We start from the raw sequence: 72,089 nt of genomic DNA, 5'->3' as shown, positions 1-72,089 counted from the left end.
TCTGCACTAGCCTGAATGGAGGGATAAAAGCAACAAGAAAAATATAAGGAAAGGCGACAACGACGTTATAGTGCTTGAAGAATGTCATAAGATGAAGGACAGAAAACACTAAATTTTTATAGTCTAGGGAAAAAAAGGGCAGGGGCCACAAGATCACAGCCTAAATTCCTTCAAGGTTAAATTCAGCCTAAATTCCTTGGCAAAACTGGGCATTTGTCCCATTTGCTCTTGCCAGTTGATCATCACTTGGCAAAAGCAAACTGGAGAAATGCACAGTTTTGTCAGAAAAGTGGGGTGCAACCGTTAGCAGGGTGTGGAGGAACATGCGGGGGGGAGCGGCAATGCTGGCCCCGCGTGGGGGGGCAACAGGGTTGACTCAGGCCAGGCCCGAGCAATGTGGGGAGAGGAGTGCATCAGGCTGGCCCTGTGCAAGTAGGCAGCAGCGGGGCTTGGGCATGGGCGGGAGAGAGGGCCTCAGACCATCCCTTTGCAGTGTTGTTTTCCCTTTGGGAAAATATGATCACCCTAGATATTAAGGATATTTTCAGCACAATTGGGCAACAGAACAGACTGACTAAGGAAGGGGGGAGACACCTTTAATGGAATTTTTCAAGAAAAACTTAAATGTAGCGCTCATGGGAATCACGGAGTGAGCAAGCCTGTAAAATCCAGGTTGATCAAAGTGGTATTTTCTAGCCTTACTTCCTTTGAGACAGAGTCTGCCACTTTCTCTACAGCCCCAGAAAGGCCTGCCTGCCATGGGACTAGTACAACAGTAGGTGTGTGGGAAGCATATTGGATTCAAGGAGCTATTTTCATCTCCACACTCAAGGATTGTGTGTAAATTCTTCTTGCACATCCAAGTGTAAGCCAAGCTGTTTGACTACACGATTGTATGCACAAAAGGAAACCTCCATTTTAACAACACAGTAGGAAAGGAAGATGGAAGTCTCTGCTATTTTAAAAAATAACTTGCTAAAGGGACAATGAGATTATTTATCAGCAAAACATGGAAGTTGCTACAGTAACAGAAAAAGAACATCTGTACTTTAATTATCCAAGTGGCTCCTGTAATACTATTTGTACATATGTATTTTTGTAAAATATAACAGTCATTTTCCAAGCTGTATTTATTACTAACAAGATTCAATAGTAGAACAGAATACAATGAAATGCTTGCAGATATGATAGAGCACTATGTCCAGAATCTCCTTAATATTATTAAGGTATATTTTCGTGTTACTGAAAATCAGAGGCAGAGAGCAGGTTATGACATTATGCAACTTTCCCCCACATCTCTGTAAGTGCATCTTACCTTTACTTACCCTTTACCTTACTCCTTACCTACAGCAGGTCCTGTCTACTGTTCCAGATTGGTTTGTGGTTTTAGGATGTGGATAAATATGACAGGAGGGGATCGATTGAGACCTCCCAAATCATTTCACTTGAAATGGATTTAAAACCAGGTCACCACTGATGAAAAGTTAGTGCATTCACTCCAAGGTGTTGGCAGTTTGAGAGAGCCAGCCATGGAAAAATCTGTCTTGCAGTTCAAAGTAATTAAGCTACTCCCCAGCCAGATTTCTTCCAACATCTTTTCAACAAACAACCTTTATACTAACATCAGCACTGTTGGATGTTTTTGATCAATCAAACAAATTATTGAATTACCATTTTTCTCACTATTGAATCACAGTTGCATAAAGCTTGACTAATTTATTATAAAAATATTAGCACGATATGGCTCTTTACTTGTATAAGCTGCTTACTACTATATCGGTCTAGTGCAGCAGAATGGTGAGAGTGACAAAGAAAAGATCTATATACTGGCATTGTGCTAAGCTAATAAAAGGGGACAGAAAAGTTGCTAAGACACTGGTAAGGTATTAAAATATGAATATTTCATATTGATACACAGCATATATGAATGCTAATCTTGCTCACTGTAGTTCCTACATACTGTAGCCTTGGGGCATTAGGGAATAGTATATTTCTGATTAATCCAGGGCCCATTTCATAAAGCATATGGGCATAGTCCTGATAAAGTAAAAAATGTTTTTCCATGTAAACATAGTAGTAGTCTAAACAATTTAGAGATACGAGTAGCACATAGGCTTTGATACTAGATCATTGACTTTCCTAACTGTATGTTGGGTTGACTCCATTGGAATTCATTAACAATTTCTAGAACAGTTCAAAAGTCTGTAAATGTGAATGTTCAGCTGGGTCTGTGTGCTCACTGTTTACAGTAATTCACCTGAGTTTCAGTCATAGGATTCATTTGTAAACTTTCCCAAAGCTTAGGGCTCTTCTGATTTGAAGTTTTGATTTGGACCCAGTTCAGATCCTATCACCTAGAGAGATTTCTTCAGTGTCAAGACCACACCTAGATCAACTAATAAAAGTCCTGGGAGAACCCTTAGAAATCCTGTATAGAGTCAAGGACTAGCAGAGAAAACTCAAAGGCAGAAGAAAATATGACTTTACAGCGGATCAGAGATAACAAGAACTAGATATTGTGACACTAAGAGGAGTTATGCACCCTGTTTTAAATTAAATCTGAATAATAGGCTGAATCCTCTGCTGCAGCTGAAAAGTGAGGGCAAAATGTGGTTTAAGGATACCTATACATCCCACTGATTTCCCGCACCTCCAAATCTTGGCAGAAGCCAGCTCACATCCAGTGTCATTTAAGGCAGTCCAAGATAGCATTCCAGCAGCTGGACATTATCAGAGTGTGGTAGTGCTCCAGTCATGCCTCCTTCACCTGCAATTAATTGGCTACATTCTATTCCCTACCATCAATGAGTTGGTTAAGCTAGCTTTCTGCCTGCCTTAGAGCAGCATAAAGCGGGCTGAGTGGGGGCCAAGATCTGGCCCCATGTGCTTAGTTTTATGGCAAAATAGTGTATGTCCCTCTGAGCTCTGGTGTAGGGGGGAAACCCATATTCAGTGTTTTGTCCTTCTTCAGTGGACACAACAACTGAAATATAACTTTTCTTCATATTGTATTCTGAGTTCCTCTGGAATGCTTCAGAGACTTGAGAGAGTATTTGATACTTTTCCAAATTGCCGGAAAATTGTACATGTGCTAGAAGGTGTTAAAGTTTCTGTAAAACTGTTTTCAGGAATTTTGCGGTGAGATTAGAGTTGAGACACATTACAGCTGTATATTAGCCACAGTATTAAAATGCAAGTGAAACACTTCTACGTGTTGCTGAGGCTCTGTTTCATTCAAAAAATCAACATGAAGCATCTTTCTCTCAAACAAGCCAGCTGCTCTGCATTTCTAGTTATTTTGGTAAAGTATGATATTTCAGCCGAGACAGGTCTGTGATGCTGTTGGGGAATTTATAGATAACATATGGAAATTATAGTCACATTATAATAAAATACTTACTTTTAATAATGAAATACAGACATTATACCATAAAACATGTACTGTGGGTGAAACTCTGCCCTAGTTAAGCATTCAACTTCCCTCTAATACAAAAGAGTTTATGTATACATACATGAAGGCAGAAATTGACCCTATAGATATTGTCAACAAAAGGAAATACAGACCAGAGGCACTCACTATTTCTACTGTGCCTAATAGATATGGTCCCCAACCTCATTGGACCTCTGGGTGCTACTTTAATACAAATACATTGTAACAATATATGGAAGCCTGGAGAAAGTATGTGTTATGGTGCACTAGGTAGTGAAGAAAAGAACAAAATTAAATTAATAAAGAGAAGGTCAGCAGCAAGAGTCTTGTTTGTTAGTCCATCTCTTCACAAAGAGGAGGCTAAAATGGACTCAGCTAAGTTTAGCAGCAAACCAGAGGTGACCAGTGATGAAAAGAGAGATGCTCAAATCATCAGTAGCATCTTGCTCAATAACAGCTTATGTAGGTAAATGGTAGTGAGATGACTTGGGCTGGATTTAAAGACTAAAGACAACACTACCATCCTGCCAGTCACTCAGGTCTGTAACCTAGACATCATCTTCAGCTCAAACCTCTCTTCTAACTCCTCACATCCAGACTGAGACTAAATATTGCAGATTCCATCTGCATAATCCCTTGAAGATACAGCCTTTCCTATCCAGCTACACAGCTAAAACTCTCCTCAGGCTGTCATCACCTTGATTAATGCAACATCCTTTTCTCTAGCCTTGACAAATGCATTTCTCCTTCCCCCCATATCCTTTCAGAATGCTGCTGTCAAGATTATTTTCCTAGACCATTCTTTTGACCATGTCACCTTCTCTGCATCCCTCCACTGCTCCCTTTTCTTCAAGTTCAGAGGCCTTCATGTCCTATCCCCAGTCCCCAGTCCCACCCCACCTCCCCTATCATTTCTCATTCACTATTGAGAGATCAATTCCCAATCTTTGATTGGCCAATAATGCCAGCCTCTATTGCCCACTTTTGTGGCTTCTCTCTTGCTGTCCCTCATATTTGGGAGAAGCACCCTGTAAATATCTGCAAAGCCACTTCATTTTTCTCCTTCAAAGCCCTCCTTAAAATTCTTCTTTGCCATGAGTCCTACAAAAATTATGATTAGGCTGCTGGTGTGCAGATACCACTGCCTATCATGTTATCTAATGTTGTTGTTTCTTTGTACTCTCTGGTCTTTCTGTATCCACCTGTTGTCTTATATTTGCATTGTAAGCTCTCTGAGGCAGAGACTGTCTTTTTGTTCTGTGTTTGTACAGCACCTAGCACAGTGGGCTTCTGGTCCATAATTAGGGCTCCTAGGTACCAGGTTAACACTCTAATCCATAAGGGGAAAACTGTTAAAGGATATTTGAGAAAATGGCAGATAAATTTGATTGACTGAACATATAAACAAACATAAGAGGACTATAGGTGTAGCAAGAAAGAGCAAGAAAAACAGTGTATGCTTCTGAGAAATTGCCAGAAGCAATTGGAAAGAAAAACTCCTAAACATGCACGTGTCAACCTGAGGAGTTATGAGTGAGTCAAACATTAGACTCTCGTGGCATGAGGCATTCTAAGAGTGTAGTTCCAGAGTGGACTCCAGTGGTGGAATATGGTACAGGAGGCAGATGCGTGGTTAGATATGACTGGCAAAGAGGTGGTGTGAGTATTAAATGGAGGTGGAGTTCTGGGAGGTATATCCTTGGCATGACAAAGACTCAAAATGTCTGAGGATGAGAAGAAAGTCTGAATATAGAGTGCCAGAGACCATCCCAGACGATCTTTGAGAGGGACTGAGAGACAAGTGTTCAGATTGAGAAGTCGGGGGGACAACTAGAGATGATATAGCTCCAGTCTCATATCTGGTACACAAATCTGAGGCTCTCGTTGCCAGCTGACCCTTAAATGCGAGTTTAACATCTCCATCAGAAGACTTTGCAAAGCAGAATAACCGTGTAATTTGTAAAACAACATTCTGTGCTGTTTTGGAGACTGCTTTCAATCTCAGCCTTTGTATCAGCCTTCAATGAAAGAACTAAAGTCCATATTGTCAGTACTTCTGAAAAGAAATCTTGCCTCACATTATGTTTTCAAAATAACAAAAAGCTCTGTCAAAGTCAGTGCAGATTATTTTGGAAGGATTCTAATGGAAAGTTGGATTATTTGGGGATAACCAGGCAGTTTCGATGTTAGTTTGGAAGAGTTATTAATGTTAATAGCTGAGAATTAGTCACCCATTCTGAAATAATATGAGTCAGTTTAATAATTCAGTCAGAAGCAGACTTTGTATTGGTTTTAAATGGTTAGAGTCATAGGTCTAGTTTAAAATGCTTCCTGTATATTGCACCAGAGGTTTAATCCCGAGGAAGAGAGAAGGGAAAATATTTTTAATTCACTTAATGGAGCAAATGCACTTACAAATGATTGTTTGGCTATATTTAAAAAACCATGTTTTATTTAGAGAACTGAATACTTCAAAGCTGTTCAGAGATAGGAACTGTTCACAGTAACAAGTAAACTTAACTGCAGAAACAGCTTGTTGTGTCCAAAAAGAAAATGGTTTTAACTTTTGTAAATGAATGAGTGACTTGATCTTTTCTGAAGTTCTTTTCTTCTTAACAAGGAAATAATTTGCAAATTATTGTGACTAAAAGGGGACTGCCAGGAGAGGGATGGGCTCTGCCAGGTTAGAAATTTGCCTAAGACACACCAATTTGCCCAAGTCATCCATGTCCATACTGGATTGGTTGCAGCCTAGATTAATTATGACCACTCCATCCATATCCCACCAGGGCAGATACAACAAGTGTACTACTGGTGTAACCCCAGCAAAGAGGATCTGTGGAAGAGATAGTCACATGGAATGTACGGACATTGAGACAAATATGGAGGTTGAAAGAATTCACGTACAAAGTTGAACAATACACCTGGCACTTCCTAGGAATCTCTGAGGTCAGATGGAAGAACTTTGGAGAGGCACTAACAGAAGAAGGCCAAGTACTCTATTACAGTGGAGAGGACAAACATGTCAACGGTGTAGGATTTCTTGATAAAGATATCAAGAATTCAGTATTAGGATGTCGCCCAATGCCCAGCAGGCTTATTTCCATCCGTCTAAAGGCAGTAAAGTTTAATATATCTGTGGTACAAGTTTATGCTCCTACAACAGACTATTACAATGAGCAAATTGAAGATTTTTACAAGCAGCTTCAAGACATCATCAATAAGGTACACAAGAAAGATATCCTGATTGTACAAGGAGATTGGAATGCTAAAGTGGGTACTGATGCACAGGCAGATTGGTGAGATTACTGTGGCTCTTTCTGTAATGCTGTAACCAATGAGAGAGGATTGAGACTTTTGGAGTTTGCCTGTTATAACAATCTGGTTCTCACAAACACATTAGGAGCACATAAAGCATCCAGATGATCAAAATGGCATGCACCTAATGGTCTACATCACAGCCAGATCAACTACATCATGATGCAAAACCAATTTAATTCTGGGACTAATAGAGCTAAAACAAGAGCTTCCCCGGTGCTGATATTGCTTTGAAATCACTCAAGAATGGAAAGACTACAGGTATTGACAACATCCCAGCTGAATTGATGAAATTCGGAGGAGAAATAGTAATAGATGTACTCACCAAGATCTGCAACAAGATCTGGCAGACAGGTGAGCGGCCCTCCTTGTGGTCACAGTCACTAATAATCACTCTGCCAAAGAAAGGCAACCTGCAATTGTGTCACAATAATTTGCCTTTTAGCTGCAAAATATGGCATTGAAATTGGTGCAGAGAGAGCCAAGCTGATGACAAACAAACGTGATGGGATCAGCTCACATATCACTGTCAGTGGACAAGAGCTGGAGACATTGAAACAGTTCAAGTATTTGCGGGCAATCACTGATGATGGATCCAAGGCAGAAATTTGGGCAAGAAATGTACAAACAGTAGCAGTGGCAAAGCTAAATCCAATCTGGAGGAACAAGAACATCTCCCTGGAATCCAGACTGAAACTGCTGCATGCATTGGTCATCTCCATTTTCCTGTATGCATACAAGACATGGACCCTTACGGCAGAACTTGAACGGAAAATACAGGTAGTAGAGATGTGATGCTTCCGTAAAATCCTGGGAATCTCCTACTTCGACCACATCACTAATGAAGAGGTCCGCAACATCATCACTCAATGCACTGGGTCATATGAAGACCTCCTGACAACCGTGAAGAAGCGCAAGCTGAAGTGCTATGGCCATGTAACAAGATCATTTGGCCTATCCAAGATCATCCTCCAAGGGACAGTACAGGGGAAGAGAAGAAGAGCTAGACAGAAGAAGAGATGGATTGACAACATAAAAGAGTGGACGGGAATGGACTTTGCGGAGACTCAAGTACTGACACACAATCATCAGGGATAGAGACAATTGGTTGATTCCTCATCAATGATGGTGCCCCAATGACCAATACAGTTATGGGAGTGATGATGATGATGATGAATTTGCAGATCAGAATAAAAGCTCAGATTCCCAGCTGTTCTGGGGCCATTTTGTGTCTATCTACCAGAGCAAGTCAGCTGTAAGCCTGGCAAACCCATCCAGTGAAAGATTTCCCCTGTATATGGAAATCTTCCTGTAGTGACTACTGTAGTGACTCTTCGTCCCCTCAACCACCCTTCCTGCACCTTCTCTTCCAGCTCCCCTGTGAAGAAAGAGCACCTATGGGGAAATAGCTGTGGCTGGGGAGTCCCTGACCCCAGTGATCATCAGCTGCTGGAATTGACCCTTCAGGGATCTCTAGCAACTGGCATAAAACAGCTCAACTTGACGCTGCTCTACTTAACACAGGAGGGGGAGCTCCCAGCATGTGGTCATCCAAGGACTGAGGTAGGGGGAAATGATTCCTTCCTCTTGCTCCCCTTAAGCTGAGCCACGCACAGTTCAGATGCAGCCCAGAATCTGATCCAATGTTGAAAGGAGTTACCTGTCCGTTTTAGGTAGTCAGTTATAATTCAGACTTCTTTAGTCTCCTTGTAACTAGCCTCTAAAAACTTTAGTAAGGTTGGTAATTATCGTATAAAATTATCTGCACTCAGACTTGGCAATCGGTTTTACCATCTGTAGGCAAATTTTAAAATAAGTCTCTGTAAAGATCAAAAACAGGTGTTTACTCTTTCCTAAATGCCTGTTTACAAATCTTATAGGCTGGGGCCTAGGAGAAGGCAGACTCCAAAGTTTATAGTCACAAAGATTTAAACAGAACAAACTATGTGAAAATACATTCGCATAGGCCTCAGTCCCCAGCTCAGTCATGCTTACATTGGGCAGCAGCTGAGGAAGAGTTGGAGGAAGGTTGCTTAGATCCACCCATCTCCTCACCCAGTCCTGGGGTAGGTCTGGATCTTTAGGGTGTTCTGAATTATGTTGGTGACAATGGCTTCCTCTCACTTTGTCCATGTGCTTTCTGTAACTCCTACACTGAGGGGCAGAACAGGTGGCATAGAGCTTGCTATATGTCAATAGCATAGAGCATCTGGATCAAGGGCCAAGGATCTTGCCAATAAAGTTAAATATTTGAATAACATAAAAAAATATCAAAAGAGCAGTGGCCCTTTGACTTAGCTGATGTTGCCATCCTCAGTGATCTTTATCTATGCCCCCTACAACCATGTTTGAACTTCTTTTGTGCCATTTATCATGCATGGAATGTCCTGTGATTTATATTTAAATATGTATTTTAATATACACAGAACAAAATTTGTCTTATAATCATTTGATGGATAAGCATTGTACCCAGGTGTGTGGTACAAAATGCCATGAGGTTCTGCCTCATATGGTAGGTATAGCATTTTGATATGACTCGAGGAACCACCATCTCCTTTTGCTGAACCAGAAGTTAAGCACCCTCATGAACTGATTTGAGAAGTCCTTTAGTAATGGCCATGTACTGTGATTACCTCTTTTCCTGTGTTGCAGAGTTTCCTGAGAGCCATGGCTCTATGAACCTTTTAAAGCAACTGTGCCAGTGCATACATGAGGCTCTGAAATGTTCTAAGCCTTGGGCACTGCTGCTCACAGGGGTTTTGTAGAATTCTGACATCTCTTTAATGGAAAAGTAAGTTTGGTGTATTGCAAATGCAGGAGCTTGAGACGGCATATGTGGCTTGCTCCCTTCTGAGATACTTCTAGTCTCATTTTCATCCTCCTTTCCCTCTTTATGTTGCAACCCCATTACTCCTGCTTCTGATTATGCACTCTACAGCTTTTTGTCTCTCTCCCACACACAACAGTAGGGGGGTTTCTTTTTTTAATGACTTCTTGGAGCAGACAATGTTCCTGTGTGTGGCAGGCTCTCCTTCATTTCTCTGGCACTTTTTCTACAGAAATAAAGAGATTGTGTTTCTGTTGTAGTAATGATTTAAAGAGAAAAAAGAATTCTACCCCAATGCTGCTAGTTTTCTTTTTGGGTTGCTTGGCAATGTTGCATATTCCTCTGCCCCTTTCCTTTCAGTCCTTTAAACTGGCACAGCTTGTTGCAGATGTTTTCTATAGGTCTATTTCTGGTATGATCCTTTCTCTCCCCAAATTTTTCCTCTTACACACAACACCATCTACCTCTCTTCAACCCCGGTTTTTATTCACATTTATTTGTTTTGTTTTGTTTTTAACATTGTGAAGCAGATCCTCAACTGGTATAAACTGGTGAGGATCTGGCCCTGTGTCTATTTGGCTCTGTGACATTTCCCTTTATGGATTCCTTAATAAACACCAAATTTTCATCAATGTTCTCTCCCCTCTTCTTGCTTACTGCTACTGCTGTGTTCCATGCAGACAGAGAACATTTTGGTGGTGTTCTGTTCTCGAGGACTGCAAACATGATTTGGCTTTTCTCTTCGCAGGGAACAAATCTTCACAGGTAGAAAGAAACTCAAAGGCTTTTCAGATCTCTCATTTTGGCAACTATGTTCCATATCATTTTAATTTGTATCCTGATTTTCCTTGGGTCTGAATCTCCACTCCATTAAGCTCACAGTGAGCTCATATATGACAATAGCGAGAGACTTAAGAAACTGAAGCCAGTGGAGAAACACTGGCATAACAAAGGCAGAATTAACCATGTGATTTTTTTACCTTACCACATCTATCATGCTTACATCTTGAAAGCTACTGAGAGTCATGTTAACAGTTGTTCCTGTTTTCTTCTCTCTCACACATTATGAAATCATGCAAATAATAGCAAGCCTGGTACGTTTGTTGGTTTAGGGATCCCATTCCATTCTGTAGTTTGCAGATAAAGCCTTTGCATTTAAACTTTTAAATAATTCAAACTTCTAATTATTTTTTATATTCCTTAACACATTAATATCAGGATACCAGTAATTAAATTATTTCTGAAGACAAATCCTTTATTAAGTCTGTTTCTACTGATAAAATAAATATCACAAAGTGTAACCATGTGTCTGTATGTACAGTGTTTCTGGTATGCATCAAACTTGAGTGAGTTTAACAAATATTTTTAGTACCCCATGATCTGGTATGTCAGAACAAGATATAGTCAGACAAGAACAAAACAAAAGTCTTCTCTCCACTAGTCATGCAGATGTCTTTCTCATTACTATTAACAAGACAGAAATGCTATATTGAGTAGAGAGCATTTACAGTTGACTCTGTCCAGAACGGACATTTACCAGCTCTATGAATTACATTTACCATATATTTGTAGTATTTCCCATTCTAAGTAGAATAATACAAAACCAGTCAGTTGCACACCAAAAAATGTAAGCTTTAAGGGGTTATTATTGATAGAGATTGAAGCAGTTATAATATACATAGCTTGCAAGTGAAGTGATCTGATTTTTCTTGTTTTAAAGTTGATATATACATTGCAATTTCTTGTATGAATTTACTATGCCTTTTCTTGTTTTAACATTTTCTTGTTAGATTGCAATAGATCTGATTGTTATTTCTTTGAGTTGTTTTGGGATGATTGGAGTCTAGATCCCTCTTGCATACAGTATAGAGAATTGCCAGCAACCCCTTGATGCAGTAAACATACATTCCTTAATGATGTCCCCCGTGTTAAGGGATGCTTAGGTCTCAGAGCATCTAGGCTACCACTTTTATCTTCAGATAGCTAGAAATGATAGAAATTAGAGAGAAAAGACCAGTTAGGTCATTTAATCCTTCCCCCTGCCAGTGCAGGACTGTTTTTTACAGTATATTAAAGAGTGCTTTATCCAGTCTACTTTTGACTAGTGATAGAATTGTCACTGCTTCCCCTGGGCCTCATTCTGAGAAAGCATGCCTGTGTTAAAAGGGCTGTGATTTTATGGACCTGCAAACCACAGCCACAACATTGTAATAAAGCTCAGGCCACCTACAAAGCTGGCCAACTGACAGATCCTGCTGGATAGGATATAAGGTGTAGAGAAGCAGACACCAGTTTGGGCCACACAAGATTTCCACTGGCAATGCCTCTGTCTGTGGGGATCACACCCACTATTCTCATTCTATATTCCCTTGCAAAAACCTGCTGCAAAGGTCACATCCACCACACATCTGTGGGTGTAGAGACCCATTGTGCAGGTTCTCTGCTGCTTTACCCAACAGCACCATTGAAAGACAGAGTTGTTTGCTGCTTGTCATGCTAACGAAACCACATAAGATAACGCTGGATTGGGCCCTTAGGAAAGACTTCTGTAGTCTAAATGAAACAATATTTCCTAATGTCCAGCCAAATCATCATGTTCATCTTGCGACACCTATTTATTCCCTCTCTCAGTCCAAATCATTCTCTGAAATGGCTCTCCTTACGTAAAGACCTTCAAATATTTGTACTCGGTTATATTCCTGCTTAGTGGTAATTAGCTGTATTTAGTTCTTTTAACCTTTCCTCCGACCTCAGTTCTTCCATATTCCTAATCATCTTTACCATTCTCTGAATTCTCTTCAGTTAGTTAATATCTTTCTTATACCGAGGCACCTAAACTGTGTATAAATTCAGCTGGACCCAATGAGTATAAAGAGTGACTGTCAACTCTATGGGGATCTCTGTCATTCAGGTTTTGGGGCAGAGATTAACTAGTTAATTTGTGTTTGGGGCACAGGTCACTGGGGATTCTTGTTTTTCTTCATTTGTGTTTGTTTGCTCTTAGCTGTAGACAATGGTATCAGAGTAAGTCTTTATCTCTAAGAAAAGGGAAATCTGGAATCAACAAAAAATGCTTATGACGACAAATATTCTTAAAGTCTCCTAACTGCTTTAGGACTTGCAGTAACTAAGTTAGAGTTATCCCCAACTTAAAAGATAGAAGAATCATAAACAAATATCCCTACCTGACCAAGTAAAGGAAAGGTCCGGGTTCTTTTCATACTTTTAATTTGTACCTTAAAACATCAGCACAGTAATATTTGAAGCACCGTGGTATCACTAAACTTAACATTAATTGAGAACAGGCACTTTACCCCTGATGTCAGCCAATGACCTAAGCCTGGGGGTGAGATGCTGTTATTCCTGTAGAGAAATCTTTTGTTCAAGCAGGTGCAGAGGCCTCTGTGTCAGACCCTGCCACATGGTAGGTCTATCATTACAAAAACAATCATATCTGTTTGGGAAACAGACTGCTGGACCAATTGCAAAAGAAAAATAAACCCAGAGAGCCTGGCAGTATTGAGACTTCTGCTGAATAAAGCAGTGATTGATTAGATCAGGGCCATTAATATCCCCTATCTCCATTGACTAAGCACTACTTATTGCTTTGGCACACTCGGTGGTTACAAGAACTTGGCTAACTTTGATCATACCATATGCCAGGCTGCTGGCTACAAGCTATTTCATTTGCAACTGTTGTCTATGGCTTGCCAGTCATCTAATATAAGGAAAATGTAGATGATGAATTGTTGACTATTATTTTGAAGCTCTGTTCAAATCTGACTAATTTAACTTTGTAGCATGATGTATATTGGCACCTGAGGAAAAAACATAATTTATATTTCAAGACTTGCAGCCCTTCCGATTCTATTGTTCAATTTCCAGCAGTCTGGAATGTTCCCTAAAGCCATCTAGCAGCCAACCTTGTTCTATGGTACAAATACATATGTCAGCATGACACATGTGAAAGTTTTTGTTAGTGAAGGACAGGAGAAGATAACTATTGTGTTTATCTTAAACAGCCTCCCATCCCACTTTTTAATAAGGGAATTCAGGAAAAACATCTTGAAGCATTGGTTATTGAATGTTTATAATCTTATTACAATGTCTTATTCTTGAATGAAAAGTTTTGTTTGTTTTTATACTCAAGGCTTTCTCAAGCTTTCCATTAAGACAAACTATATCCCAAACCAAAATAATAATAGTCTGAAAAATACTACTGTGTGCTTTGTATTAGGTAAAATCAGAACATCTATTCCCAATGTTAGAGAAAAAAATAAGGGAATTCCCCAAATTAATACTCATTACAATAGCTTCCCAATCACCAGGGCAAGGCAGAATCCTAACAGACTCTGTGACAGGAAGGCCTGGCCCTTCATGGTTTAAAGAGAGAACACATCTAGACAGAAATCATCCTGCCTTGAGAGTTCTCCTGTGAAGAGGGAATTTTCCATTGGCTCTTTGGCTGGTTTATGGATGCTGTATGCTGCTTATATCATGAGTGGTCGCTTCAGTGTACCAGAGAGTCCAACTCAAGCTATTTTAAACCATTAACATGAGCAATGTACTAACAAGTCTCAAAGAGGTAGAAGACTAATGGTAAGAAGAGAACTTTATCTTATAAGACAGTGATGACTTCTGTGTAGTTGCTGTGTATCTACTGAGGATGAGGAGGATGTTAATACTTCACCTCCGTCACCAGAAATCGTCACACAGCAACTGAAATATTGTAGCATAGCTGATATGCAACATTGGCTTCCTTTAGAACCTCCAGACCATGAGAAGAAGAGAAAAAGATGACCTGGTTTGTTTTTCTTTAATAAAATAAACTAGAATCCAAGCGTTTTTTTGTTTCTGTTCATTACTTATCAGTTATGATGTATAAAGAGGAATTTCAACATTATTAATCATTTGTTTTCTTCTGTTACATGAGCAATAAGAAGAAAGCAAATTTCTGTTATTATGTGAGGAAATTGGCATGATGTTTGAAGAATCTAAACAGTGATGTTACAAACTGCTGTGACATAAACAGCAGCCCTCTCTCTACACAATTGAGGAACCCCATGCTTTCAAGTACAGTCTGACTACCTGTGATTGCATTGATAGGCTTAGCAAAACAATGCTTTAAGTACTTGGTAGCTCAATTTCAATAATTCAAGCTGAATTCCTGTAGAGCAGTACAAATACTATTAATAATATTTATGATTATCATTGAGCTGAATAAAGTTAATCATACCTTGTATTTGATCAACAGTGGCTCAGGAACCACTTTGTACTTTTGCTATGTTTTGGGGGGGGCAGGAGCGGTGAGGAGGGGCAGAAGTAATATTGCTACTTGGTTATATTAAATACTTTGTAAATTTAGTACAGTAAAAATGAGAAAATAACAATGGGTAGTAAATTACATTCTTCACATTTTTCCTGTTCTTCTCTTTGTACATAAACATACAAGAAATGTAGAAGCATGAACAAATTGCTAATTTGACTGTCAGTGTTCACAATTGCAATAGTTATGCAAAAGATAAATCTGACTGTGTACTGGGATCTCATTCAGACATTGTATAGTTCCTTATTCTCACATGTGCAACAGAGAATATATTCTCTACTATGAATGGTGTTTCAAGGACAAATGGTTTCCAGAGGCAGCATGTTACAATACCAGAGAGAGTTCTATACTTACTAACCTCAGAAACATCTTAAGTAATCAATCAGCCATAGATCTAATTGTCACAGCTGAAAGTAATCATAATTAAAAAACTTAACATAAACAAATCCAGAGTACAGACAAGAGCTTGTTTGTGCAATCTTTTGGCAATTTAACAATCCCATGCTGAAGCCACCACTGGAATCAATGGAATAAACAGTTTCCATTGGAATACTGGAATAAACATGCCTAGGTCTCTTGAATTTAATTCGTTCACCCAGGAAAAAACAGAGGTATATAAGTACTCCCAAATTAAAGAGTAAACAAATATCCACATTAAGTTCCTGGATGTTTCTCATCAGATAAATTCTCCCTCCCCATCCAGCTCATGAAAACTTGTTAGAAATACAGGTTTCCCTAAATATGATTTTTATTGCAGAGTACACCTTTTGATCTTCCTGAGAGGAGAGTTTACCATGAGTCTAGCCAGAAAAATGAGTAAGAGATGGTTTAGCCCAATGAGCATTTCCAATATGTATTTCTGCAACATTCAGGTAAAAATAACACCACTCATCAAAATGTAGTGTTAAAGATAGCTTAAACTTCATTAGTCCCACATTAATTTATGTTTTTCATGTGACATTATAACTCTGAATCAGATATGTTAGGCAGACCCATTTGTCCATTGCATCCCCCATGCTAACCAATGACTAAGGACACAGACTACACATAGATAGTACTTACTTTGTTCTGATCACCAAACAAATTTTCTTTAGCTCTTTTTCATGTAGGGGAGACTATACTGAACTGCATACATGGAAAATCTTGTGGGTTTTTTTGTCCAATTCTGTGTATTTTTTTGGAAGAGAACGTCTTAGAGATCCTGGAGAGCATTTTCATAGTAGTTTTCAGAGGTTCTGAATAGGTTACATTAAAAATGATCCAGGGAAAAGACTAAAATAACAAAACTGAAGCCCCCAGTTGTGCAAGCAGAAATAGGTGACCAGATAGCAAGTGTGAAAAATTGGGATGGGGGTGAAGAATAATAGAAGCCTATATAAGAAAAAGGCCCGAAAGACTATCCCTATAATCAGGGCATCTGGTCACCTCCATCTTTGACAAGTAAACTGATGGTAATACATGATTGCATTAAACTGGTAGCTTCCTTTAAAATATTGGAATTGTAGTAGCTAGTGACTAGGTACAGCCTCTTAACTATGGTATAAGACCACCTGCTTACATACAGTATCTGCAGTAGAATGTAACTCTTGCAAATAAGAAAGGTACATGTTTTATTCAGCTGTCATACATTCAAATAAACTAGAGGCGACATGATAGCTGTTCAGCAGGATATATTGTTTTTATCTATGCAATTGTGGTTTTTTTGAGTTATAAACTGGTAATGTCTTCTTGTTGGGATTTACTGGTTACATGACAGATTTATTCCAGGAAACAGATGTTCCTTGTTTCTTAATAGCTATGAAAGAGCTATGGGTACTGTAGAATTGAAAAATTATCTCCACATAGTAGGAATTGTATCTCTTATTATTAGAAATGGACACAAGCCAAGTGATCTCCGTGCATTTTAAAATGTGGGAGCTGTTGAAAATCATTATCAATTTGGAAAGTTTCACCTGAAAAAAATGTTTTCAGCAAAACAGTGTTCAAGTTAATCATTTCTCTTTGACTTTTTCCCTCTCTCTCCTTTTGTGAGCTTGTCACAGTGTTCAGAGGACACTCCAGACCAGTGAGGGGTTGAGTCACAACCTAGTCCATAGCCCTGAGTGCCTCACAGTACCTTGCTGTTGTAGCTCCCAACCTGAGATTCTCACAGCCAGCCTAAAAGCATGCAGGCCTGAGTGTCTATGTGGCTAGACACCCCTGGTTCACCATCTCTGACCCCAGCAGTCTGTCTACAACCACACAGCCCCACTCTGACTTCCACCACCCTTGGTGACTACTTGTAGGGTGACCCCAGCACACTCCTGGTCCTGAAGTTTCCCTATGCTGTGCGCTTTGTAGTTTCCAGCCCTCTCCTGGGCAGTTCAGAGAAATAATAAGATTTGTTTGTTCTTCTAAAGCAGTGTTTCCCAAACTTGGGCCGCCGCTTGTGGAGGGAAAGCCCCTGGAGTGCTGGGCCGGTTTGTTTACCTGCCACGTTCGCAGGTCTGGCTGATCACGGCTCTCACTGGCCGTGGTTTGCTGCTCCAGGCCAATGGGAGCTGCGGGAAGCGGTGACCATTATGTTGCTCCACCTGCGCCACTTCCCGCAGCTCCCATTGACCTGGAGCGGTGAACCGCGGCCAGTGAGAGCCGTGATCGGCCGAACCTGTGGACACAGCAGGTAAACAAACCGATCCGGCCTGCAAGGGGCTTTCCCTAAACAAGTGGCATCCCAAGTTTGGGAAACACTGCTCTAAAGACACACAACCCACCAGCTCGCCACATTAACTGGAGTTAACATTTACTTCAATTCAAATGCAGTGCTGGTGGTTTAGATTAATAGTAAAACAAATTTATTAACAAAAGAATATAGGGTTTTAAGTGAATTCAAGTATAAGAAATAAAGTTAGAAAAGGTTATAAACAAATAAAAGTGAAAACACACATCTAAAAGTCTAAAACATAATTTAGCAAGGTACAGGCTTTGTTGAAGATTATTTCCTCACCTATATTCAGTGGTAAAAGAAAAGAGAGCTTAATTTGTGTGATCAAAAGAACCACCTGCTCTTGACCCTGGAGGGAAAAAATGAACAAAAAGAGTTCAGTCTCTTCTGTATTGAGTTTAGTATTTTCAAAGACTCCTTCTCACTTATGTTTTTATCATTTGCTCTAAGGCTCTCCCTAGACTTTTGAAAAAATATTTTGATACATTTTCCCTGTAGAACTGAACAAACTAGTCACTCATGAATTTTACAGAGGCTTGTTGTGCTTCTTTGCACCGTCTCTTGGTTATAAATTTTAGATCCAAAAATCAAAGTGATGACATAAGAAAAAAGAGAGAACAGCAACTTATGACCTCTATGTCCTTAGGAAGCTGGTTCCACTGTGGCATAAATGCAGTGGCACATATACTGCAGTATTTGGGGCAGTTGGTAAATTTAATGTATGGCTCAGGGAATTGCTAATGAGATGGGGGGAAAACAACAAAAACGAACAAACAAAAACCTTTCCCCTACAAGTCAATTAGCCAAAATGAGGACACGGTCATTATTGACCAACTTGTTTCCATTTTTGATGACACATATGATGGCTGATTAGTGACCTGAGTAGGATAATATTTTAGTCTCAGTCCAGTTTTTAGGACACAGGAATCCACATCACAAAACTGCCATCACAAATGGCATCTTTATTGACATTCTCTGTGGAGAAGTGAAGGACCAAATGGGCATTGGAAACTCAAATATTGTCACCTGTCAGTTAGGACTGTGATACATTGGCGAGATGATGTGGGAAAACTTGCCCCAATGTTGTACCTATTTTGTCCATATATAAAGGACTTTACTTGTCAACACTATCAGTTAGGCACCTTTCATAAACACTATATTCAATTAAATATTTAGAGTTAAAAGTTTAACTGTACTTCCAAAGCATGGGCTGAAAATGTGTTACCTTTAATGAGCTCACTTGGAAAAGGCTACACAGATAAAACGGTTAATGGGTATTTCTGGCTTATTTACCTGTCAGGTGTACTTCCTAATTGAACTCTTCTTTTTACATTTTTGGCATGGTTCTCTGTTCCTTTAGGAAGATCTCTCACTGCTCAGTCATATAATTAAGTCTTGCTTTTTACCTTTAATGATTAATGATTACTATGCTATATATATATATGTGTGTGTGTATGTATATGTATATATATATATATATATATATATATATACACACACACACACACACACACACACACAAAATACAGCTGTGCACCTTCCCTCCTTCCTGTATCCCCAACACACATGCAGACCTTGTGGTAGAGAAGAAAAATGTGAATTAAGTTAGAATGTTAGTGAATGTGATTGTGATTCTTTAGGCTAATGGACACAGCGTTAAACTCTGCAATTTTCTCTGGCTCTCAGGTTGAGTACAAATGTGTGGTTCCTAGGATCACCATGCAAGATCCCCTTAAGTCTAGGCCTGTACTAAACTTTCACAGAATTGACTAATGACTGCTCTACACCTTCTATTACTACACACACACCTCTAAAGATGTACATCATGCTTGAGCTATGTAAAGGGGCCCTCTTTCTCACCACGCTTCCATATCTCACTGCCTTATGTATCTTTAATACAGCATTTCTTCATTATACTGCATACTGACTCTCTAAGAAATTCCATTGGAATTACAGAATTAATAAATGCCTCATGACTATTTTGGATTGTTTACCCAAGTATCCTTGCAGATCCATTCATGAATAAATTATCCATGGTCTGTTAGGTTAAACAAATTCTTGGGTGCTGGGTTTGTTTTATGCTATTCTCTCTGACATTTTGATGTTTTCTTTATCATATAGATATAATTTCTTTAGTATATTATATTTTACTTTAGCAAACCTCTAAAGGAATCAATTCTATAGTTTTGTCTAAGGGCTGGATTCTGATGCCCATACTCAGATTGACTTTCCAAGCAGCAAGTTCAGTGTGACTACCCTTGAAGTAAAGTGCTATGCAACATGAGAATTTGGACTACAGGATCAAGCCCTTAAAGTGATATGGGAAATCACAAGTAATATGAACAGCAGATTGAGTAGTTACTGTTATCAGTGGTTTAAAGACCACTGATAACGAGGTCAGCAATATCTTTTCTTTAAAAAGAAGGAAAACAAAGAAAACAATAAATCATCTAGCTCTTTTAAATGGAATAAAGAAGAAACTTGCCTTTCCTCCCATATCAATCAGTAGTTTCCATTGCAGACTGCCCTCTCATATATGATTTTTTTTAAAAAAAACTGGTGCCTTTTAACTCATCATCAGGGATCTAGCCATGCATGCTTTACCACTGAAATGACCATAAGTTACTGCAAACATAGCTGCCAGGTCTGTAATATTTCTTCACTGGCTAACTTCCCAGCTGTTAATGCCATCTGTCTGAAATTCAACCCAATGGGAACAGGAGTCTAGCTAATAGAGAAAATAGTGTGTTGTATTTTAAATTGTTTATCCTATTATTAACCAACAGCTCTGTCAATAGCAGAGGTAGTTCTGAGGTGCAAAATTTGAACCAGATCTAAACTTCCAAATTTCAGAGGTGCTCCAGCCTGTGGTCTTGATTTGGACCCATCTCAAGTAAACAGACATTTAATAATACTCTTAAATGCTAACTAAATATCTCATTTGGATAGTAACAATCAGCCTTTTGTGATTGGTGAGAGTACTCTGACAGCAATCAGCGAGTTGTAAAAATGTTAGCAAATCCTGAAAGTTTTGCAGAGTTTAGCATTAATTACTATTCTCTCCATAATTTGGACTAGTAGTGTTTTATTTGCTGTTCTTCTTTCAAAAATGTGTCATTCACCTACAGAGAAGAAACAGTGTCATGAGACTTGGGCAACCAATCATACACAATAAATAAATAGTGACCAGCCAACATGACCAGTCCACAGACATATCCTAGTGGGAAATTAGTCACCCAAACTTTGCTGAATACTCACAAATAAAAAATATATTCAAAGAACATCAAGATCACCTGTGAAATGATTTAACCATATTAAGAGGCAACATCCATAGTGAATATCATTCATAATGAATAGTTTGATAGTTCTGCCTTATACTACGTACTTCAAGTAACCATGCAAATTCAAATTTGTATTTTTCAATTTTTCTTATTCTAACAAAATATCAAAATGACCCTGTAGCGAGGTGCTTACCCGCTCTTGCCCTTCAGGGCTTAAAACAGCCCAGGAGAAGGCTGTGGCTGGGGCAAGAAGCCTGGCCTGATTGGGGGAAAGCAGGCTCAGCTGTGGCCCGGTCCCAATCAGGCCCAGCTGGCCCCTATAAGAGGCAGTGAGCCAGAAGCCCAGTCTTCCTCTGCCTGTAGAGGGAGATGGGCCTGGCTGCAGGGAGCTAGACACAGGGTACCTGGGGGGAGCAGGGCTGGGGAAAGGCAGAGGAGCTGGGGGAGCTCCTGCCTGGAAAGCCCCAGGCTGCAGCCTAGCATAAGGCCAGCAGGTACTAGGGGTTGCAGGGGGCAGCCCAGGGGTAGGCAAAGGCAGCAAGTCCAAACCCCTTTGCCTATGATGAGTGGCTGATACTGCAGTCTGCCCCAATTAACAGGGGCTAGATGGAGACTGGGCAGTAGCCAAAACTGAGGAAAAGTGGGGATAGTGGGTTGGGGGTTCTCCAGGGAGGGGATATCCAGATTGCTGGGGTACTGCCAGGAGGCAGCACCCCAGTTAAAAGGGCACCAGGGTCCAGGGAGGGGCATGGGGGCCAAGAGGACCAGCAGATCACCAGCCTGCAGAGGGCGCTCCTAGCTGGAATGAGCTAATTCCCAGAAGTGACCAGCAGGAGGCTCCGCAGGGGTGAGTCCACACCTCTACAGACCCACATGAGAAAATGACACATTCAAATATTTATAAAACTATATTAAAAAAATTAAATAAATGAGGCAGCCTGTCTCCATATCAGATCGAGATGTGACAAGTATAATCAAATCAACCTACCAAGAGAGGAGAAGGGGGCTTTCAAGTAAAATATGCATAGGAATCACTTCTGATTAATTTCTCTTTCTGGAATGATGGCAGAACACAAAACTCCTAGCACATGGCTTGAGTTTTGTGTTCCCTTTAGGATTGGCTGGTACAATGTTACGGGACCTGATACACAAAATAATGGCCTCATTCATTTTTATGGGATTTTGTATATATATGAAAGAGAGGGAAAGAGAACAAGGCTTTTACTAACCTTTGAAGAGGCTCCCACTCCATGCACGTTTCCCATAAAAAAAAGTACAAGTGCTGAGTAGTGAAAGAGGTCAAATAATGGACTAGGAACACTTGAAGAGATTAGGAGGATGTTTTCTCTCTTACTGTAATAGGAGCTATGTAAGAAAGAATTATTCATGTCAGCTGAAGGATTTTTGTGCTTCTATATTAATTTCTATTATTGAACACCCATCCCACGTCTGTTTTGGTGCCATTTGGGTAACTAATTTCTACCAAGTGTTAATTCAGAGGCATCTGGATGGAGGGTAGACAATTTACTGTGTTGTCTAGTTCCATCCTTTTAACACATAGCCACCATTACTTACTGTTGATTGTACTACATTGACATTATTGCCTTTGAAAACAAAGCACAATCTCAGAAACTTGAGGATAGAATGCTTCCAATGCAGCAATCCTGGCACTAATTTCATTTCTGTGAATCCCCAACCCTGAAAAATGTTTAATTCACTCTGCTATATATTTCTTGAAATTTTGCTTTTTAAAAACTATGCAAGGCACCTTGTCCTCTGTACTACAGCAGAGAAGGATACTGACTGTTTGAGAGCTAGTTCACATACCTGTGGTGATGAGAACATAATGGTGTTGCTTTCTTCCATGCAGCTCCATAAAGTTAATAACTTGGTTTTTATGGAGAAGATAGTCTGAGGAAGAATATAGTGACATGGGTCAGCTCTACTCATGAATGTGTATGTTAGGATGCATAACTCTCAACTCTGACTCATTTCAAGGGCCATCATCACCACTCACTTTAGTCCCAAAGTCCCTGCATCACACACAAATCTGGTGACCCCTCTTGTTCATTATTGAAAAATATTTACATCAGAAAATGTGGCTATAAGAATAGGTATATATTGGATTCTATTTTTAAGTTTTCTATGTGAATAAAAAGTTTTTGTGCCCCACATTCTGGGTCGTTGTCACACATTTGAGCTTTAGCAGATTGAGAAATATGTTAGGGTACTATGTTTGCAGGGAAGACAATCAACCAGACAAAGAAAGAAAAAGTCCCATAATTACATAACTGAACTTCCAGCTGTAGACAATTAAAGATTTAACATATTAACAATGAGAATCCTTCAAACAGGAGGAAGAAAGGTAATTGGCATAAACTCCGCTCTCTGTGGAGATAATGGCTATAATCAACATTTTGGCCTATCAGCCTTTATGAGGTGGTCATCATCATAAAGAAAATGGATGGCTCTGGAGGGCAAGTTAAGTGCAATTTCAGATCACTTTGAGCACATAGTGCAATAATGTATGTTTTAAAAAGAAACAATGAGGATGTTTTATCAGGGTATCACCATCCTTTGTTGCCAGAAAAGAGGAGCAGAAGACCGCCAGGAAGATAAATACTCAACTGTGAGAAGCATAGTCTTATTAGAGGGTACTAGTAAGCCTTTGGATTGATTGGCTAGTCTCCTCCAGCCCAGGGCCTCCGAGGTTATGCAACCCATGTTGCTTTTTGAAAGAACTGATTGTTACATAAGTCAACTTTCACACCAAAACAAACCAGGTTCCCATTTGGGCACCAGTTTCATAGGTTCCAAGGCCAGAAGGGACAGTGTGATCATCTAGTCTGATCTCCTGTATAGCACAGGCCATAGAACTTCCTCAATATAATTCCTAGAGCAGATCTTTTAGAGGGTAATAATTGGAGATATACCAATCTCCTAGAACTGGAAGGGACCTTGAAAGGTCATCAAGTCCAGCCCCCTGCCTTCACTAGCAGGACCAATTTTTGCCCCAGATCCCTAAGTGGCCTCCTCAAGGATTGAACTCACAACCTTGGGTTTAGCAGGCCAATGCTCAAACCACTGAGCGATCCCTCCCATGATTGAAAAATATCCAATCTTGACATCACAACCCTTGGAATGTTCCAATGGGTAATTACTCTCACTATTAAAACACAATTTCCCATCTGAATCTGTCTAACTCCAACTTCTAGCCATTGGATTGTGCTATACCTTACTCTGCTAGACTGAAGAACCCACTATCAAATATTTATTGCCCATGTTGGTACTTAAAAATTGTAATCGTCACCCAAAGGGAGGTTAAGAAGGTTAAGACCTTCTCTTTGGTAAGCTAAATAAATTGAGCTTCTTGAGTCTATCACTATATCATAGAATCATAGAATTCAAGATCAGAAGGGACCATTATGATCATCTAGTCTGACCTCCTGCAAGATGCAGGCCACATAAGCCGATCCACCCACTCCTTAAGCAAGCGACCCCTGCCCCATGCTTCGGAGGAAGGCGAAAAACCTCCAGGGCCACTGCCAATCTACCCTGGAGGAAAATTCCTTCCCGACCCCAAATATGGCATGTTTTTCTAATTTTTTAATCATTCTCATGGCTCTTCTCTGAACCCTCTATGGATTGCTGCTAAGTAGACACCGAACTGCCTCTTATTTACCCTGGCAACTCCACAGGTCTGGAACCCTTACATCAGGGGAAGAAACATCCGTACCTCAGGTTTCTATTTTATATATACTGGTAATTATTACTAAACTAAATAACTAACCAAAAAGGATAAAATACTGTACTTTTCCACAGACACTATTCTAGGTTCTAGCCACTCCTGAACATGTGCATATACACTCACACATTGTATCAGTCATCAGCTTGAGTTTAAAAAAAAAAGTGCAGGAATGCTGAGGTGGAGACATCCCTATACTAATAAAAGATGGAAAAAGAAACAAAACCAACTTGGTTAATTCTTATACAGGATGGCTGTCATGACTCTTGTTTCATTCAGCTTCAGGAAGCTGGTACATGGTTGAAAAGGTTAGTGGGTGGTCTTGTCAGATCTCAGATGTTTTAGTATCGACAGTTTGGCTGGCTGACTGGCCAGAGATTATTTGTTTTTAAATTTCAAATATTAGATGTTGCACGTTGTTGGGCTCCAACCATTGGTGGTCATCCAGGAGGATGAAAGAAGCACATGCCTCTTGGTCAGGCATTCAGACACTGGCAGCAGCTATGGGAGGCAAGCAAGCCAAACAATTCAGGAACTAAAAGTAAAGCTTCTTCCTTTAATTCAGTTTTTGAAGATAGCAAGCTGGTTAGAATTTCCTGTTGGGAACTTCCCACTTCTTAATGAATCTGAATGGGACACTCTCCTACGATTACTGGCATCACCCTATGGGGTGGGATTCTGTCAACTTTATGTTGACAAAAAACCTCTCACTGCAATAATTTCAGGCTCAGAAAGTCCAGGGATCCAAAAAATAGATTCAGTCAGTCAGTCATTAGGTCTGCAGGAATTCCGAGACATTTGAGATCATGGGTCAGTCCATAGGCATTATGACCATAGACCATCCTAAAAAAAACAAACAAATAAAAAATAATGTAAAAAATGTAAAGGTGGTAAAAGATTGGAATTGAAATAATAAGAAAACACTAATGATATATTCACTCAGCCATGCATGTGAAGAGACAGCTATTCTACAGACAGATACATAAAATTTTCTTTTATATTTTGATACTCAAAAACCAACTTTTGAATAGCATTTTTAAACCAAAAGTCTGGGTGAAATGTTAGACTATACCTCATCAGAGTAAAAAGTCTTTTCCTCCTAACCACTGTATATCAGGATTTAATTTTTATATGCGGGCCTATCTGCCTCACACAAGGTTTGTGCAGTTTTACAGTATTGGTTGTCACCAACATAAACCCAGTAATATAGGTTTAGGAAAAGATAAGGAGAGTTGCAGCAATTTTATCTAAGTTGATGCCTTATATTTAAATATGAGACTATAGTTTTAAATATCGGATTATCAGAGCATGCTTATTTGCTATCAGTATTTTTATGTACCTTATTTAATTGCTCCCACTCCCTGTTGCCCAAGACTCGATAGTCATAATTTACTCTACAATAGGGTCATTTAGGATTTTTCATTCACAAGCAGAGATACAGCTCAGCTATTACTTCCCCAAATGAACAGAGATAAGGGATAAGTAGGAGATTCTCTTCCTTCATTTGAAGTAGCATGAGAGTTTGCAGAGACACATTTGAGCAGGTCTGCACGTGTTATAATTTTTTGAAGCACACAGATACTGTGATGACATTGGTTTATGAATGTAGATTACATTCAATAGACAGCAGTGCCCAGACAATCTTTCCTGAAAGTAGCTATCTAATTGTGAAGATGGGTAAAAAATAAGATGATATTTTGAAGATATTCTCTAGTCTCATGTGGCAATGCAGACTGAGGCCTGGATTTAATTTTCTGGAGAGAGCTATTGGGTTTGTAGGTAAATCCAGACTACCAGGGCTAGAGGTTCTAAATTCTACTTCTGCCTGATCAGAGATTTCAATCTTGACATGTAGCTTTCCAAGGAGATCGGCTTGAGATTGGATTTGGGTCAGGATGGTCTGGCCATATTTAATACAATAACATAAGCAGAATATGATTACTTGTCTCACAATCACAGACAAACTTAGCAAGAGTTGCCAGGATATCACAGAAAAACCCTGCAGATTCTGAAATAAGGGGGGATGTGTAAAATTCATCTTTACTGTAATCATTTCATAACAAGTTTGACCTATTTGCTTTGTAGCTAAAAATCTGTCCTTCTCACAGACTCCTATATTTCCCCAGTTACAGAAGTATTCAAAGTTCATTGAATTGTGAGCATCTATTTCTAGTTCATTCATAATAGTCTCTCCCAGCTGAATCTGCTTCCGTTTCATTGAGGCTGTATCCTCTCTTTGTCAGAATCCAGTTTGATACAGGCATCAGTGTCCCAAGAGGAGATTGAAATTATATATCACTTTACTTGTTACCAAATATTATCTGGAAAAAATTCAGAATGAGGTAATAAGATACACACATTTTCATTGTATATAATATGGTGATCCTTGCCAGGCAATGGTATCCCTGCTTGCCTTCTGTCTCAGTATCTGAGTGAAGAAGGAATCTGGACAGTTGGTTCAGATTTGGTCTAGGTATGACTGAGGTGATACTGTCCAGCATGGGGAAGCATTTTGAAAAACTGACAGGAATTCTGGCTTCACACTCAGCTTTAGGGTATCTATTTTCTCCTTGTCAAGATGGTGAGTAAGCTCAAGGTGCTATTAGATGCCTTTCTGCTCCTGGAATTCACAGGTAGCAACAGGGGCTAGAAATGCCTCCCGCCACCACTGCTCTTCCAAATTTCATTTAGCAAAAAGACTGGCTCTCTCCTCGAGATCTAGCATTAAAGATCCAGACCCTTTTCACTTCCAGACTACACCACAGTACAACATACTAGCCAGTGTTACTTGTAAGTCTGCCCAGAAACTGTTGCAGTTTCAGAATACAGTAACTCCTCACTTACCATCCTCCCGCTTAACGTTGTTTTGAAGTTATGTTGCTGCTCCATTAGGGAACATACTCATTTAGAGTTGTGCAATGCTCCCTTATAACGTCGCTTGGCTGACTTTACAAGGGAGCATTGCACAAGTTCCTCACCTCTGCCTCCTCCCCCTCCTTTCCTCCCTCTCTCCCAGTGCTTCCCCCACCACCAAACAGCTGTTTGGTGGCGCTTAGGACTTTCTGGGAGGGAGGGAGGGAGCGTGTGGGGAAGCTGCCTCTCCCAGCCCCCCGGCAGGCTGGGCCACCCGGAATGCAGGGGCTTTAGGGGCTGCAGGGCCCTTGGCTAAGGGGGCCCTGGCCTGCAGCTCTAAAGCCCCTTTTGGAATGTGGCCCTGCGAGCACGGGCCGGAGGACTCAAGAGGAGCAGGGCCAGCTGCACAGCCAGAGAGAAGCGCCGCTTCTCTCCAGCCGGCTTTGAAGGGGAAAGCACCACTTCTTTCTGGCCACTGGCTGCACGGCTGCCCCACTCCTCCTGAGTCCTCCGGCCTGTGCTCGCAGGGCCTCATTCCGAAAGGGGCTTTAGAGCTGCAGGCCAGGGCCCCAGGGCCCCCTTAGCCAAGGGCCCTGCAGCCCCTAAAGTCCCTGCATTTCGAGTGGCCCTGCCTGCTGGGGGGGAGCTCCCAGAATCGCAGCCATAGGGGTGGTGCCGCACCACTCAGAGCCACCTGAACACCCCCCTGCACCAAACAGAAGCTGCCCCAGGTAAGAGCTCTGCACTTCCTGCCTGCCCCATCCCTGAGCCTCCTCCCGCACCCTAACTCCTTCCCAGACCCCGCACCCCCAGCCCTGAGCCCCAGGGGTAAGCCAGGGCACCTCCCCACCATAGTACAGTACTGTACAATATATAATGCCTTTTGTCTGCACCCCAAAAATTTCCTTGGAACCTAACCCCCCGCATTTACATTAAATCCTTTGGGAAAATTGGATTTGTTTAACATCATTTCACTTAAAGCTGCATTCTTCAGGAACATAACTACAATGTTAAGTGAGGAGCGACAAAGAGTCGTGTGGCACTTTTTAGACTAACAGAAGTATTGGAACATAAGCTTTCGTGGGTGAATACCCACTTCGAGAGACGCATGTATTCACCCACGAAAGCTTATGCTCCAGTACTTCTGTTAGTCTATTAGGTGCCACAGGACTCTTTGTCACTTTTTACAGATCCAGACTAACACAGCTACCCCTCTGTTAAGTGAGGAGTTACTGTACAGCAGCTTTCCTTCTAGTCAGCGCAGATCAATGAGACCACATCTTTCCAATGCTCTGTACTCTCCACTGACTGCCAGTTCAATTCAGTGTTTAATTCTAAGTTCTGATGTTAGGCCTTAGAGCTACACTGTCTCACAATGCCTGTCTCCAGGAATGACCCTAGACCAAATGGCGCCCCAGGTGAGGAGTGTCTTTCGTGCTCCTCCTTTCATTTGTTAAACTTTTGAATATCTTACAGCACCCCAGGCAGTCTCCTGGGTCGCTTGCCCCTAAATCTGGCCCTGCCTGTCTCCTCCCACTCTCCTGAGGAGGATTTGGCTTTGATTCTGAAGGTAGAATTTTTAGGGAGAGGATGCACATGCACCCCACTGACTAGAATTCATTCCAGCTGGGGATCCATCTGAGCAGAAGTGTAGGAGAGAATAAAAGATTCATCTCTTTGCTCTAACTTTCCCCTTCCTGCATTTTAGAGTGGACCTGCCAACACTATCTGAATGCTATCAGGTTTTGTTCTGTTTTCCACATAAGCAGTTTTAAACAAAGATTAGGAGGAGGAGCTCACTTTCCACCATGGTGGAGAATTTCTGTGTTTCAGTGTCATAGACAGGAAGCCCACATACTATGCTGACTGCCATCACAGAAAGGAGTAGGAGGAAAAGAAATACATAATTGAGTAAAATAACTAGTTACAAATAAGTTTCAAAATGCAGTCTAACATTGCTAGTTACCTTTACTCTTTGTGTGACAACACTGATCATTAAGCAGTTGTGTCACATGACACTTTCCTGACCAGTGTGCGCTTGAAGAAAAGGCTCACTGCTGCAGGTAGAAATAAAATCAATATACTCCTGGTGACACATATCTGATTGATTGCCATTGTTAAACATGTGCTTTCTTTACTTCCACCTTCATCAAGAATGGTGATCCCATTAAGATTCAGATGATCTTTCCTACATATTGTGCTAATGCATTCCAAGTCTATCAGCATTTCCAGCAGGGCCAGAGAAATGTCAGGGGGCATAGGGAATGAGTGAGGGACTGAGAATGATGTGGAGTAAGCAAGAGAAAAGGAATGGGAGAGGGAAGCAATAGAAAGGGCATGGGAGTGTTACAGGAAGGGTAGGAGTGACAAGTAAGGGGAAAGAGAAGATATTGAAGGAGAAAAGAGGAGGATATAGGTTATGTACAGAGGGCCTGGCTTTTTCTTCTTTCTCTTTCTGGGCCCAGCAATTCTCCTGCCAGCTTAGATTGTCATCAATAAAACTGCTTCCTCACAATTACAATGTGTATCTGGAAACTAGCCACCCTTCTTGTTTAACCACAGTACATGCTTTGGAAATTTCATTTAAATGTCAGAACTGTCTGTTTGAATTGAATTGAATTCTATGTAACTGTTTTCTTTTACCGAAGTCAACCTGCAGTGCCAAAACCGCTGCTGATTCTTCTAACGTTTAACTTCTTCCTCCCAAATCTGGCTTTCTGTAATATGTCAAAATCCACTCTCTCGTCATAACTAAATGCCATTTAAAAAAAAAAGCCATGGGGTGGGATTTGCAAAAGCACTGACAACTAGCCTAAACACTGCATTTAAAACTGACCATTGTTGCATCACAGAACTTCTCACATCCAGCAGCTCAGTGACTCATGACATAAACCAGTACAATACTCTATTTGTCTCACCAGACTTCAGTGCCATGTTCCCTCCATTTACTTCATCTTATTGGTTCATGAGGAACAAAGCATCATGTTCCACAGCACTACCAGTGGCTCAGCCCTGCCTTCTCCCTGCCGTCTATATTTCACAATGACTGGGGTTTGCAACAGCCTCTGCGGAAGATGAAGCTGCGTGGTTTTCTTGTGAACTACCAATGAATCAAGGATATTCAACAGTTTTGTAGAAAAGCAGATGGACTTTTAAAATAATTATTTTCATACTGATATAAATATTTTTAAGCTACCTCCAAATTTTTGAAGTGCTCGTCATTCATTTTGTTCAGCAACCATTAAAATGACCAGTGTAGCATCTCACTGGAAGACCTTTCAGAATCTTATCTATTAATAAGTGGAAAACAGTTGGTACAAAAGCCACACCATATGGTAGTCTGTGATATAAATAGTGATATAGACCTATATGAGTGTTCATGTCACCAGTATCTCTGGATTTTTTCAATCATTATTGTTTATATATAAAAACATGAGAGTTCAATTCAGAGGACTTCTGTCCCCCATAAACACTTCTTCTGGTCTGGACATAGATTTTTGATGCACTTCCAGGTCCAGGCTGATTCAGTTTATAATCACTGGATAAATGAGTGGACCAGTGTAGTATGGACTAGTACTGTTTGTGTAGCCCACTCTGAATAACCTGCTTTCCCTGTGATATCTGAACTTTTTCAGCCTTCTCGGCTGTTTTGCTCTATTATTTTTTAGAATATATGGCACAGAGTTTGGTTTTGAACAACTTTGGAATACTTCATTGCTGTACTTCTGCAGTATTTTACATACTGAAATGTCCTAACAATATTCAATTTATTGTGCAAAGCATGGGGTGAAATCCTGTACCCAATGAAGTCAATGACAAAACTTACATTAATTTCTGTAGGGTCAATATTTCTCCAATAGTATTTGAAGAGCAGTATTTCCTATATACAGATTTAACCTTCTGTTGATATAACTAGAAGATAGGCAGAAACTGGCTCTAACAAGGCCAATGCATTACTTGTCATGGCAACCTTGTCATATGAGTGTCGAAGGTCACTGTCACCTCTAGTTTTCCAATCTCAGACACTGCTGGAACTATAAACATTTTTAGCTTGTCATTCAAGTCTTGAAGTGACATTTTCTTAAACTTTTCTTATATAGTTTTTCAGGTAGGAATGATATAAATGTGCCTGTGTCCAATTCCATAACAGTGGGCTGGCTTTATGTTCTATCTTCAGTAATAACTTATGTGGCCTTTTGATTTTACAGTCTTCAGAATAGGACTAGACAATTCACTGAATCCCTTTTCTCAGCAATTTTGTTTACTCTTGCTATTAGTCTATACTTGGTTTAGTTTGGATACCTTGGTGGTTTTGTGTTTTGTTTTGTTTTTATAAACTTGCTTTGTTTCTTTCTTCCTAGCTGGCATTTATTTATTTTCTGTGCTGATTTGCTTTTTTTGTGTGTCCACCTAAAGTGTCCAATCCCATGACATTTTGCATTTGTATAATAAGATACATCACGTGGATATTTTTGTTTGCTTCAATGACAACATTTTAGTTGTGTTAGTTTACCTCATGAATTAGGCACTATACATTTTAAATCATTAGCCTGATTCTCTATAGTCTCACAGCTCATAAACATCCACATCCTTCTGTTAATTTTGCTTGGACTAGTAGCTTCCTTGTTTTTAATATGGATTTATCCTACAGAGTTCTCTATAGATCCTCTAATAATTGTTCAAAGTGGTAATACTCAGTCATTTGTCTTAGCTCTGCTAACAATGGGAATAACAATCACCTTGTTTGGTTTCCTTTGCTGTAATGCACATCATTCAGAGATCATTGGCTTTGTAGCTTGGTGTATTTTAACCAAACACACATTTCTTCTTTTTTTTATGTTGAAACTCTTAAGACACTAGTGGCATGAGAATTTAGAGTGCAGATGTGGGTTATAAGGGCTTGAATCTGCAAGTTCCCTCAATTCCATGACACCGAAGCTGTGCAGCATCTTGCACCAAATACGCACAGGTATATGCATCCATTCACCTCTAATCTAGAAATGTGGGGCTCAATCCTCAGCTGCTCCGAGTTGACGCTCATATTCTTTATAACACACGGCACAGGATGTTGTCATACTCATTGCAGTTGCGAAGGTGGAAGTGGAAAAGTAGCTCTAAAACACCTTTCTATTCTCCCAATCCTAGTCTGACTGGGAGCTGAAGTGGCTCTGAGGCTGCTCTAAATTACCCCAGCTACAGCCAGCAGCTGCCCAATCTGAATATCTATGGAACAGTGTGTGCTTCACACACACACACCCCCCGCTCCCCTCACACTGCCTTCCATGCCATCTTTGCTGCCCCTCAGGATTCCCCTAGGTCATGGTGAATCCTTAGCTGCTCCTTTACAACAGTTTTCTAGTGACTTTGTGCTGCTGTCAGAAAGGGGCCTAAGATTTAGCCAATGGCCTCCCCTCATATTTTCATCAAAAAAAGTGATGGTCTAGCTCTTCCACATACTCTCCCCAATCTTTCTGTTTTCCTATATGCTTTCATAGGGGAAAGTACCCAGCAAATTATTTCCTTCCTTTTTCTTTTTCAAGTTTATACAGTGGAAATGTAACCAAACTGTATTCTTGAGTTATTTATGTGAAAGAAATTGAAATCAGTCACTTACAAATTATGTAAACTGATTTTACACAGCCTACTGAATTTCAAACGTCAATAAGACCACTTTAAACATCATAATTCCTGTTTCTGGGGTTTTATAGCCTTTTCCCCCTAAACTTTATTTTCTCTTAGAAAGAACAAGATCATCACATTTTTTTAAACTCAATGTGATTTTATTATTGAATAGGGGGTGGGATGAACTTACACCAGAGCTGAATTTGGACCATCAGTTTTTGTTAAGCAGTATTGAAAAAACTATATTCTACTTTTGAGTTTCTACTCAATGTCTTACTTTAGGTTTTACACTGGTGTAAATAGAAGCAGCATTTGACCTATATATGGTATGTTAAATATCCACCTTAAAAATACTCAAATACAATACTGCACCATTTAGTAACAATGGTCTTATCATGGCAGAAACTAAGGGATGAGATTGACTGGAAGGACTGTATTTCCTGAAGATCACATTGAAGTCACATGCAATGCTCTGGGAAGAGAGTTTGTAGGTCTATTGCCTTATCTGTCAAATGTGCAAACACTTATTCACTTAAAAAAAGTATGAACAATCTTCTTCAAGGCACTTTACCACAGCTTGCTCCTCCAGGTTGAAATAAATTTTCCATCGTTTATATTTTACTGTCATGAATCTTCAGAGTCCATCTGAACTTTATCATAAATTTTAGAGTTGACATGGCAGCCAGTGTAAATTATGCAGACAAATTCACTATAACATATCCATGTATATCTATAGATACATATATAGTGCAGTGTTCCTATAGAGTGTCTGTGTGAGTATATATAATATACATAATGAGTGTTAGTACAGGCTCACAGATCACTAAAATGGATTGATCAGAATTGCAAGGTTTTTTGTTTCTTCACAGAAAGTTAGTTGGAGCACATTGATGGGGTACTTGATTTATCTCTGCTGAAATCCTGGTGGTGCATCTTATATTCCTTTGGCTGCTCCTTTTATTACTGAAAAAGTCTACTATTTCCGGAAAGCTTCCAAAAATACTGTCTACCCTTTCTTGAAAAGGTTTACAAGATGACAAATTATGTTCCAATTGAGAGCTAGGAACTCTGTTATATGTAGACAACTATATTTTCTATTTGTTATTTCAGGACTTCTTATCAAGTGTCTGAATGAGTGATCATCAGTGAACTTTATTTTCATATGTCCTTCCATTTTGAAGGAAGCTTTATTTGCACATAAATAATAATGACACAGAAAGTTAAAATTTAACTGTCATTTTTTTCATTACATCATTATTATTTGTTATTCCCTGACAATTTACTATGTACAGAAGTCTTAATAGTTCTATTTGTCAGGATTTATATAGTAAGAAGCACTGTACCTCATTACAATGCACTGTCAATGTACAACTTTGTGGGTCTTGGTGCAGCATATGATACAGGTGTTAATGGAAGATTAGGCTGCTAATGCTAAAAGTAAACAAACAGAATTAATGCAGAGTCTAAACAAGGTCAAATAAATCCTCAGACAAGATTAGATGACTTGAAAGTGCTATTGCAGTAATTATGTGCTGGATCTCTCCACCCTGCTACATCAAGCCCCCAATTACAAATGATGTAATGGTTTTCTTTCTGATAAGAAACCAGCAGCATTCCTAGAATAAGATAAAATATGATTGTTTTTATAACTCCTTTTTTACAAATGCCCTGCTAGGGTCTGATGAGCCCTCTGGATCAACCTCAGATATATAGGTCAAATAATTTCAAATAAGGCACTACACACTATCATTTTGCCCTAAAGTTTGCTCCTATTTTCTTTGGGTTACATAGGTTTGAATAGCACATTAGGACAACAGAACCTCCAGCAAACCCTAGGATGTTGTGACGAGCCATGAAAACATTAACAAACAGCAAAGCTCCACAATAGCTTCATACACTGTCTGTAGGTTGTCAGGGGTAAAGCTGTCCACGGCCGCCCAGAGGGGGGGCAAAGGGGGCAATTTGCCCCAGGCCCCGGGCTCCGCAGGGGCCCCCAAGAGAACAGCGGAGGCTCCCGCCTCCGCCCCTCTCCTGGAGCCTCAGCGCATCAAACGCCGTGTCTCCGCCAGGTCCCCTGAGCCCCACCCCGCTCAGAGCCGCGTGGGGAGGGGGCGGGGCTGGGAGCTCTGGGCTGAGCTCGGCTCCCTCCGCTCGGCGTGGCGCCCCCCCCCCCGCCCCCTCACCCCACGGCTCTGAGCGGGACGGAGCTCAGGCCCCGCCGGCCACACGCTGCGGCTGTTCCGGCGAGGCGCTGAGACTCCGGGTGAGGAGGGAGCCGGGGGTAAGAGGTTGGGGCGGGTGGAAGCGGCCGCCGCCGGCGCAGCCCGGTCTCGGCGGTAATTTGGCGGGGGCCTTCAGTTCTGGGACCCGCCGCAAAGTGCCTGAAGACCCATGGCGGGACCCCGCCGCCACTACCGCCAAGACCGGGCTGCACGTCGGCGGCGGGTCCCGCTTCGGCGGTAATTCGGCGGAGGGGGGCTCCAGCCACGGGTCTTCGGGGCACTTCGGCGGCGGGTCCCGGAACGGAAGGGCCCCCCCGCCGCCGAAGACTCCGGGCCCCCGGAATCCTCTGGGCGGCCCTGAAGCTGTCCATCTTAGTACTGATGCTTTCTATGTACAAAACCTTCTTATTTGGGTTTTGTTCAGGTAAGGGGTGAATTTCAGCTTTTGAGAATTAGTAATAGCAAAATAACAATTTTAGTTCATATTCCCTATACTGCAAAAATCCTGGAAGCTTGAAGAGTACCTAGACAGCCCCAAGCTTAGCTATTTCGGGTCTGGCTATATGTGGAGCCAAGAACTGTGAAATCCTGTCCTTCCAGAACATTGATTGTGAAGATGTGTGCACTCATTATTATATGACAATTACAGGAAAATTATTATTTCCAGGAATAGCCACACAGCCCTTCCCCCACTACTGAAACACCTCAGCACTGCTACCACTCAGTATGTGTGAGTGCACACCCACACGTACTGAGTAGTGGATCTTAAATGCTAAAGTTAAACCCATTTAAAATATAAAATATTTTTTAAGAAGTTAGAAAAAACAATTGCAGTACAACTGAAAAGGCAGATCTACATTTCACAGGCTTCAGAACAATGTTTCACTGATTTACACTTACAAAATCATGTGATGCCAAATGACAGACTGTCACATAGAATTAAATCAGGCTGAATAATACTTGTCAAGAAATATATTGGATAAATAAGTTTTTGGGGTTTTTTTTGACCAGCTGATGAGCTGGATGAAAAATGTCCATTGAAAAACATATTAAATATATTTTTCAGTAAATAATTGTATCCACTATTTAACCATATTATCTATCTATCTATCTATCTATAACAATCAGTGGTACATCTGAAGGTGAAAAATACATGTCTTATAAAAATGCCATAAGATAAACAGGGTTTATTTTGGACTAGCTGTAAGTAAAATGTTAGGGCTGAAGATTATTTAACAAAATGTGTAATAATAACTGAAATGACAAAGAAAATGCCATAATTCATTCCACATATGAAATACCTAGAATTATCTGTTATAAGATGGGTGCTTCCTGGTTTGTTAAAAAGTATTGCACTAAAGAAGGCTACATGAAAATGATTTATGTGGGCAATAAAGTTTGTCAGTGGTCCAGATGAAAGAATTCCAAACTTTAGAGCATAAACCAATGAAATCAGGGGTCAGCATATACAGCAGCTTCTAAGCAATGCAGACTCTCCTCTCCTCAAGCTGCCATGGCCCAAATGTGAGACTCAGTGGGTGCAAAAACCCCAAATGAGGTGCACAGAAACTGTATCTGTGCAGAAGACTTAAAATGCTGTGGGTTTCCTTCCTCTGGTATAAATGGCTTTTTCTATACCCTCGGTCTCATGATTCTCTATTTCCCATGTAATTATGAACCATAAAAGAGATGGAACCTCTAATCTGTGTGGCATATAAGTAACTTCAGGACTAAATGAGCAATGCCCCTTATTTGAGAAACATGGAGATTCAGGACTATGTGACACTCAGTGACTTGACATGGTAAAAGAATCACTACTGTATATCAGCCTGAGAAATGAAAATATAACTTATGGCTTCTCTGCCAAAAAAGGTGGCATAGGGATAACTACCATAAATTAGTTTTCTCACTTTAAATTCTACTGGAGAAAAGGGACAGCTAGTTTTTACATTTAGGTAGCTAGGCAAGGTCAGCAGTATATCCTGAGCTCACCTACCTATATTTTGGTTAAAACTATCTCTGCCTTGTCTCTACTAGGATTTTACTGTGTGATAGATATTGTACATAGTTATCTCACTGTAAAACTCACTTTATTTTATTTTTTTTATTTATTTTTTGGGCAGTGAAGACATGGCCTCAGTCTATATTGGAAGCCAAATGGGACTATTTGTGTGAGTGAAGTGAGCAGGAGTTAGTGCTGTATAGATCATACTTAGCGAAATCATCAACAGTAAAATGGAGGAAAATACAAAGAGGACATTTGAAATATGAAGAGGACATACTCTTTTGAAAAAAAAACATGACTTGAAAAATATTAGCAGAAGAGCAGGTTTTACATGTTTAATAGTAGTTTGGAAAATTTCCTGCCAGCAGATGTGTATTGCTAAAGGACCATTTTCTTTATTGCAATAACAGATGTACATAATTGTATCAAAAAGAAAGTGACATTGGCTAACATGAAGCCCATATGCTTTTTGTTTTAAGGTAAAAAGGTAGTTATGTTAAAACTGTTCTGCCAACATTGGTTCATTTGAAATGTCAGGCTGTTTCTTTCTAATCTAAAAGTTATAGCCTGAAACGCTATCTGATTTAAAATTCAAATGTACAGGTCACTATAAACTTCTACAGTGGTGAACAGATGTTCCTGTGAGCTTTACTTAGCTATGGAGTACTTTAAAAAAATCCATGTCAGTGGAATGTCAAAATTAAACTTCCAAAGGAAACGCCAAAGGGCTCAGTCGAAACTCCAGCATCTGACAAAAATTTTAAATTTTGTTATTAGTTTTTGCTGTGACCCTTTGTTCCTTGTCCCCTTTGTTTCAAATGGTATTAAAATCACAGACTACTTATTTCTGTAAGAACTTCTATTGACTTAGAAGCAAAGTTCCCAGTGTCCCAGTTAAAAATGTGGTTTTATTTGTGTGTGTGAGTGTGTGTTTTCCAATTTAAAATATTTTTATCTGCTAGGGTGTCCCGGGCCACATGTTTTCACTTGATTAAATACATCGTGACATTTCAGCAATGATGATCATAACAATCTTCATTTTAAAAAAAAAACAGAAAAAGAAAAACACACTATCATCATTTCCGTTTTCAAGGACACGTGAGGCTGTTTCTTAGCTCATCAAATGGTGAGGAAAAATAGAAGTTACAGAGATGGTTGATCAAAAAAGTGTGACTTTCTTAAGTTAAAAACAATTAGCAATGAACACCTAAGGCCAAATTCTGATCTCAGCTACACCAGCTCAGTTCCAGAGTAACTCCATGGAAGTCAATGGATATAGTTAGAGCCATACTATTATAACTGAGATCAGAATCAGGACCTTTGTCTTTTACTTCATTCACTCTTTCTAGATACTACAAGAGTCTTAAAACCATAATAATCTTACTAATACTTTGTGCTACACTGTCATATATTTTTTACCTTCCTCTGTCTCCCTGAAGCATACAGGATCAAATGATTCTTTGCTTCAAATTCCCTGTATACATTGTAGTGTATTATAAAAAAACATACTAATATTTTAAAATGCCAATGATGATTCAAGAGTATCATTTTTCTTTATTTAGAGATACAATGTAGCTTTGACAGAAGGCTTGTGTATGAGGCAGTGCATAATTTCACAGTCCTACCTCTCTGCAACAGAATAGGGACATACTCCGCTCCAGCCTTTTATCTGATGCAACATATGTTCCCTGATATGCTAGCCAGTGCCTATCACCCACCCTTCCCATTGATACCCCTACCACATATGGACCTTAAGTAGCACCAATCATATAGATGGTGCTGTAAAATAGTGGGTCCCTGCCCCAGACAGATTATAGTCTAAAGCAGTGGTTCCCAAACTGGGGTTTGTGAATCCCTGGGGGTTCACAAAATGTTACAGGGGGTTCTTGGAAAAAAATTCCCTAATGGCAGACACAGCTGTCCCTAGGAACTCCGGGCACCATGTGGCCAGCAGCCCCTGGACTTCCAAGAGCTAAGCAGATCAAAGCAAGCATATCACATTGAGGAGTAGAGTGACCAGATGTCCCAATTGTATAGGGACAGTCCCAATTTTGGGGGCTTTTTCTTACATAGGCACCTATTACCCCCCTCCCGCTGTCCTGATTTTTTTATACTTGCTGTCTGGTCACCCTACTGAGGAGATTTAAACTTCAAGACTCCTTATAAGAAATGAAAAGGGAGGTGGATATTTTTTGCTGTTTTTAAAATTAAATAGGCAGCTAGTATTGTTTTTAAAATGATTGTGAAGAACAAGTTTAAGCTTTGTTGTAACATGCATTGTTTGCCTGGACTGTTCAAGACCTGAATGCTTGTGTAGGAGGAACTCTTTGAGTTGGCTTCTTAAATACTTTCATGCTGGTTTCATATGATACTCCTTGATGAAACATAGGAGCCTTGTCTTATAACAGGCTTAATCAAAGTGATACAAGCTATGAAAGTGAGATATTGGAAGAGTGTTGCCATTTTCATAATGTAATAAAAATACTGTAATGATAAGTAATAATTAATAAATAGTGTGTAATAAGCATATCATAAAAATAAATGTTATATTTCCAAGATCACTGCTTTTATAATTTATACTCAGGTAAAGGAGAAAATCCCTGGCAATATTCATTTTTAGGAGGGGGTTTGCGAGACTTGACAGGTTAGTGAAAGGGGTTCACAGTTTGGGAACACTGGTCTAAAGCAGCATTTCTCAAAAGCAGCCGCCGTGTCTGCATGTGGCCACCAGAGGCTTTTCTTGTGGCCTCAGCCTCATGGGCTGTGATGGGGTGGGGATGGGTGGCAAAATAGTGGCTCCTCTCTCTCCCTGTTGCTCCTGGATGCACTACCTTAGTGTTGATTGCCGGGATGGCCCCACTCTGGAGACACCTGGGGCACCACTCTGGAGGAGCAGGCAGCCAGTGAAATTCCCACCTTCCCAGGGCAATGGGGCTAGGCTTTGGGTTTCTGCCCTGGGGTGGCAGGTTCTAGTCAAGGGGCTTTGGGCTCCAGCCACAGGCTCTGGCTATATGGTGGCAGATCCCAAGCTCCATCTGCAGGGCTTTGGGATCCAGTCCCATACTGCCTCCCACAACTCCCTACCAACCAAGTCCCATTGCCCCTGGCCCTGGCTGCCTCCCCCAGAGCTTAATTTGTCCCCAGGCTTCGCAGGGCTGAGTAAGTCTGCTGTGAAAAGTGATACTTGCATGTTTGTTAATATCACTTTTCACAACAGACTTTCTAGCTAGCAATAAATAAATTACAATGATTTGGATATGTGTACATGCATATTTATTGTTTTTCCTAAAGCTAATTCAGTATTTTAGGGAAAAGTGGGGAGCAACCACCAGCAAGAGTTGGTGGCCACACTCTGAGGCAATCAAACAATTTATCATGAGGACCTCATCTAAAGACATGTGTGGAAACAATACTGAATTGAATAAACACATCATGGTCATTCTAGCTGGAAGGCTTCATAACACAGGTTTGTTTTTAAGGACAATATTAGATTATATGAAGCATCATCATAACAAACATCCATGTGATCAAGTAATTCTATTCAGCCTTCATTATATGCTGACACCGTTATGATTTTTACACAAGATGTAGATAAAAGTTCCCCAGTATTACAAGAAATAATTGAAGTATTTGGTCAGGAATCAAGGTACAGACCAAACTACTCTAAGGCTATGTCTTCACTATGAGCTAGGGGTGTGGTTCCCCTCCTTGTGTACACAAACTTACACTAGGTCTCACCAAGCTAGTATGAGTACAAATAGTGTAGCCACAGTAGCAGAGATAGCAGCAGTGGACATACAGCTGAGCTATGCCAAGTGAGGTGGGATAGGAGTTAGGTTATAATGTTGCAACTTAGTACATAAAACTTGTGGCAGGTGTCCAGTCCAGATACTCGTTGTGGCTGGGACAAGGTTATTGGATAAAATGGCTCAGAGAAGGATTTGAAGGAAATCATCCCTTAAGGGAGCTAAGGAAGTGGAGTCCACGTCTCCTGCATCTGGCACAGTGGTGAGCCAATCCCACCTCCTTATCCAGCCACCTTTAATCCTCATACAAGAAAAGGTTGGTGGCATCCCAGCAATGGGTTGGCTGGGACCAGGTTGGATATTATTAGGGAAAAGATGATGACCTGTACTGTGCAATTTATTTCTGGGGACACTCATAAATTTTAAGTGTATAAAGTTGAAGCCTAATTAAACCACATCCATTGCCTCTTATCTTTCACCCAGTATGGCTGGAGAATGAATGTCCTGCTGAGGGTCTTGTATCTTTTTTCTATGATTCCCTTTACACCTCCCAAAAATTTCTTGAAGAAGTTTAAAAAATTCAGAACCTACTGAATTCCAATAATCAAATCAGAAACTGAGAATCAAAATGGAATGGATGGAACATCCAGTTGAGATGGGAGGCCTACCCGACTTCAGGAGATACTATAGGGTGGCACAAATTAGACTGGTTTTGCAGTGCATTTCTAATAGAATCCATCATGGATACTGATAAAACAGAAGCTGGCAAACCTGATCTCACTATATAATTGAGTGCTGGACTCATATTCCAACATTCCAGCACCCAAATAAAAAGAACATATGTTAGTGATATCAAAAATCAGAAGTAATAGACTGAGTAAGGAAGATTTTAGATGTTGGGGCATGTGCCAGAGTGTGAGTAGCCTAAGGCTGACTGCACTTGGTAAGTATCCCCAAATGAGCCAAAATGATTATCATTGTTTAAGTAACAAGAGATTAACCACTCAACAATGGGATTTAGCTCCCTCAGCTGCTGATGGGTGAGACAAGAAAAGACAAAAGAGATGGGGGGACCTCAGACAGGTGAGATTTTGTTCCCCGTCATGCCCTGTGCTGTGGTAGTAGATAAAAGCCTACTACTTGGAGAAAAGCCTTATGCTGTGGGGAACAAACACCTGTAAAGCACATTGAAAATCAGGCGCATGATGTTGTTGAACTTGCCACTGGTGTGCATGACTGTTTGGAGCAAGGTGAGGGAACTCTGCCCTATGACAAGGTAAATATCAATAAAGTAAGTGGAAGGATGTACACAAACTTACACTAGGTCTCACCAACCCTTTAAAACAAACAGATGTAGCTGATGTATTTAAAAAGGGAAAGCATGCACAATACAAGTTTATACAGATTGCTTACTTTAGTTAAAAAAACACTTTCAGAGAAGAAAGGAACCAACTAAACAGTCTGTATTCGAAAACTGCTTTAAATTTCAACAGTCAAGATTATGTTTAGAATGTGTGATCTCCTGACTGTGTTTTAAAGGACAAATGACAAAGCTATTAAGTAATGTAGACTGTAAATATGAAATAGCCAATGAATGGAATCAGATAATGCAGCTGATTTATATTGGCTCTAATACTACACAAGTAGTACAATTTCAGTACTTTTTAGTTTGCAGAATGTACGTTTCTCCATCTCTCTATAACAAAATACATAGTATTGCCCCACAAATGCAAATCAGTAAGGCCCTCTTTTATACACACGATATGGGGTTGCTGGACAGTAATTTTTTTAAACCAGCCTGAATGAAAGAAATAAAGAAAGAGAACTTGAACAGGATTGAAAGACGTGTGTTCAGTGTTGGCCTCTTAAAATGATTCAAACCAAGAATAAGGATTGTGCTCTTTGATTTTGTGCTACAGTCTTAAATTTGTGGACACAGACCACAATTCCTACTGGAGAAAGCTATTAATAGAATATCTTTGTAATGGAAGACTTAACAAATTTTGTAAGAACAATGCTAAAGAAAGTCACACATGCGCGCGCACACACAAAAGGCTAAAAGTAACAGAATACATTGCATGGGAAAACAATACAATAGAAATACTAAAATCATTGAGAAGCTTTGATTTAGACACAGTTATCCTATATTACAGTATAGTCATGCAGGATACACACAGAGGATAATAATTGAATTACATCCCGCCTCCCTCCCTTAGCTTTCCTTTCCTTTTATTCTCTAGACTTCCTCTCCCCTATCAGCCCCAGACAACATTCCATTTACTGCAAAACACCTGAAAAGTTAGTGTGAATGGTTATATCACACACACTCACCCTACCTCTTGTTAAGGTCTAAATAATTTTGAAGAGGAAAAAAGGGAAGCATTAATTATATAACAAAATATGGTCAATATACAATATTTTGCTTAATATTGTTAACGCTGTATGATATGTCCCTATATGTGTCAAGACAATGTAATTATAATGTCTTATTGTTAATGACCCAAAATATCAAATAAAATCATTCCCTCAACCCCCGCCCCCATTGTCCCCCAAAATCTATTCAGCCCAAATCAACAAGTATGAGTTTACTCCCACAATAGTCTGAGTTATTTGTCAGTAAGGACCCAATCCTGTTGCCACTGTAGTCAAAGGGAGTTTTGCATTTGACTTCAATGGAAGCAGAGTTTGGAGTATGTGAGGATATGTCTACATTGCAATAAAATACCCATAGCTGGCCTTGGTCAGTTGCCTCAGGCTTGCAGGGCTTGAGCTATGGAGCTATAAGATTGCAGTGTAGATGTTTGGGTTTCACCTGGAGCTTGGTCTCTGAGACCCCATGAGTGGGGAGGGTCACAGAGTTTGGTCTCTAGTTTGAGCCCGAACAGCTATGCTGCAATTTTGTAGCTCAGTGAGCCCAAGTCAGCTGACCTGGGCCAGCCACAGCTGTTTTATTGTAGTGTAGACATACCCTAAGGATCTGATCCAAAGCCCAATGAAAGACTACCATTGACTTCCAGATCAGGCTCAAAATCCTTTCCCAACTGTTGTTAATTTACTGATCGTTCTTATTCTAGACACAATTTTCTGGTCAATCAGGTCTTCATGTTGGTTTTATTTTGCTTTTGGTGCTTAATTTAAATTTCCAATGTTAAAATGAATAAGGACAAAAATCTCACATTCTTATTTATCAGATTAATGAGGTATAGTCAGTTGTCATTTTAATTTTTTGCCACATTGTAAGGCTAAAATGTTCACTGATTTACAGCCTGTGCAACCACATTGACGTCAGTTTGTGCAGGGATGTAAGTCCATGTAGATTTTAGTTCTTGGTGCTTTAAGTACGGTTTTACTGATTTATTATGTAATGGTTTTGCATACTCAAATTCATATGTATTAACAGTGAAACATGATTTCAGTGGAAATGTTAGAAATATCCTCTATGGACCATAATGATCACAGCTGGTATGTTTCCAATTATTTCAATGACATTTCACTGTGATGTATGCCATATTTTCTATACTGTGATGATTGCTAATTAGAATCACATCTCTCTGTAGAAGCACAGAAGTAAGAAATGGCAAAGACGCATTAGACTACGCTGCACTGCATGTTGGTACTAGAGTTTTACCTACACTTCATTTTCAATCATTTTGTCTAGGGTAGTCCTAACAGCCCGAAGCACCGAGGTGTCCACCATAGCCCTTGGGGGATTGTTCTAAAGCCTTAGACCACAATCCAATTGATAAATGTCCTTCTTTACATATAGATCTGAGGGAGGACAAAATCAGGCCCCTCCTTGGTGCATTTATCCTTCAAATATGTATAGTCTGTTATTCTGCCTCCCACTGCTCTTAATCACCATTTAATAAAACTGGATATGTAGCTCTTTAATTTCTTCCCATAAGGCATTTTCTCCAGCCACTTGATCCATTTTTTCTCTTTTCTGAATTCCCTCCAGTTTGTCAATATTTTTCTGACAATGTAGTGCCCGGAACTGAATGCAATAATCCAGGATTACCAGGACATACACCATAGGGCACAATATCCAGGAATTAATTTTTTTGTAACATGCAACTATTTCACTATTGAGAAAATGCATTGTGACACTTCTGCTGTGACAAGAAACTCATGAATAACCTGCCATCGTAACACAGGAAAAAAATCCCATTGTTTTATAGGTTTGCTTGTACAAACAATGCAAAGTCAGGTAAATTAAAATGTAGTAGACAAGTTTCAAGAGCTAATAACCCAGGGTTCTATCATTCTTTCCTTTGTTTCTGTATCCATCTAGGTACAGTAGGTGGGAACTCACATATCTAATGAATTGCTCAATATGGATTTCACATTGGGGTGGTGTGAAAGGGGTGACTCACTGCTGGCACTTCCTCATAGGTGAGCACAACATGGAAGCTCTCTCTTCACTGAGGTTTGTTGTCATTGGCTGTTCTGCCTCTGCAGTGGCCTGCCTCTTCCTATGATCTGGCCCTCTGGCCAGGTCACTTCAGAGTTTCTCCTCTTCCAGTGCCATCCATAAATAAAAGGGAAGGTGGATTAACACAAACAAACTGGGTTAGTGAGGAGGCAGAGTGGCAGGCAAAGGCCACCCTCTCTAAATCAGGTCCTTCCTTACCTCAGGCAGTAGTTGTCTGGGAAGCTCCTGCCTTCAGTCAGCCCTTTCGGCGGAATCTGAGAGTTGAAGGTCTGTTCCGTTCCCTCATTGACCCATAAGTGAGCTGTTGTGCTCCCAATTTAAATGCCTTATCCAGTCTGTTTGAATACCTTGTAGATGTGGTGGGGTAGAGCCTACAGAAGCTCCTTGCCCCTTGTTGTCCAGTGTGGGGTTGTATGGACAGACAGAAAATAGATCTCATTGGGGAGAAGCGTCTTTAAGTGCTTAAATGAAAATTGGTTTGGATGCTATAAGCCATTGAAAATTGCACTTGGCACTTGTGCAGTAGGTTTTGAATAGATTTTCTTGCTAAGCCTGTAAATTCGCCTGCTAAGGAAGGCCACAGTGCAAATCCATACATGGGTTATTTAGTGGCATCTCAAAGAGAGATTTGAAGGTGTGCTTGGGCTCTTTTGAAGCTCTTGCTTCAGCCCATATGCACTGTGTAAGGGGATAAGAGAGGGCTCCTGCAGAGCATCTAAGTTCCACAGAATAAACAGAGGTTGCATCTTTCCTGCAGACCTCCTGAGGCAAGAAACTTGAGCTTAACTTTTCCATTTCTTAAATGCTTAACTGTGCACTTGTAACATTTTCTGAATATATAAGGCCATAGTTTTTCTGTTTCAATGAAATAGTTATTAATTTTTACTAATGTTGTTTTTCAGTTAGGTGAACCTGAATTATATAGTTTCCAGGATGCATATCTCCAGGGTGAGAGTCTGTGCTGCCCTTCCTAGATGTGCAGCACAGAACTCGCAGACCAGGGAGAGAGGAGGCACTAAATTGGCTTTAAACCACTTTTGCACCCTTCCAATCCTGCTCTCGAGCCTCTGGCATAATTTAAACACCCCTAATTAGACCATCTAATTTATGGATGCCCTGTGGGCTGCAGTGCTGTCACACCATTCTTGCCTCCAGACCACGTACCATGCCCTCTATGTTGTGGATTACAGATGTGTCCTCAGGTGTCTTCCACAGTGCCTGCACTAGGGGAATCTTCCTTCACTTGGACAGGGAGCTTTTAGGGCCATTTATGTCAGTCTGGCCCTTTTTACCCAGCTTAAAGGGCCTGAGTAGGGGCTGAAGATCTCACCCCTACAGTCTTCTACTTATAGAATTACAGGCTACTAAATTATGTTTAATGTGCTAGTAGGATGATGAAACAAAAATCCCCCTTTATGAAAATCCCTATTCAATATGTCAGTAGTTGGGAAGAATATAGGTCTCATTCTGCAATCATTATTCATGTGAGGAGTAGTCTTTATTCATGCAAATACTCCCATTGAAGCCCACTGCATTACTTGTATGAGTAGTGCAATGCCTGATGGGGCTGTCTCTCCTGAAATTATGGTCTTTATGTCAAGATGCATTGTCATCATTGTAATGAACAAAAAGCTCACTTTTCAAAATATTCACTGTCAATTCTGGAGACAAATTAGCCACAACAGGTGATATAATTGCACACAGTCATTGACAGCCATTTGACTCAGACTCTTTTTATCTTCCCTAAAAGACACAACCAAAGTATTTAGAAGTGAAAAACTGTTTCTGTGTGACTGTACAGATTTTTTTGCAAATTAGTTAGAGCTAGAAAAATAACTTAATTTCTTTTAAGCACATGGCAATGATTATAAATCAGACATAAAAGCTGAAAAATAACTTGTAAATGTATGGAAAGGTAAACGGCCATTTGTATGCAATAAAATGGACTTTTTAGCCAGATAATGGAAACATAAAACACTAACAGTATTTTTTCAGACTTTTCCAGTAAAGGAAATGTATAGATCATTTTTAACCAGATTTTCAATTTTTAGTATTTTTGACAGTTTCTCTTTCACTTGCTTGGCAATAGAGCTTTAGAAACAAAGAACCAAACCCTACTTTTCTGACTCACATGAGCTGTCACACTGATTTCAACTGGGACTGCTCATGTGGCTAAACTGAGCAATACAATATTTGACACAAACTGTCTGGATCAAGCTCTTAGAGTTCATTGCCTTCAATAGAAACAGGATTGGGGGATTTTTTTTTCAAAGTTTAAAATTCTGGCCTCACTGAAGTCAATAGGAGTTTTGCCATTGACTTTAGTGGTGCCAAGATTTTAACCGAACACCTTCAAAAAATTGTTTTTTGACATATGTGTTTAGTTACACTCTCTCCCATCATGTAATAATTCACAGTCATAGATTCTAAAGCCAAAAGGGAACACTATGATCATCTATCTGACCTCCTCTGTAACACAGGCCATAGAACTTCCCCAAAATAACTCCTGTTTGGACAAGAGCATATCTTTTACAAAAACGTCCAGACTTGATTTTAAAAATGTACACCTTATTCCCAGTATATATCCAATGAGCTAAGATTCTTCACAACATATTTTACAGTAAGCCTGTAAAAATAGTAGGCCTCAATCCTGCAATGATTTATGCATGTGTGCATGTGAGTAGGCTCATTGAAACCAATGAGACTAACCATAAGTGTAAAATTAAGCACTTGTTTAGGTCTTTGACCAATGAGGGCCATAAATTCTGCTTCTGAGCCTTTAGAAGTTCTGCAATGAATTTGCTATGTCATTGGCTTTAAAATTAATTTAATTAATTAAGTCAAAAGCTCTGCCTGGCTTTAGGACAGTATCTTTCTGAGGCTTTACCCATTAGTTATACAGACAGATGTCAGATATCTGAGGTTTTATATCACTGTCAATTTACAAAACATATTTGCAAAGAACCAGAAAACATTAAAGCCTTGATGTTACAAGAATTCAGGGGCACTACTCGCATACATAAAGTTAATGGGTGAAATCCTGGTACCACTGAAGGCAATTGGAGCTTTGCCCTTGACTTTGGCTGGACCAGGATTTCACCCAATGTGTGTGTTGAGAAGGTTGTGGGCCTCATACTTTTCCAGATAATATACATTAATCAAAATTTGCAGATTATGGAGCCAACTGCAGCTTGCCACAGAGCCAGTCATGCTGACAATCTAAGAAGCACGACACTGCATGAGGACACTGGTTATCTATGCTAATAGTCAGAGATGCACAAGAATGATGCATAGCTTTAAGCTCAGTGCCTTGGAAAAACATCACTGTACTTCTTCTGTGAAGCTACAAACCTTTTCTTCCTGAAGAGAGAGCTCTGTTTATCCTGGTCTTCATAGATTCTTGGGTGTAGTTCTTTCCTCCCACCCAACATTTCTAAGTGGAGTAGGGCCCTTAATGTTTTTAAAGCAGTTTAAAATGGAAAATAAAGCACTCTGTTAGGAAATATTACTTATTTATTATGTATTTGGAAAATCGTTCCCAGAGAGTAGTTATCAGTGGTTCACAGTCATGCTGGAAGGGCATAACGAGTGGAGTCCCGCGGGGATCGGTTCTGGGTCCAGTTCTGTTCAATATCTTCATCAATGATTTAGATAATGGCATAGAGAGTACACTTATAAAGTTTGCGGATGATACCAAGCTGGGAGGGGTTGCAAGTGCTTTGGAGAATAGGATTAAAATTCAAAATGATCTGGACAAACTGGAAAAATGGCCTGAAGTAAATAGGATGAAATTCAATAAGGACAAATGCAAAGTACTCCACTTAGGAAGGAACAATCAGTTGCACACATACAAAATGGGAAATGACTGTCTAGGAACGAGTACTGCAGAAAGGGATCTGGGGGTCATAGTGGACCACAAGCTAAATATGAGTCAACAGTGTAACACTGTTGCGAAAAAAGCAAACATCATTCTCGGATGTATTAGCAGGAGTATTGTAAGCAGGACACAAGAAATAATTCTTCCGCACTACTCAGCACTGATTAGGCCTCAACTGGAGTATTGTGTCCAGTTCTGAGTGCCACATTTCAGGAAAGATGTGGACAAATTGGAGAAAGTCCAGAGAAGAGCAACAAAAATTATTAAAGGTCTAGAAAACATGACTTATGTTGAAGACTGAAGGGAAGATTGAAAAAATTGGGTTTGTTTAGTCTGTAGAAGAGAAGGCTGATAACAGTTTTCAAGTACATAAAAGGTTGTTACAAGGAGGAGGGAGAAAGATTGTTCTTCTTAACCTCTGAGGATAGGACAAGAAGCAATGGGCTCAAATTGCAGGAAGGGTGGTTTAGGTTGGACATTAGGAAAAACTTCCTAACCGTTAGAGTGGTTAAGCACTGGAATAAATTGTCTAGGGAGATTGTGGAATCTCCATCATTGGGGATTTTTAAGAGCAGGTTGGACAAACAGCTGTCAGGGATGGTCTAGATAATACTTAGTTCTGCCTTGAGTGTAGGGGACTGGACTAGATAACCTCTTGAGGTCCCTTCCAGTTCTACAATTCTATTATTCTATTTATTATTAATTATGTAGTCACCTTCTGAGAACATGTAACAGTTGTAACCTGTTATAATCCTATGGGTTTCTTTAGTAATTTTGTTAATATAAGATGAATTTTTTTTTTTACAATTAATACATCATTGTGGGAACTTCATTTTGATTGTTATTAAAATCCATGTCCTGGATGGAGTGCAGGGACAGGAAATTACTGTGAAGTGTGCCTCATGAAACAGACCACAGGGATCACCCCTAAATGCTACAGATGCTGGGAAGTCAGGGCCTCCAGGTAGAATTTCTGTCTCTAAACCAGATCTTTACTTCCAATACTGTCTCTCCACCCATCATCCCTGCACTGAGCACTCTCATGGGTTATCAATCTAATTAGCTTCTTATATCACCCTTGTAATATAAAGCTAAAGTTACTATAGGGACCACCCACTGCAGATGGAAGCTATGGAAAATATAGCCTGAGCATTCCATCTCCACTTCATATAGGGCCATGCACCCGCAGTTTGCCCAATCACCCTCACCCTTTATGGTCCAACTGCAATTGATCCCACAAGATCCTGGGAAGGGGTGGACAGATGTTCCCACTTTTATTTGGGAGGGGGAAGATCCATCCATGGAGGGTCCCCTTCTAATGTGAACTTCAGGTAGACTGGGCTCAATACATTTAATCATAGTTATCATTTTTGTTTCACAGATGGAAAACTGTATTTCCAGAAGAGACCAGATTATCTGGATAGCATAAATGCTGATTTGTATAAAAATTCAGTCATGGACAATCAACAAATAATCTGTATAATTTACATGACCTTTTTATTAAGCCTGTACACCCAAAGAACTCTAATTCATGTGCATGTTGGATAATTTCTAGAAAGAATACAGAATGAAAATAAATGGAAATCATAAATGAATAGAAGAGAGAGAGTCATCAAAAAGATGCAACTGGAGAGTTAAGACCCAACTGTAAACCATGACAAAATATCTTAGAATTGAATTAAACTTCTAGCAAAATGATGAAAAATAACTATACTGGCTGTTGGAGCACTGACACTTGAAGAAACTGCTTTCCAACTCATGTAAGTCAATTCATCATTCTGTTAGCAGTGGTGTAAGAGTGACAACTTTGCAAGGAGCTTGCACACAAAGCACATTGAAACAAGAGTGGCCTTAAGCTTGTGTGTTTTCACTGTGAGGTACTGGACTGATATCAATCATTCAAGAATTAAAGACTGGAAAGTATAATATATGGTTCTGGCTTGCAGTATTATAATGCTTTTCATATACTGCATCTGAAAGCACTTTGTGGGTATTTTTAGTCCGATATGAATTGATTGCATGGAAACACATGCAGCAACCAATGCATATTCAGCAAGTGCCCACTTACGGTGAAGATCATTTGTTTTAGTGCAATCTACATTAATCTATAGTGGTATTAACTCAGAGGGAATATAAGCAAGGGCACTCTGGTAGTTATCCCTTACTCCTTTCAAACAATAAGAGAGGATTTCACGTGTCTATTTCAAACCCACCAGAAGATGGAATATATAATTTTAATATTTTACCCAAGGGATATAACTCACATCTCTCACCATTTTCTGATGAGATGCAAGAAGGGTACAAAAATCATGTCTAATGATGGAAATTTAATCTGAAATATTTTCACTGTACGTTAGCCAGCTGTTAATTTTTCTGCTACTATGACACGTACAAACAAAATTATCAGTGATCAATTATTTCTCTAGGTTTGCTTTTTCTTGTCACCTAATAATTTTTTTCAGTCCTTGTTAAGTGTTTAATATTTTCTTCTGTATAATACAGTAAAAATCACCACCTATATAGAACTTTTGGAATAAATTGAGGGGTGAGTTGAGCCAGGTAGTGGTGCCTCAGTTTCTGCCATGGGGTTCATTTTATGATCCAGAATCTAGGCTATCATTAAAAAAAAGATCTCTCAGCTTTATGCTGGGATTAAAATCTGAACCGGATGTAAACTGATGCAGTGATGTTTGCCTGAGTGTGCAGTCAACCTGTAAAAATAGCTCTGAGAAGTGTGAACTTCCCATGTGTAAGTCAACTAAATGTTAACTCTGAAACCTAATGGATAAATTCACATGTCATCACTGTTAACTCATTTCACTGCTGATCAAAGCATAGAAGACAGAAGTGGGGCAATCTTCTTATTCTTCTAATACCAAAATCATCCTGTTAGTGGCATCTCACATTGGCATCATGAGTGGGTAAAGCTTGGGTTTATGGCAGTATTTAGGGAAGTGCCACTCATTTATTTTCTAATGTGACATGTAACTCTTGCTTTTTGGAAAAGAAAAAAAGAAGATCAACCATAAAATATTATTCCAGAAGTAGTAAGCTAAGGGAATTATTGTGCCTTGCACATCATTTTCTAATGCAGGAACACTAACTTTCCACAAACTAAAAACTGTATTTTCTGTGTTTTATTATAGCCTTTAAAACGTATCTGCAGCCTGAAGCTTCATTTACATTCTGCTGAGGATTCTCTATCTAAGGTTGTGCGATCTTAGCTATCTGAAGCAGCCTACCCCATTCAGACTTAATTTAAAACCCAATGAAAGTAATGGGAAGACTCCCATTGACTTCAATAGACTGAACTGATTATGTCTATACTGCAAGCATAGGCATAGCCATGCCAGCTTTACTCTAGCTAACATGGATATCAATAGCGGTGTAGACATAGTGGCGAGGGATTCGGCATAGGCTAGCAACCCAAGTATAAGCCCTGAGATCCTGGGTATGTACTCAGGTTGCAAGCCAATGCTGAAGCCCTTGCCCCATGTCTGAGCTGCTATTGTTACCTCCGTAATATTTACAGTGAAGAACTTCCTGACCTTCAGATTAAAAGACCATATAAGTGCAAAGCAATAGTAATAGAAGAACTACAGCAGTACTAATAATAGACACAACCACCACAGATACATGTTACAGAAAGTTTCGGTTTCTGTCATCTGCCATACAGTAGATCCTCATAATCAATTTGAAATTGTGGCTCAAATCATTCTTGGGCAACACCTGCCAAGTTTAGAATTGTTTCTTTTAATTTTAGCACCCTGGCTTGTTTCCACTTTTGAAAGTCACTGGTATTTATGCTCCTAAATCCCCTACGTAAAGAAGCCCCAAACATGCAGATTGAGATTCTGGCTTGAAATCCTCTTTACCCCTGCCCCTCACTGGGTTGCATATTCTGTGCTGCACCTCCTGAAACTGCAGGGGCCTCTGCCTGTGGCACATAATAGTCTAGTCTCCGGTGGGCTGTAATACTTTGGTCTAAGTTAGGTTGTTGGGTTTAGTCTGTGGGTGGCATTGGTGGCCTGTGTTATATAGGAAGTCAGTCTAGATGATCTGATGGTCCCTTCTGAACTTAAACTCTATGGCTCTAAATCTCCTCAGAGTCTCATCCTGTGAGTTTGGGCCTTATCTCAGATGAGACTTTCAAGAGTGCATTAGGGATACAAAGCTCATTGTGTTCCTAAATCTCTTAGATACTTTTGAATATGTCCTCCTTACCTGAGTCAGAGCCACATGATCATTCAACATAAAATACCAAATCCCCAGCACAAGGTAATGCTTATGTCACAACCCACTTTGGGCAAAAAGGATTTGATATCTTTTATTTCACTTTCACATGTAGTGAATTATTTGGGGCAAATTTCTCTACCTATGTTCAAGCTTTTCTGCCATCATGGTTCATGTAGCAAAAATAGTGTTTACAGACCCATCTCTCTCCCTTCCTCCATTGGGCTGTCTATGGGCTGCTTGACAGTCTGGGGCCTTGCAAAAAAAATTTTAACACTCAACACACCTCTGGCATGCTCTCTCCTATTTCCAGTTCCCCAGGGCCTGCCCCCTCCCACTCCTGAGTAGAACTGCTCCCTGTCTGGCTGCAGGACTTGTACAGCCTCTGTACACCAGAACAACGTTCAAGGGGAATAGTGGAGGAGATCTCTTCTGCAGTTCTTATACTAATATAGTTTCCAGTTTTGTCTGTGTAAGAAAAGATTGTATTTTCACTAGTTTTTATTGCAAAAAGCACACCGGAAAACTGCTAACTGGAAAGTGTCTCCTACTCAGAGTGAGGAAAACTACCAGAGTGCAAAGAAGGCAGTAGTTTTGGTCTGGTGACTCTGCAATGGCCGCTCAAATTGTTTATCATGGGCCCAATCCTGCACCATTAATGTCAAAGGACATTTTGTTATTGACGTTAATGGGAACAGATCTGGGACTCAAATCCCACTCACTTCTCTCATAGAAAAGTTCTGTAGGGATAAAATTGAATAGGGATAAAAATAACACATTTCTATAGAAATTGGATAGGTTTTATAGCGGTTACTCAACATGAATACAGAAAATAGCAGAGAACTACCTTCTTTTGATAGGTTTTATAATTATCCCTTAGAATTCTATTTATTTCTAAGGATGGTTCAAAAACCTGTCAGGAGGTGTTTGTTTGTTTTTTGTTTGTTTTTGTTAAATTGTATTTGATCTTTCAGTCAGAGGTCCCCCCACATGAGTAGTCTCAATGATTTCAGTGGGACAGATTCCATGAATAAATACAACCAGAATCTGGCCCTGTGTTTAGTCATCAAAGTTTCAAATTAACATTTTGAAGACAAGCATCAGAACCAAAGACAAGAAAAATGTGATTTTACTTCTAAATAGTGAAATTAATACATACAGATGCAGTTTTATGGGCTGAATCTTGCAAGGTGCCCCCAACTCCCATTGATGTCAATGGGATTTGAGCATGTGCTTAAAGTTAAGTACGTGCTTTTCTGAATAGAGATGCTTTCTTGAACTAGGTCAGAATGAAAAATGAGTTATTTTGATCCATTTCCCAGTACTACTCTTGTGTCATAGTTCTCTGTTTTCTTCCCAACAACAGTGTGAAGGAAATTTTCTATTTCTAGACTTGGAGCTATACCTCTTGGTAGCGATAGAAACTTAATTCTGCCTGGTACTTGATGAACACTGCCAACTCCCACTCTGCAGTATCGATCCCAAAGAATGTAGCCAGAAGAGCAATAACTACACTGAAACTTAGAAGTGATGCTTTCAAGAGACAATATGCACATGCAAATCGGTAAATCACTCAGAAGGGAACTGTTTAACTTCTCAAGGCAAATTTTTAATCTGTGAATAGCAGCTATAAGGAAGAAAAATTAATTCATTAACAAAAATGAGCACTCTTAGAGCTAGTGACATAGGAACAGTACTGCCACCTTGCTGGAAGAACAAAATAATGATTTGTGTTTCCAAATATTGTTTTGATAGCCTAGAATTATCAGAAGTAAATATGCTAATAATCTGGTAATTAACTGCAATTTCTTTTATCACTGTGGAAACGGCACGACATAAACAGCATTGACCTATAATTTCTCTTACACAAGTTTTGCATATATCATCACTTTATCTGTAATTACCATTGCAATCACCCTAACAATTTTCAGTTACTCACAGGATTCAATGGCGTGCTAAAGTAGCCAGAATAACCTCATTTTCTTGCTCCACTGAATTAAGGGCAAAACCGCCAAGAAATCTAAATACATTAAAAAGGTAATTAGAGCTATCATCTCTTATTTGATAATTCTTAGGTAATAGAAATAGAATGTAATAGAATGTGCAAAATAAAAAAGTTAATTTAATTTATTTTGGCTTTGTACTGTTTTCTAATAATTACAACTATAATTAAAAATAGCAGAGGACAAAAGTGATGAACAAAATAAACTGCCAATCCAGGACTCAGTTCTCCCCTTGAACTGTGCAGTTAATCCCTTAAACAGCAGTGGGTTTTATGTATACACATGTTGATATATTGTAAAGTCAATTGCTTTACCACATTTTGATTCATTATGAAATATATTCAAGAGACCAAGTAACCACTGTCAGTCAGGTTGATTGCTGTAAGCCAACAATAGACTACAGGAAAAAGGTTCTATATGACATCAGTCTCCAGGAAGCCGTCTCATGCAGCATTATTACATTCACCTTATGTAGTAGGTGTGCTCCCAAAGTTACACCCCTAAAGCTATCTTTGTATACTCTACTCTTTACAAGTAAAAGATACTGAGTACGTCATCTGAAACTAGATTTAACCAATCAGCTTTCTACCTTGTTTTTCTGGTACCATGGTGTACCCCGTATGTCTTTGTTCTGAACACATGCATTGCAAGTGCCAAAGGGGCATGAAGGTACCTCCTAGGTTTGTGCTAGGGTAGACCAATCACATGTCTTGTCCTCTTCCTTTGGGACATTCCAATATTGGACCCCAGTGAGACCAAGCTGTCTCCAGCCCTGTCACCTGCAATGGGCTCCCATTTAAACTCTTTCAGTATGTAGCTTTGGAGATTCTGTGCTTCCAAAATGACCTCTGTAGCACTGGTGCCAATGGTATGTCAGTCATATCCAGCTGCACCTCCATGGAAAGGTATTGTATTTATAGGAAATCATAGCAATGACAAATGAAGCTGGCCTGCCGGACTGTGGGCTTACATTATCTCACAATAATGCAGGAGGTAATGTGTTATAATATAGTATGGACACCACAAAAAGTTAGAGGTAAGAAGTATGACACATGGTCAACATTATTGCTGTTGCTTCACAAAGTAAACATGTCATATGATCTCCGGTCATCACTGGCTGCTGTCATCCGGCATAAATTAGAACAGCTGTTATCTTATTCCAATTCATGGCAGGGAGCAATTCAGTTCCCAGACAGCTCCAGAATTAGAGAACCCCAGCACACATGGGACTATGAGCTCTTCTTTCTTTTCTGTAAGTCCATTTGCATAAATTATTACACTGGGTCTGATACTTTTCTCACTTCCATCCATGTAAATCAGAAATAATTCCAGTGAAGTCAATGGACTTATGCCAGAGTAAAATCAGCATATTTGCATATTCATTGTTAATCCATTTTATCTGCTATATGTAGATAAGTAGTTGAGATCACAGCACAAACATGCCTGAATATAATTCTTTGAATTTCTTTTCTCCCCAGCAGTTCAGACATCAGAAATTATTATAGTAACAACTATGAAAACAATGTGACCAAAAGATCTGGAATCGCCACATGTATATATGTATGACCCTTAACATGTTGAGACATTTCCTTGGCATATGCTAAACTTTCTGCTGTTTAATCACTCAGCGATAATGAGAGGACATAAGGGTCACTCACGGAGGAGATAAACCTACATCTCCTCTTCCGCTTGACAAATGAGTTTACAGCACTAAAGCAGCGTTCTTGTTGAACTGCATACAGAGAGTTTACCTGAACTCTTTTGTCTTTGCATATCCTATGCAGTTCTCTGCAGAGATGTTTCTCCCTCGAGAGATGTGTTTTGCCCCCCATTTTCCTACAGAAATAAAAACATGCATCTTAGAAAAAGCCTCTGCTTGTTGGAAAGAGTAATAATGAATCCTGGCACTGCTAAAACCCATTGAGTGCACTGATGACTACCTTACTGCAGTGTGTCACACAATGGCTTTTATATCTATTATGTCGAATTCATGCCAGTGTCCAGTGTTGGCCCTTTTTTCACTCAAAGATTTAAACTCTGTTTCTTGATCAAAAGGCTTATTGTCTATGTTATAACAGGGAAGTGGGGGAATACTATGAGGTAGATTGTGTAAATCCTTATTCATGTGAGAAATCCTTGCATATAGGAGTAAAGATTTGTGTGGAACTCTTAGCTGACACAGAGCTTGCATGAACCTTTGTTTGCTTTTTGTCTTCATAGGTATGTACAATGAATTTCACTTTGAATTTTAGGAGGAAGGTCAAATGAAAAAGAAGGGAACATAGTCAAAGGATTAGAATATGGGACAATAAGTTAGGAGTTCTGGGTTTTATTTAAGGCACCACCCTCAGGCATGGATCAGCGTTTACGACACACTCCCCATCAGCACCTGGCCCAAGCTGGGGAAGTTAATAATCCAACCTGCAGACCAAATTCAGTGATGAATCCTGGTCTTGTGCCATCCAAGGCACATTGCGCATATGCTAAGAAGACTGCCTTGCCTTGTGGCCTGTGGTTAAGTCACAACCTCTATGTGCCTCAGTTTCCTGATCTGCAAGATAGGAATAATAATTAAGAATAATACTTCTCTGCCTCACAAGGGCTTTGCAAGGCTTAATGGACCAGTTTTTCTTAAATGTTAGAAATTCAAAGTAATGCATTAAAATACAATTCCAAATAGCCAAAAACGCTATGTCCTGCCTGGTTTGGAGTCTGAACTGTGCAAAATGCCCTAGTTTTATTTCTACCGTAAACCATATGTAGTGCCAAGTTGACTAGAAACTCAGCCCAGATGTGCTTTAAGTTTTACCCAGTGTTACTTAAATCTCTGCCTGATTGGGGAGTTTGCAACAAAAATGGAAACCAGCATCATTTAACCAGGTTTAAGATGACCAAATGAAATGGAAAGCTGCCTTTCATATGAATGGCTAGCTGCCTTTCATATGAATGGCTCTGTTGTTTCACCCTTGGGAAAGATTTCCTCTGGTGTAAGCATCCATCTTGAACGAAGGAAGCTGAATACTTCTAAGGATGGCTTTAGAATCCCAGAGGGGAAGACAAATGTTGTTGACTAGGCTGTGGTTCCATCACTGATTTTGTTTATTTTGAAGGCGTCAAATGCATTCTTCCACAATTCTGCACATGTATATGTTTCACTAACAAAAACTGCATACAGACTGTAACAACCATGCTGCTTAAGAGTATCCCTGTTATAATACACTAATGAGACCAACTGGGTTGAAATCCTGGTTCTGTGGCAGTCAGTGGCCAAAATCCGATTGACCAGGATTTCACCCATGGCTCTTTTATAGCACTTTTCTTCCTAGGACCTCAAAATGTTTTTAAAAGGACGTTAAGCACCACTAGCACCATTTTATAGATGAAGAAATTGAAGCACGGAAAGATTAGTTAACTTGTCCTAGGTCACACAGCAAGTCAGTGGCAACACTGGAAATAAAACCAAGTCTCTGACTCTCAGTTTTTTAAATCTGATTCAATGGGGTGGAGTACTCTGGAATTATATCTGGAAAGGAAGGGGTTAATTACATGCCATTCACAGCCAGAAGACCTGTAGCTGTGGGTGCAGCTGTAAATGCAATGGAGCATTTAATTTTAATAGGATATCTGGGCGCCCTTTGGAAATGTGGGTACATCTAATTGGCCCCAGGTACCTGATGTCCCAGGGTAATATAACACTACCACCACAGCAGCAGGAGGAGGAAGAAAGACAGTATGGATTGTTTCTGTGTAGTCTCTAAGCTTTGGGAAGGGCTTTCCCATTTGTTAGGTGTTAAGCTGCCAAAAATGATGAGCTGGCTTCATTCCTAATGTGACTAATTGCTGCACTGTCTGGCCTCTTACACCGACTATGACCATAAAAGTTTGGGGATCAGAGAAGGCACAGTGAAATCTCAGCCCCATTGAAGTCAGTGGGAGTTTTGCAATTGAATTCATTGGAACCAGGATTTAATCTGTAATTATTACAGCTGTAAACTTGTAGTCACAATTGCTATACTTAAGGCTCTAGTAGTGTTGCAAATATACAAAAGTTAAGAAAACATATTTTTAAGAAAGTAGGTGTCTCTTGTCTTTCCCACAGAGAACAAATCATAGATTTTCAGTTAAGATTTCTGTGATAGGGTGTGTACCTGCACAGGCCCCGAGTCAATTATTGTGGGCCTGAGAGACCAATTAACATACCAGGCTGCACCTAAAGAATGGGCCAGGCTTAACAGACAATGAAGCTGAGATGAAGAAAGGCTGGGAGAGGACTATAAGATGAGGAAATTGAGAACAGAAGGGGGCAATAGGGAGGAGAGAAATTCTGTAGTTGCTCTCTGGAATTAGAGAGGTTGTGATGAGGAAGCGAGTTAGCCCTGAGATCCTATCCTCAGTAGGGAAGTCTATTAAGAGGCTGGGAGAGACTTAGAGCAGCTCTGTGGGGAGCCCTGATAAAAGGGTAGGATTTGGACTTCCAAAGAGTCATAGGAATTTGGTTGAGAAACAAAGCTGGGTAAAACAAAGCAGAACAGATGGCTAAAAGATCAAACTTGAGGAGAGTAAAGGTTGATTTAGGTTAATACTTTTAGTTTGGGACTTTGTTGGGAGGGATTCTAGGGGAGGGCCTTAAGGGAAGAGTGAAACTAGAAAGGTTGTGTGGGAGAAGGCCTCAGATAAACCATGGTAGGAAGAAGCCTAGGGATGTAGCAGCAAGGAGTTGAAAGGAACTAAGCTTGGTTGCTGGTTATAGGGTCCCTGAGCTGGAACCCACTGTAGTGGGAGGGTCTAGGTTCTTCTACTAGCCACTGGAGAAGGTGGCATACAGCTATCATGACAGAAGATAAGGATGTTAGAAATCTGAGATCCACAGGGACCAGAGCTAGAGCCACAGATGTTGCGTGAGGATGGTTGGACTATTTTCCGTTTGACTCTGTGTTATCCTGGAAGGGTACATTTAAATCATTACCTGGCCAGAGGACTGAGTCAGGAGAAGAGGTGGACCACTGGACCAGGGCAGCCATTGGCAGATGGCACCAGATAGGAAGACAGTTGTTATACTACATGTGGCTACAAGGTGGTGTTCCAGCAGTAAGTCTAATCTTTCATAATCATTGCTTTTTTAAAAAGAAAATAGGGAGGAATAAACAAATGTAAAATCTGTATTAGAAAGTAGAATGTACTCAAATATTTGGCTTCCTGAATGCTCACACAGCCCTAGATCTTATCAGACAAGCAGTTATGAGATTTTTTTTTCCAGGATTCTTTGCCCAACCTATCTCAATCCCAAAACAAAATATTAAACAGATTCTATTGGACACCACCTTGTCAGCCTTCAGAATCTCTAACCTGCTAGAAGGGCAGCCTCTCATGTAACCTCACTATCACACATGGTTTGTTTGGTCCTGCCCCAATGCTACTCAAAACATGGTGGCCTTCCAGAAATCTTTGCCTAGTTTAGGGATTTGCAGCAAAACCAGAAACCAATAGAATTTCATCAAGTAAAGGGATCGCCAAGTGTATGGCGCATGGCTGGGGAAGGGGAGCCATGCTATCAAAATTAGCTCTCAGTGCATTGCAATCAGACAAAAATTAGAACTAGCTCTTAGCTACTTCTAGGATTGGGAGTGGGGGAGCATACAGGCCCTTGGTGCATAAAATCATGATGGCAGTTTTGTCTGTACCCTGGGGGTCTGTGCCAGCTGTTAAAGGGGTTTTTCCCCCAACTATATTGTCTGCCCATGTAAAATGAGGCTTTGTCATACAGGTTTTGCCCAATTTGCTCAGTCAGTAAAATTGTGTACCACTGTATATTTAAGTGGTAGGAAAACCTTTAGGAAAAAAAATGAAAATAAATTAAAGCCTTTAACTCCTTGGGCTAAATCTTCCTTTGGGCTGCCTTTGTGTATACCTCACTCTGGGGCTGGCCAGGGTCTAGTTTGGTCCTTGGCACTATTTAGAGCTGCTCTGTTCTGTCCAGCTGCAGTGGCTCTCAAAGAGCCATTTCAGCACTGAGCTGGGGGTTGCAGGAGGATAGCAGACCTCTGGCTATGCTCCCTCTTTCCCATCCTCCACCAAGGGTTGTGTGGGGGATGATGACAAAGAGCCATTATGCTGGTTCTATGTCACCTTGGAATTGAATTCCTTTTATGTGAAGGGAATGCTTTGGTTGCCTTTTATACCAGCTAATTTGCACTAGCAGAATATGACCCACTTAGAGTGTTTCCAGGTCACGGTAGATCAAAACATCATGTATACAATTGTATGTTTTCATTTTTTATCAAATTCTTCTTTGCAGTAGGTGTTTACATGCTAGGGAGGCCGGCATCAATGATAGATTATTTTTGTGCACAGTCAAAGGCATCACCAAAAATTCACATTTGTCCCAAGGTGTCTGGCTGAACACGTACTTGAACATCAGTTTCAAATATGAACAAAGGCTTCTCCAGCTGCTGCCACATCTGGTGCTGCCATTGCCATTGAACATATTTAGGCACAAGTTCCAGGGTGCGACCTCAGGGTCATTACATGTCAAGGAGATAAAGACTAGTTTCAGTGCACAAGAGAGTAACCTTCTGATGTCAACATCTACAACACTGGGCTTAAACCTTGAAGGGAATAGAATGCTGTGAAATCAAAACCAGGCTTGGAGCAAAGTACTACAATTCTGAAGCAGAGTGTAAGTGAAGTCAGGAAGCTTAGACATGGATATAACAAGATTTTTGTGAAATCGCAGTGGAAATAGAATGGCAGCTCATTAGCTAGTGAAAAGTAGCATAGCTCCATTGACCTCAGGCACTGTATACATAGCAAGACATGGTACCTGCTCCAAAGAGTTTACAGTCTAACAACTGTGTCCCAGAATAGGACTTTTACATTTGAAGTAGTGGACTAGAGTAGCCAGGCCAGGTCACATAGAGACATTACCTCATATCACTCTGCAGTAACCCCACTAGTTAATTCACATGCTCCCAGGGGAATTGCATTCAACACTCCTCTTCAATAGTAAAGATGGTCACTATGATCTGGGGTCACAAGAGGGGGAATCAAAGCAAAATTGGGTGTGATCCTTGAGGCAAGATAAAGTGGAGTATTTAGGGAAGAGGAGATTGTTTAGGAAACAGGTAGAGGAAAGAGCTGTATAATGTCTATCCCTTGATCTGATCTCACTATTACCTTGTACTCTCCCACTTTGTTGTATCCACGCATCATCTTTTATCATATTTTAGGTAGTCCTAGTCCCCAAAATGATTAATCTTATATGTATGAACAGCACCTAGCACAATGGGGCCCCAATCTCTGATTGGACCATTGAGGAGCTACTGTAGTAATATAATAAAAATAATTGCTTTTATCCAGCTTGCATAGTTTAAAAATAATTTTATTTAAAACCTATTGCTGAAAAGAGTAGCCAGTCTTCCCTTTAAAAGTAAATAATGTGAAGTATGCTTACCACCAGCAGAGCGGATCTTTTGGGGCTACCTATCTTTTTAATACCTATCAATTTTTAATACCTATCAATTTTTACTGCTGCTGGATATTGCTTTAATACACAATATATCAAACTAGTGATTGCCCAATACTTGGCTGACAATCTGGCAGGTGAGGACTAATTTGTTCAACTCGAAACACCTGACAACTTTTATGGTTGTTGAGACTTTACATTTGTTTGGCTAGAGCGCCAAACACACAGTATGAATGATGCCAAAAGCCAGATGTGTGACAAAAGAACCTCCCTGCAAAGAAAAACATTGAAGGGGAATGTTTGTATTAGTAGTTTCTACTGTTTGAATAATTTTAAGGTCTTGATAATACCACAGGCTATAAATGCTTTTCAACTGCCATATATGTAACAAAGGTTATAGATATGCAAGGTATCTCTGCTGGATCTCTATACTAATTCCTTATGAAAGATAAAGTATTGTGGGATCACTCAAGCTATTTTTAATCAGTGAACTTGGATATTATGATGATACTCCAATCTTGAATGGGGGTTTGAAGTGCTGTCACAGAACAAATAGCAAGTCATGATGAGACTTCAGAGGATCCTGATTCTCCTGAAAACAAAGGCTTCATGCTTGACTGTGCATTAATGTTCATACTATTAGCAGAGGCCAAAACAGAGTATGTGAGCATTGTGTATATTCTGTTTAGAAACCTGGTGGGTTCACTGTTATGAACTGGTGCAGTAGAATTGCAAAGTACATACTGCAGACCTACAATAATCTTTAGTTATATTTCAAAAGCATCAAAGATAGCATATGTTGTATTTATATACATTTGACTTGGAGATTGAAAAGATACGTGCTTTTCCTCACCCCTTCTATTTGATTGGGCTCAGTCATTGTTGGGGCTTAATTTTGATTAATGGGTTATACATACTTTTTGAAAATTAGCAATCCTTCTCTTCTTTGAGAGCTTACTTTTCTCAATTTTAAAGATAGAGATTCTAATTGTCTCCCACACTGAACAATCAATCTTGGATCACTTCAAATAGTCAGTGTAAACATTAAAAAATTGCTATTTCACTTTGCTCATTTGCTTCTTTCTCATGCATCTTGGCAAATGTGCCAGTCTGGTTTCCTATAACAGCAGCTTCAGAAGTGCTCCTACATATAGTGCCATTTTTATGGTTGATATCTTCATAAGACAGGAACACATCATCATAATTCTATTTTTAAGTAGAACAGATTTTTGCAATGTTACAAACAAAGCAATGGCACAAACACTGTACTTGACTGTATTAATTATATGAACATGTCTAAAACACATTCCACTTCTTACATAAAATATTCATGTACCTATGTCATCTTTTACCCATATTTATTACCTGTATCTTGCCTTGATGTTGCCTGCTTTTACAGACTTCTCAAAGGACTCAAATCCAAGCATTTCAGTGAAGGATTTCTACAGAGATAAAGCTGGCACTAACCCAAAGACTAAGTATTTCACCTTTATAGCACATTCATCTTTTACTTGCCAATCCTGAAATTGCCCCTAATTGCATGAAATAAATAACTGATCCCTTAAACACCATGTTTTTTGAGGGGAGGGGAGATTTAGTCCCCAGAATCTCTATGTGGAAATTACCCTGTATGTGTACCCATCCCACCCCTGCCTTCATTTGTGGTGTGAAGGGAAGTCCATCAACATCTATAGGCCTGGAGATGCACATTGGAAAAGGAGACAAGGGATGGGGCAATATGTAAATTATTCCCTCTATCCCCTTCAGAAACCACTTTGAGAGGACACTAACTTGGGGGGGAGGGGGCTTCTGATACCATTCTGATACCTGGAATATTCACTGGCTGATCCAATGGAGTTGTATTGCCAGGGAGCAAGAAGAGGTGCTGGGAAGCCCTGAGCTGATGTGGAGGAACAGGGCTTCCTTGTGCACAGTCTTGTGCCTCAAGAAGATTTCCCTCCTTCCCTCCCTCTCCTCCCCCATGTTAGTGCTTTATTTCATAGCTCTTTAGGAGGTAAAGCCACTGGTTGTACTGCAAGTAGGGAGGAGACAAATCCTACCTCGCTCATGACACAATCGAAAGGTCAATCTCTTTCTAACGCTTTTTATTTTCTGATCAGTTAGCAATCGCAAAGATATTTGCAAGTGTTTCCCACCACTTCTTCCTCTAAGACTCCGACAAACCCCATTTACTTGGATGCATGACTGGAGAATCTATTCATATACAAAACATTCACTGGCTTACAATCAAGGAAGCAGACTGCATCACTGGGCATACCCATACCTAGGTGCCACTTATTGGAAACATTCAGACTTTGTCCCCTAAAAAGTACATTAAATATGTTGACAGTCTAGTTTATTCTGTAGACTTGTGAACACTGGAGGAGGATGTGAGGTAAAAAGGTACAATTCCCCCCTGAATATTTTTGAAACCATCTGCTCTCTTCAGAGCAACAATCTGTCTGTATTTATACTTGTCAATTGCCTATTGCACATTTGGGTGCTTGATCAATAATTTGGTGAAATCTGAGTCCGAACTTGTGAATATGCTCTTCAGAAGTATTATAATAAACTCCAAAGATAAATCACCTCTTGCAGGAATTATGTAGTAGCCAGAGTGGAGTCAACTCAATCAGATTCAGGGAAATCACCCTAACCTTTTTCCTGTTTTGGGGGAGGAATTTTAGCAAAGGGAAATCTGATTGCCATATTGCTGTGTATGGGACTAGATCCTCCAGAGAGGCATCAGCTGAGCAGATAACCCATGTTTTTCCCCCATGATTGTGTAGTTATAAAACCAAACCCTCCTCGACTGATTTGATCCCATGGTAAGGTGAGCAGAACTTGGTCTAATGCAAGAAAATATTTATAACCACTAGAAAACAAAGCTTGCTGTTTGCTTTTGTTTTTAAATCCAGACACTGCCCTAGGATATGTGTGCATTCTCATTCAGAGGCAAAATTCTGTTCCTCTGTTATCTGGTTATGCTGTAGTTTGGATGTGAAGTAAATCACATAATTTGCAGCCACATGGAGATTAAAAAAAATCTGCTGTGGATAAAACAACTCAGATGCAAATTTACTACTTAGTGTACAATCCTGCCAGGTGCTGAGTGCCTCCTCAATAGTGGTATGCTCCATCAACTCCCAGGAAAGTCAATGGGAATGAAGAGTGCTCAGCATTTCATGGGAGGTGCCCAGCATCTGCCAGGATCAGAGGCTAAATGAATGACTGGAAAAAGCAAACGTCCAATGGTTTCCAAGCTGTCCCTAGGCATTTTACTGCAAGATTAATTTCAAGTTTTAATGAAAATAAATGGTAATGATCTAATGGGGTTTTTAATTAGAAAATATACACAGTCTTTCAATTCATTCCACAAGAGTGCTGGATGGCTGGAAAGCAAATAGAGACTCAGGCCAATCATTTCTGAATACAAAGATGCATATTATTGATTGGAAAATGTACAGTTACTATATATTTGAAACACTCTGCCATGATTAGCTGGGTATGCCATATAATGTATACACTTTATCTAAATGTATCTGATCAAACCTTGAACAAATATCTCGGGGGGAGGGGAAAGCTATATAAATGTGTTGTATAGAGTGGTGATTTATGCAGTTGGAAATCCTGACTGATCACAAACATTCCCACAGTAAAGACCTGATCATGATTCCCTGAGCTCCATGACAAAACTCTCCTTTTACTTCAATGATGCAGAACTGGCCTCTAAATCACATTTCTCTGAGCACACAGGTTTATACCCACCTACTTTATGTAGAAGTTATCTCAACTATGCAATGTTTTTTCTCATGCCACTCTCTTGCTTTCTCAGCTTGAATACTTCATGTTGCAAACATTGCCATATGGTTTCTTAAAGATAAAAATATTACCCTTGATTTCTTTTGTCATCCTACTTTCAGTGTATTCTAAGAATGCAAAAAGACTAAGGAAGCTTGCACTATGCAGACTAGACTGTACAGTATAGTGTATGGCTGGCTGATGATGATAAATCTCAGACAACTCTTTAAAATGTAAGATTGTTTCTTGGATTTATTGTTTAAAAACTTAATCCCTTTCAACTTGGTATTTCTTTGCTTATTGCATATTCCACAATGAACAGTTCAAGTTTTCGGAATTTCACAAAATAGTGATAGACTATCTTCCCCACCCGGCAGGGTAAAACAGAAAGCTTGCTCTCATAAAACAGAGAAATTGAATATATTCAATGTAGACTGTATCAGACAGTACAGTTGCCAGTTTAGATTGGACATATTCCTGGAGGTTTCATCACATGACAAACTTTAATTAAAGACTAATCTTTAATTCCTGAAGACTCCAGGACAATACTGGAGGGTTGGCAACCTTATGTATCAGGAATCTTGCAGGGGGGTTGGAAGTGTAGCAATGAAGTACATATGGTGAACCTAAACAAAGACACAAGCAACAGGAAGCCAACAAGAAAAACAAATGACTCCGGTTTATAGAAGAACTTATGTAATACTTAGAAAAATAGACAATGATTTTGGTCTCTAATTTCTAAATGAATGATTTGTTTCCTTTTTAAAAGTCAGTCCCTTCCGATCTTATAGGATGTGGTATAAAATTCTGATTTTCATTTTTGCAATGTCCCAGATGATCAGAACAGTGATGCAGCAGTGATAATAGAATGCATTTCTGCACAATTCTGAATCTGGGATAATAGAGGCAATATTAATGCAACATGAGGGATACATCTTTAAACATATATGTCAAGAAGTGGGCGGGGGGGGGGAAGACTAACACCACAGCTTGCCTTCTAATTGTATATAGAATCACTAAATTTAAACAGAGAGTATATTAAAGAAAACAGCTACAGATTTCACACAGCTTTGTCTCCTCTGTTTACCAGAGACCATGGCCTACCTGGAACTCTATACAGCACATAGCATCTAGCGGCTGAATAATGTACTACCATTAAACACTATTACACCATGAAACCTATGGTGGTGGAAGCCTCTGATTTTGTGGGTACTAGGGACACTGATGCTGCAAAGGGTCTGCCTGCACAGTTTCCTTTGTAAAACAGAGGCCTAGAAACATAAAGAGGAATCTCAGCTTTCATGAAAAAAGTACAGTCCTAGCCCTTTACCTTGCTGAGATACTCAGCAAAGTAAACCAGTTAAATACCACTCATAACTAAATTGAAAGAAACAAGCTGTTTGGAATACATTTTTATAGCAGGTGGCTGGATAGGGTCCTATAGAATGCACACACTTTTTAAAGAGGAGTTAATTAAATCTGGAGTGCATCCCAAAGAATCTTCACAAGAAGCTCTCCAAGTCCTTAGGCTGGCCATATGCTGTATGAACTGGAATATGTCACATTTTTGTGGGGGAGTATGGGAATAGTGGACAAGAATAGGTTACATTTTTTTGTGGGGAAGGTGGAAATATTTTGCAGGCCTAGGCAGGCTTTGACTATTAACTCATCAACACAGCATATACAGTAACTCCCGTTACTGCTTAGACTGTTTAAATTGATATCCAAATATTTACTGTGGACCAGCTTCTGCTCCCTGCTAATTAGGGGTGACATTCTGTACTGCCCTCCAGAAGACCCTAATTCAATTTTTGGTTTCTTACTGAAATAGCCTAGTCCTATGGAGGGATACTAAGCTTTTAGAAGGACATTCATATCCATAATATTATGGTTCAAACTAGTATCTAAAACCAAATCTACCACAAGCAAGTTATTTGTCTTTAATGCCACTTATTTTCACTTCATACTCCCAAAATATTTCTTGGGTTGATTATTGAAAATGCCCACCATTAAGGACTCTGAAGTACCAGGGTAAAGTGATCTTAGTTTCATGTGTGCTTCTTTATAGATTTTGTAAATTCTTTGGGACAAGGACCATATTTTCATATGTTTGTGATAAATGACTCTAATTTCACATAAGTGCTATAAATAAGGAGAAATCCCACAGAAATCAATAGTTACTCCAGTAGAAAACCAGAGGATGTGAGATCAGGATCCAGCCCAAATTAATAAATATTTATTTCAATTGTCATCTCCATGGATCAGTATGAGTCCTATTTCCAGAGACCTTTCCCACTGGATTTAGAGCTGGCCTCTTTCTAACTTTCCTTCCCATCTGTGACATTCCTTCATCTCCCGTCCTCACTCTCACGTCTCAAGGCTGTTTTCTTTGTCCTCTACAAAACCAGTTCTGTCCTCACCATTCTCCTTCCCTACAGCAGAGCTACTCACTCCACCTTATTATGTGCCATAAAATCTCCTGTGCTGATCCTGGTAACCCCACAATGTGTATGTCCTCCAGACAGGGTGGGGGGGAAGAGAGGAAGGAGTGGTTTGGGGTTATTTTTTGTTCTCAAGGAACTATCCGTGCTTTCACTGAAGTTGTTAGCCCTCATGTTAAAGCTCTTCTGACATTGTAAATGAGCTGTGGTCATAAAACAATTTTTTTTTTCAAAATTTCAGTCCCACAAGTAAATTTAAAACTAACATTCAGATGTTTGAGATGTAATTAATGTGAATGCTCTGTGAATCTGCACAAGGATTTCTAACCTTCTTTGAACTGCGAGCCAAACTTCTAGCTTCTGCCATATGCCTTCTATGATCCACATGAGCATAGTCACATACATATCACAGTTAATGTCATTTATCTCAACTCTTCAGTTAAAATGACTATTTTTACAGCATAGTGGAATGAATAAACAATTATATATCTGATTGCTTGATGTACAAAAACCATTCAGATTCATCAGAAATGACAGTACGCATTGTAAACACTGCATTCCTCCCTAGTTGGCAAGGCTGATTCTCAGATCTCTGTACTAAACAACAGAGAGCATGGTAGAGATTAGAGCATGTTAGTGGTTAAAGCCCAGGACTGGGAGGCAGGAGGTGTGCATTCAATTCCTGCTTTCATGTAGTGAACTCTGGCTACTTTGCAGAGCCATACAAAGGCTGTGCCTGGGACTCCTCTGGAGTGTTGGTGTTGTAGGATTGGTGTAGGCTCTTTCAAGAGGGTGAATTTTACTCTGCTTGTCCCACTTGATCTGCCAAAAAATGGAAAAACAAACCTATCTCTCAGTGGCAATGTGACAAATGTATTAATGCAAATTATTTATTATATATAGTTCCCCACTATAAGACTTATGTAAGTGGCTTTATCTGGCTTAGGAAAAAAGCTGTATTGTTAGCTAACATACTTGAAAAGTCATGGGTAGACAACGCACACTGCCTTTAACACATGCTAATTTCCCCTTGAGGTTTTAATGAAGATGAAGATTCAAAAGACAGAGGCAGGAAAAGAGGGGAGGTGCTCAGGAACCAACAGTAAATTTAAGGTGAGGAAGAAAGCATGTCTGCTGGGCTGACATTTGCAAAGGGGCTCAGAGCTCTCTCTCTTCCTTCTCCATATTACCCCTGATGAATGTTGGCTGACCACTCCATTGCCTTACGAAATATTGTCAGCCCCCAGGCCTCTTCTTACTCCTCATAAGGGGGAGAGAGTAGCAGGGAGGTCAGAAAAGCTGCAGCAGCTGAGCCATCTACTCCCAGACAGCAGCTTCCCATCTGTTCAGAACAGTGCAGGGAAGCTGGGCTGACTCCAATGCAGCATGTATCTCCTAATGCAGTACAGGTGAGAGCTCTGCTGATAGGTATTGTGCTTGTGACCTATCACTAGAACAACCCCTTTCCTTTCAGGCACACTGTGCATAGCATTGATTTAAACATATGGGAATCATTCACTCCACCCACCCTGCAGGATGGAGTACCCATATGCACCTCCCACCCTCAGAGCTATGCAGAGCTGAGCCGCTGAATATGTCTTCTCAAGAATTGAAAGGGGAGGTGGAAAGAGAGATGCCATACCAGACAGCAAGGAGAAAGAAGATGGGAGAATCTTGCTTCCTCATCTTCCAGCACTCAGAACTGCAGGAGAAATGAGGGAAATCTCCCCCTTCCTCCGGCTACAAACAGTAGCCAAGAAAGTACAAAGCTCCCTTGTTTCATATCAGCAATGGGTAGATGAGAAGAGAGGGTGTCAAACCTATGCAATTCTGAGAATGTTGGAATGGCAAGTGACTTCTGTTGAATGAATACCATTGCATTTGTCCCTTCTTTCTGTCAACTGAAAACCCTATTGATAAGCCCCAGACTGAGAGAACTTTCCTGGCAGTTGAAGAGAAGAACATAGGTAGCAGGATGGAAGAGTTTGAAGGAGGCACCAAGAACTCTATAGGGACATGACTTGAATAGTAGCTGCAGTTGTACTATTTTTGTCAACAGTTCTCTTAATAAAGGACCAGTTTAGTTTTAGAAGCAGAGACCTGTCATGTTGTTACCCAGCACACAGCACCTGAAATATTGTGGCAGCAGTCAGTCTAGTAAGACTCTCTCAGCAAGGAAGAGTGTGTGATTAATAGGCAAACAAAGCAGCACCTAGAAACAGTGCAAACAGGTAGCATGGGGGACTGAGGTCACCAGGACTGCTGGATTTCCAGACAAGACATTGCACAAGCATGCAAGCAAGAATGGAAGCTAAACAGACATAACAAAAGGGGAGAAATATGAGACAATGCAGATAAAGATGTTTTATTATCTTATAGGGTTAAAAAAAAAGAGAGAGGTGAGTGAGTCTCTAGTGCCAGGAATACTGCCCTATATGTTGCAACAGCTGATAAAGGTGTTTGAAGACTGTTACCCACAAGACAGAATGGCACTGTAGCGAGATACTGGGTGTTTTGTTTTAAACCAAAACAAAGAATAGAAAGAGGGAATAAATACGTGCATTACAGAGCTTAGAACTTTGGAATCCACATGCAACTTTAGAAGTATGAAAGATTTCCCAATTAAAGATAGGATGATTCTTGCTTACGGGAGAAACTGAGAGAAACCCCTCCATATAGCAAGGGCAGCTGAACTGTACAGGGAAAGGATCAAAATAAAAACAGCCACTAGTGCAGAACAAATACATAAAGTCAACCTAAA

The 72,089-nt window shown here is 40.0% G+C and overlaps 2 long non-coding RNA genes across 2 annotated transcripts; one reads left to right on the top strand and one right to left on the bottom strand.

The window, feature by feature from the left end:
- Positions 1 to 20,695: 20,695 nt before the first annotated feature.
- LOC120407354 lies at positions 20,696 to 30,264 on the bottom strand. Its single transcript, XR_005599906.1, has 4 exons — positions 30,128 to 30,264; positions 22,714 to 22,797; positions 22,116 to 22,251; positions 20,696 to 20,727 (listed from the first exon to the last, which is right to left on the bottom strand). It is a non-coding gene; the product is annotated as an uncharacterized LOC120407354 (long non-coding RNA).
- A 29,682-nt stretch (positions 30,265 to 59,946) lies between these two features.
- Positions 59,947 to 70,428, top strand: LOC120407356. The gene is made up of 3 exons (XR_005599908.1): positions 59,947 to 60,189; positions 60,572 to 60,712; positions 70,364 to 70,428. It is a non-coding gene; the product is annotated as an uncharacterized LOC120407356 (long non-coding RNA).
- Positions 70,429 to 72,089: the final 1,661 nt, after the last annotated feature.

Source organism: Mauremys reevesii, linkage group 6, assembly GCF_016161935.1.
Source record: "Mauremys reevesii isolate NIE-2019 linkage group 6, ASM1616193v1, whole genome shotgun sequence".
NCBI lineage: Eukaryota > Metazoa > Chordata > Testudines > Geoemydidae > Mauremys > Mauremys reevesii.
The sequence above is the reverse complement of the archived record's forward strand: the minus strand, read 5'-3'. Positions and strand labels throughout refer to the sequence as shown.